Source organism: Canis lupus, chromosome 29 (assembly GCF_003254725.2).
Source record: "Canis lupus dingo isolate Sandy chromosome 29, ASM325472v2, whole genome shotgun sequence".
NCBI classification, from domain to species: Eukaryota; Metazoa; Chordata; class Mammalia; order Carnivora; family Canidae; genus Canis; species Canis lupus.
The window spans coordinates 28,741,417-28,813,505 of NC_064271.1; the positions used below are offsets into that span (position 1 = coordinate 28,741,417).

Sequence of the window (72,089 nt, forward strand, 5' to 3'; positions counted from 1 at the left end):
AACCATAACAGAAAAGCTAATGGATAGCTAAGAGAATATAAAATAACAATAATTCAGTGGCTATTGGGTACTTACCTGAAGAATACAAAAACACTAAATCAAAAAGATATATGTGCCCCTATGTTTATTGCAACATTATTTACAATAGCCAAGATATGGAAGCAAGTGTACACCATAGATCAATGGATAAAGATGTGATATATATATATATATATATATTACTCAGCCATGATAAAGGATGAGATCTTGCCATTTGTGACAACATGGATGGACCAAGAGTATTATGCTAAGCGGAACAAGTCAGAGAAAGACAAATACCATATGATTTTTTCATATGTGGAATATCTAAAAAAAAACCCAAACAAATGAATAAGCAAACAAAAAGTAGAATCAGACATGTAGACACACAGAGCAAGAGAGCTTGGGGATGGGCAAATTAGATGCAGAGGATTGAGAGATACAGGCTTCCAAGTTATGGAATGAGTAAGTCACAGAATAAAAGGTGTAATATAGAAAATACAGTCCGTGATATTGTGATACCGTTGTGTGGTGACAGATGGTAGCTACACTTGTGATGAGCACAGCATAGCATATAGAGATGTTGAATCACTACATTATGTCTAATGTAACCTTGTGTGCTAACTATATATACTCAAAAAAATTAAAAACAAAACAAAATAATGCAGTGGCAACCAGAGAGGTCAAGACTGCTGCCAGTGTGGTAGCTGCAACAGTTTAGGAAAACAACTGGAATTTTAAAAGCATGTATTTGCTTGTTTCTATTTAGGGCTGGGAATATGTGAGTCTTCAACCTAATTTTTAGTATGATCAATATAGTTTTTAATATAATCATGGTTGAGATCATCATGTATATTGTTTTGCTAGGGCTGCTGCGACAAAGTACTACTAATTAAGTGACTTAAACCACAGAAAAGTATTCTCTCACAGTTCTGGAGACTATAAGTCCAAGATCAGGTTGGCAGGGTTGGTTCCTTTCTAGGGCTCAGAGAGAGAATCTGTCCCTTGCTGCTTCTCTCCCAGCTTCGCTGCCAGCTTGACTGGCAATCTTTGGCATCGCATGACTTGTAGATGTCTCATGGGATCTCTGCCTTCATGTTCAGAATGAAGGAAGTTGGTTTGATGGTGTTCTCTATGTGTGCATGTGTGTTTCTGCATCCAAATTTCCTCTTTATGTAAGTACATAAGTCTAATGACTTTATTTTAATTTGTCTTTGAAAGATCCTATTTCCATATAAGGTCATTTTCTGAGGTACTAAGGGTTAGGGTTTAAATGTATCTTTTAGGGGGACATATCAACCCTTTGCTATCAAGAATAATACTTCATACTTTGTAATATCTTTTTCTGGGGACCAAAAAGCATGTTCAACACTGTTTCGTATTTTGGAATAGCTTGGTTTCTGAGAAGGTCAATTGTTCTCCTAGGCTCAAAGGACAATATCAAGGCTGTTGATACTATGTCCTGAGGCTTGACCTTTGTTAATTCTGTTAAGTTCTTAGTGTCATGTTTATTGCAAAATACAAAGTTCTTTCATGGAAAAGTATTGGTTTTGTCACATGATATTTAACACCTTTATTTGTGTGTGTTTCACAAAAAAAAAAAAAAAACTCAACTAATTAAAATTTTTTGTTATATTTATTTTTGTTTGGTTTATTTTGTTTAATTTGAATTCAATTAATTAACATATAACGCATTATTAGTTTCAGAGGTAGAGGTCAGTGGTTCATCAGTCTTCTATAATATCCAGTGCTTATTACGTCATGTGCCTACTTAACATCTATCACCCAATTACCTCATCTCCTCCCCTCCAGGGACCCTGTTTGTTTCCTATGATTAAGAGTCTCTTATGGTTTGTCTCCCTCTCTGATTTTGTCTTGTTTTATTTTTCCCTCTCTTCCCCTATGATCCTCTCTTTTGTTTCTTAAATTCCACATATGAGTGAGATAATATGATAATTGTTTTTCTCTGATTCACTTATTTCGCTTATCATAATACCATCTACTTCCATCCACATTGTTGCAAATGACAAGATTTAATTTTTTGATGTCAGTTGAGTAGTATTCCGTTGAATATATATATATATATACACCATATCTTCTTTATCCATTCATCTGCCAATGGACATCTGGGCTCTTTCCATAGTTTTAATTTCTTTATCTTATTTAGAGATTTCATTTCTTCTATTTTATTTCATTTTTTAACTTATTTTTTATTGATGTTCAATTTGCAAACATATAGAATAACAGCCAGTGCTCATCCCATCAAGCGCCCCCCTCAGTACCCGTCACCCTGTCACCCCCACCCCCTGCCCACCTCCCTTTCTACCACTACTTGTTCGTTTCCCACAGTTAGGAGTCTCTCATGTTCTGTCCTGAGAAAGGGAGACAGAACATTTCTTCTATTTTAATCTCCGTTTTCCAAAGCTTCTTGAGGATTTTTCTATTGTTAATAATTTTTTGGCCCTTAAATATGATATTCCTGGTAGGAAAGATTCATAAGTTTGGAATTTCACAATGATAATTAACATGTATTAAACCATTATTGTGTGCAGGAACAGCGTAAGATCTTTATATAGATTATCTCACTTAATTCTCAAATTAGTCTCACTTTACAAATGAAGAAGCTGAGGCTTTGGAAGATTCTATGAAAGTCAAGGTCTGTAGCTACTAATAGTGCAAGAGAATGTGGACTCAGGCTGATTCTAAAGTCCAGCTGTCATCGTTCTACAGGACTGCTAATTAAACAGTTTCAGTAAATTAAGATTGCCCCCAAATTTGCCTTTCAGTTCCTTACTCACAAAGGAGCAAGTTTTATTTATAACCAGAAATTATCTGAAATGCTTGCTGGGTAGTAACAGCAAGATTGCAATCAACTGTTGTGCATATCTTCTGGAAAAGAGCTCGAGGAAAGGAAAGGCGGGTGGGGAAAGAAGGATGGAGGGAGTCTATCATGTCACTGGGAATTTTTTCACCAGATACAGGACAGCTCTCGAGAGCATTCCTTTCCCCTTTTCTCTGTATAATCAGGAGGGATAGGAGGAATTTTCCTCTTGGAGAGAAGTCCGAATGCCAGGCCCAGTGACATGATAGTTAGAACAAATAAGATATGGGGTAGATAAAATACTGTGTCAGAGGAATATTCATTAGATACAATCACTTTAATGTAAAATGGACTATTTTTTTTCTTTGGCCCAGATTAGCACATCTCTAGATTGTTTCATATAAGACATTCAGTGCTGAGAGATAAATTTGTCTCTTCCCTATAATTGCATCACTTTCAACTTCTATTGATTTAAAGGGGGAAGATATGACTGCCTCAAATAATCTGTTATCTTCTATAGTTGGTAATGGATGAAAAAAATGAAACTGAATTCTTTTCTTTCCAAAGTCTGGAGAGAGGATTGAGAGGGAAGGCAGGATATGGTTAAGTATCCTTAGGCAAGCTTCAGCTCTGGAGTATGCTCCAGGCCTTACTCAGGAAATATGACACATCAGGAATGCACGAGAATGCAAGAAGAAATTAATCTTGCCATCAGGAACACTGTGCATTTAGAAATTCTCTATTTCAAAAAGCATCAGCTTACAAGAGGCCTGGCCACTTTCTTAATTATCTTTGCAACACAGCACATACTTTCCCTCTTCTTCTAAAGGGAATGTGATTTGCTCTTTCTCTCTCTTTCTCCCTGACTGTGCAAATACTATGGTCTTCAGCAGATGGGCTTGAGAGCTATACAAAAAAAAAAAAAAAAGTCCTTTATGATCTTTCAAACTTATTCTTTTTCTCCTGGAATGTGCTGAGGTGTCCACGGCTGCCTGCCATGTCAGATAGTAAAAGTGGTGTGATGATGACCACGTTGGATGGTGAATGGAGGATTCCCGACACCAGGTACTGGCCAGCCAACAGGACATGGGCTTGTCCCATGGCAGCAGAAAGTTGCTCTGTAGGCCAATAGCAAGGCTGTGAAATGGCCTGATCCAAATAGGAGCCAGTCCTGACTGCACCCCAGAGTTGCCTAGCCAGCCAGCCCAGTGAGGCAGAAAGCCACCCTCATTGCTGACACCGCAGAGCGGCTCTCACAAAGCGCTGCCTGTTGGCTCTGGACACAGACCTCCCACACCTACAGATAAAAACAGAGAGAGATTAACATGCATTAGAAACTAAGCAAATAACTTAAGGGGTAATTTTTTTAAATGCCTGTATATCTAGATCCTGACCTCCTTTTATTCAATTTTAAGATATGCCAATACGGCACCTTGTGATACGTTTAGTCCTGTGCAATGTGTGCTAACAGCTCCCGGCCTCTGTGGCACTCAGGGTCTGCATCTTATTTAGCTGTCAATTGGTTAGCAGGAAATAGGCCAAATAATTTTATGTGGAGTTGGGGGTTGTGGCTCTACTGACCAGGGAGAGCATTATGGACAGGTGTTCACAAACTGAATCCATGGTTTCTTCCTTTACACCTGACACCCTTGGCAATATTATTTTTTTTTAAGATTTTATTTATTTATTCATGAGAGATGCAGAGAGAGGCAGAGACATAGGGAAGGGGTGAAGCAGGCTCCCCACAGGACTCCGGGATCAAGACCTGAGCCAAAGGCAGATGCTCAACCACTGAGCCAACCAGGCACCCCCCTTGGTGACACGATGCAAGACTAAAGCAGGAAGTACCCTCGTAACAATAGGCAAATAGATAGACTGTGGCCTCATAGTGTTTCTTATGAATTGAAATGAAATGAAATGAAATGAAAAATGAAGTAAGGTCATTTTTACATCTTTAATTTGGAAATGCCTCTATAATCTATTAGGCTCCCTGAAAAGTATGACACATTGATGTCCTGATATCTAAAAGCAAGCACTTTGCAATTAGATACAAAGTGCTGAATACTTGCGGAGTATCATCAACGTTCAGTAAGTGCTGTTGAATTTTCCAACAGATCCTTTATTATCTTCACATTCCGGCTTTACATTTATTCCAAAAGTAACAAAGAAAGAAGAAAAAAACACCCGAGACTGAATGTTTGGGTTGCTCTCATTTCATACTTCTGAACTCAAACTATTGGAATGGCCTTTGCTGTGAGTGTTGTTAATAGGTGAGCAAAATTAATGTTGAGGCTCCCACATTCTCCCTTGGGAATACGGCATTTAGACCGTTATTCTCACGTTAACCAGCTAGTTCAAATCTCTTTGGAAGCCAGTTCAGTAGAAATAATCTCAAAAGAGTAATATTCAGAAAATGATGCTCCCTCTACCTTGGGAAAGGACAGTGCTTTGAGTAGCCCAAAGAGCTGCTCTTGTATTGTCCCTTTCCCCCCAGGGTTAATGTTTAGATTGAGGAACCACATTACTCCCCAGAGGATGGTGCAGAAAGCAACACGAGGACGTGTTGGGACAGGGAAGCTTACACTGAAGTATGAGTGGGCAAATGTTGGTCACATGCTGTTTTCTCTGTCCCGGCTCCTAACTCTCTGATCCCTGGTGGGAAGACAGTCTCTCTAGCTCCATTTTTGTTGTTGTTGTTTTAACCACTGGAAAAGGCTTCTCCCTTATGAGTTTGCACGTGGCATCTCAAAAACAACCAGTTGTAGGTTCTGAGTATTCTCAAAGAGTAAGCATTCTGGTCGCTTCTTCTGTGAGCAGATATTCCCAATAATTTCACCATTCTCTAGACTCACTTGATGGAGATCCTAAATACTGGGAAATCTCCTGTAGAGAGTATGTAAACTCTTCGAGAGGAGTGGCACAGTCACAGCCTTTGGTACACATTACTCAACACAGTTGGCCTTGGGCTTGGCAGGGACTGGGATATTGCTGTCGGATTGGGAAATGCTGCATATATGCAGTAAGTGCCAAGGAGCTTTCCCAAGGAGTCCCTGTTTCTAGGTTAGAGATTATAACTAAGTACCTAAAGCGAAGGCTGAAAAGACACAAGGGAAATACGCTTCCAGGAAATTTTTAGAGAACAATTCTCGACAAACTCCTATCAGAGTAGCTATTAAATTCATAATGGTTTCATCAAAAATCTCATCTCTGGCACCATGTATTTCAGAAATGTAACTGCCTGAGCAGAATCAGCTGCCTGAGAACTCGGCAGCGATTTTTTTTTTTTTGTACTTTGCTCCCAACTATAAGAATTTGCCATTGTTAGTAATTATAAACGATAAGACATCATAAAATTGGAGCAATTATAAGAAATGACCCAAAAGCCAGTTTTCATGTTGTCAGAATAAACAAAGAAATGTTAAAGATCAGTCTTATCTGTGTGTTAGTAAGAAAGTCAGTGATGGAAACAGAAGTTCAAACGACTCAGTTAAAACAGTAAACCACAAGCACTCAATCTTGTACAACATGTATAACTCAACTCCAGTGTTTCACTTCTTACTCTGAGATCAGGTTTCTTAAAGGAAGTGTGGCCAGTTCAGATATACCAAGGGTAAGAAAGAAAGTTATCCCAGGGAGGCGGGTGGTTTTTATAGGTCAGAGGGTTGCTACCATTATTATTAAGCTTCTGCTACTTATCAAACCTTGTTCCTTGAGCTTTGCATATCTGATTTTACATACTCATCTCAGTAATCCTGTAAAATTGGTATAATTATCTCCATATTTCAGATGCCTACCATGGAGGGAGTTAGGTAAATTTTGCAAAGTCTCACGGACGGTAAATGCCTTTGGAGAGTCCCAGACCATTCTGATTCCAGATCCGAGAAAGCACGCTTCTGTTGCCCCTCCTCTAGGTGAATGTCAAAGGTACTCAAAAAAAGGGGAAGTGAGAACCCAGTAGGGCTGCCCGGCAGGGGCAGTAAGATTTACCTCCATTCATTCACACTTGCTCCCTTGGGAGGGGTTCTGTGATTCTGAGTTTTGTGTTTCAGCTTCAGCCTTTCACCCTTCACTCTCCTGCTCACCACACAGATCTCTGTCCTGGGAAGGACACTGCACTACGTTCAGAAAAGTATATCTATATCATTAGTAACTATCTGCACATTTTTCTAAAAGTTGTTAAGCCATTGCTTTTAAACATGGTAAAGTCATTTTATTTAATTTTATTGATTTTATTATGTTTTGGTAAGTCAGTAAATTTGGTTCCTTGTCACTCTCCAGCTAGGAGAGTGACAGCGGCTTCCTTCCTAATGTTAGGCTGATTTTCTGGAAATTCCTCCAGAATTCCTGTCCCTGAGGATGACATGGCAGAGACAAGGGACACAAGGAGGCATTCCATCAGGTGGCTGGGAGGAGAGGGTCTAATTTCCCACAGTCCAGCAGGCTCTGAATAGTCTCAGTATTTAGGAGGATCTTTAGGATGCTTCCCAGTAATGCAGCTGGAACTCCTTCCTCTGCAAGCCATTCAGAAGGAGGCAGAATTTAAAAGCATTTAAATCACTGACTTTCCTTTTCTTACAGGGGTCGGAGATGAATATGCTGAGAAGTAACAGTTTTAAAAAGAATGGTTTAGCAACTTTTTTTTTTTTTTTTTTTTGAGGAGAGAGAGTGAGCATGAGCAGGGGGAGGGGCAGAGGGACAGGAAGAGGCAGGTAATCTCAAGTAGATTCCTGTGCCTTAACCTCACCATCCTGAGATCATATTCTGTGCTGAAATGAAGAGTTGGACCCTCAACTAACAGAGCTACCCAGGTGCCCCAGGAATGGCTTAACCACTTTTAGAAAAATGTCCAAGTATAGTTATGATGATTAAGTATATTTTTCTGAACACAGTTAATATTCAGCATTTCAAGTGGAAAAATTTCAGTTTATATTGATTTTTGTTTCAAAATTTTATTTTTTTATTTTTTTGCTTTTTTGTTTTTTTTTAAATAATAAATTTATTTTTTATTGGTGTTCAATTTGCCAACATACAGAATAACACCCAGTGCCCATCCCGTCAAGTGTCCCCCTCAGTGCCTGTCACCCATTCACCCCCACCCCCTGCCCACCTCCCCCTCCACCACCCCTAGTTCATTTCCCAGAGTTAGGAGTCTTCATGTTCTGTCTTCCTTTCTGATATTTCCTACCCATTTCTTCTCCCTTCCCTTCTATTCCCTTTCATTATTATTTATATTCCCCAAATGAATGAGACCATATAATGTTTGTCCTTCTCCGATTGACTTATTTCACTCAGCATAATACCCTCCAGTTCCATCCACATCTGGAGATCCCTGGGTGGCTCAGTGGTTCAGCGCCTGCCTTTGGCCCAGAGCATGATCCTGGAGTCCCAGGATCAAGTCCCATGTCGGGCTCCCTGCTTGGAGCCTGCTTCTGCCTGTGTCTCTGCCTCTCTCTCTGTGTCTATCATGAATAAATAAATAAAATCTTTAAAAAATTTTTTAAACATCTTGTTGAATTCCCATATTGTACACCTGAAACTAATGTAACACTGTATGTTAACGATATTGGACTTAAAATTTTTTTAAATTTAAAATACCATTTTCAGTTTGCTAATATTTTAGCATCTAAATGTTAACATTCTTCAGATTTCTAACTAGTTTTCTTATCCTCCCTTTATAATTTTACACTATGATTAAATATCAAATTAAATATCAAATTACTCACAAATCATCCAATCCATTAAAGTGTTCCCTTCTAAATATCCTTGCTTCCTTCCTGTTGATTTTTGAAGTTTCATATTTTTGAATCGAAATTTTCTACAAACTCCTACCCAACTTTCTGTTGCTGAAATTCTTATTACAAACCAAAATGTCAGCATTTTATCTCTATCCTATCTCTGATAGGATTCTTGGCTAATTTTGATTTATTTCATATCATCTTTAAACTAAATTTAAAATTTTAATTTAATGAAAATTCAACTTAACTCTAATTGTGAATCAATTTTAATTAAAATTAGAATTTTCTGTTTTAAAATTTAAATTAAACTAAAAATTACTTGCAAAAAATGTAAATGAAGGTTGACGTGTCATTTGAGGAATTGGAAAAATAATGCTAAATGTTCTTAAATATTTGAAAAATAGTCAATACTAAATGCCAAGATTGTTGATGGAAAAAGTAGTTGATATTGGTACTTTGTGAATTTGGGATTTGCTAGCATTTTAGCAATCAGTTAGGATTATTTTATCAGGTGGCCAGCCAAGTTTGGTTTAACCAATATACCAAAGAATATATTTGGTTATATGTAATCAAAATCAAATATTTTTATTTAAATTGGTAAAAACTGCAGTTTTTAAATTTTGGTCATTCTACAAATTGATTATTTAAAGAACAAATTTTTAATAGGTATGCCTGCCTTCATCTTTAAGACCCTGTAGTTAAAAATACAAACAAGAACATCCATAATAATGGCAACATTTATTGTAAATAGACAGTAGCCAGCACTGTGCCAAATACTCTGCAGTAGTTATCTTCCTTTGCCCCAAACAACTTTTTGAATTAGGCATTATTATTATATTTTATGCAGAAGGGATCCAGAGGTTCAAAAAGGTTAGTCGCATAAATTGCTCAAAGGAGGCAGGATTAGGACTACTTTTCTCAGAGGCCAGGTTACAAAACTGTGAAATGCAAGATGGAAACCATCCACCTCTGCCCTAGATCTGCAAAGTGGAGATGAGGAAAGAAGTTGCTTGCACTTCACTGCCTAAAGAGAAAGAGCCCAGCATCTTCACAGATGCAGCATTTGGGGCAAATCATAAGTGGGCTGTGAAGATTTCCAGCCAGTTGTTTAGGGAGTAGGAGTGACATTAGAAGGGACACAGGTGGGTCTGGTCCAGGCATCCAGCTGGCAGCAGGGCTAGACATTGGCATCTCCTGGCGATGGCTGCAGCCCCACAGCAAACACAGTCAGCTGACTGCTGGCCCCTGGCTCCACAGCACAGAGCTCCATTCCCCGCCATAAGGCCATTACGTCTATTGGATACAAAGGAACAGGCTGTTGCTCCTAAGTGCAGCCTACAACTAGTTGCTCTCTGAATAATGCCAATCAGCCCTGCATGGCTGGCAGGAAAGTAAGAAAGTCTTATAACCTCAAAGCATAAAACTGAAGGGCATGTGCAAGTCTAGTTCCAGGGATCCAGCTATAGGGGTCATCAGACAAGAGGGATGTGCATGGAACGGTTTTGACTGTCATCTAGCCAGCTTTTGTTTGGGGATATTGGGCTGAGATATATGTGGGTTAACCTGTTGTGTGAGCCTTAGCTCATTATTAATACCAGCTAGCAAATACCAATCCTCCTCCTCTTTCCGTCACCTCCTGTAACTTTCACAGTGATTATCCTGAATTTTTCTACTGTAGTGACAGATCTGGCATAACCAGAGACTGTTACTTGCCATACATTCACACCACTTCCTCTTTCCCACTGCAGCTTTGGGAAGAACAGGGCTTGAGAAGGAAGAGAAAGGGAACGGGAAAGATTTCCCTTTCTTTCTGCTTGGGATGACATGATACCATATCTATCAGATTATTTTTCTTTTCCTTTTTTTTTTTTTTTTCAATTTTTATTTATTTATGATAGTCACAGATAGAGAGAGAGAGAGAGGCAGAGACACAGGCAGAGGGAGAAGCAGGCTCCATGCACCGGGAGCCCGACGTGGGATTCGATCCCGGGTCTCCAGGATCGCGCCCTGGGCCAAAGGCAGGCGCCAAACCGCTGCGCCACCCAGGGATCCCCTATTTTTCTTTTCCAATCCCTCATCTCATATATCCTTCTCAGATTGAATGTCTCTAGTTAGTGAGATGGCAAGTTTATATATATATATACTATACATTAGTTTATTTTTTAAAATTTACAATTTAGTGGTTTTTAATACATTCACAAAGTTATACAGCCATCACTGCTATCTAAAAACAGAACATTACCACAACTTGAAAAAGAAATTCTGTTATTGTAAATTTGCATTTTCCTCCCTTCCTGAGCCCCACTAATCTATTTTCTGTTGCTATAGATTTGCCTATTCTGGACATTTCATAAAAATAGAATCACAACGTATGACCTTTTGTATCTGGCTTCTTTTATTTAGCATGATGTTTTCTATGTTGTAGCCTGTCGGTACTTCATTCTTTTGGATAGCTAAATAATATCCCACTGTATGAACCCACAATGTACAATATTTATCCATTCATCAATTGATGGAAATTTCAGTTGTGTCCACTTCTGGCTACTATGAATACTGCTGCTATAATCATTCATTGGGGTTGAATGGACATGATTTCATTTCTCTTGGGTAACACCTAGGAGTGGAATTGTTGGGTCATATGGTGCTCCGTATTTAAATTTCTGAGGAATTACAAAATTGTTTTCCCCAGTGGCTGCACCATTTTGCATTCCCACTAGTGAAGGTACATAGTGCAGCCAATAATACATTAATGACAGGTAAAGACAAGTAAGCTATTGAAACTAGAAATGCACAATGTCACTAGTGTTTTATTTAAAAATGAGAAAAATACTATAGTTAGGGATGCCTGGGTGGCTCAGCAGTTGAGTGTCTGCCTTCCGCTCAGGGCATGATCCCGGAGTTCCGGGATCGAGTCCTACATCGGGCTCCCTGCAGGGAGCCTGCTTCTCCCTCTGACTATGTCTCTGCCTTCTTTCTGTGTCTCTCATGAATAAATAAATAATATTCTTTAAAAAAATACTATAGTTAGTGACTACAAGGCCAAAAATGAGATGGTGTTGCTTAAAAGAAGATGTAAGAAAACATTTCAATAAATTGCACGTAATTAAAAAAAAAATAAATTGCACGTAATTGTGCAAAGTGTGACTTATACAGGCAACAGTAAGCTAGGACATGCAAGAAAAAAAACTAGAAGAAAGGATATCCTGAAATAGTCAAGGAAGCTTCAACTATCAACCTGAGAGATGACAATAGGGGGTTGCAAGGAAGAGAGACTTTACATGCTTGCGAACTATTTTTGTTTTGTCAAAATTCCTTGGGTGAATAAAGGAAATCTACATAAATGATGGTGATCTCTGATCCACTTAGGAAATGGAAAACAATGTCCAAAGGTAAGAGTTGGACAGATCCAAATTGATTCAGAAGTGTTGGAAAATTCCATCACCATCTGAATATTTACCCTCTCTAAGATGACAGCAGAACATCTACTGCTAACATTTAGTCAGTGGAACACTGAATTGGAATGATTTAATCAAATACATTACTCAAATTTTTATCCCATATCCAGAGAGAGCAGCCTTTCACAGGTTTTTTATTCATAGATAGATTCACCTGGAAAAGAAATAGTCTCCGAGGTAACTATGAAGACATTTACTTTGATTAGAATTACTTATTTTGGTAGCTCTGGGGCACTAGTCTTAGCTCTCAGGATATTCTGCATAAAGTCCCCAGAAGTTCATAGGAATTCATATATTAAGTCAGACATATGATCATCCAGAAAGGAATATGCCCCCGGTTAAGACCACAGGGATGGTTTGTGGGATGACAATGGAGCTTCTGGCTCTCAACCATGAAGATTAGGAACAACTTAGAAATCTTTCTAGTTACCTTCAGAGCTCTGTTTTGGATCTGTCACACCAGCTTTATATAAGCCTTTTATAAAATTGATTTTCCACCCATATTTGTTGAGATTAGATTTCACTACATGTTAGGATCCTGGAATACCAATGGCTTAATTTCTTTCATGTAAAGTTCAGAGGTGTGCAATACAGGTTGATCCATGGTGTGCCCACTGATCAGGGACTCAGCCTTATCCCAGCTCACCAGGTTACCTTTGCTGTGTGTGCCCTTATCAGTAGGTTTGGACATCACATCTGGGTTCCAGGAAGCAGCAAGGAGGAAGGGATGAAGCATAGCAACAGGTGTGCCCAAGCTCATTATAAGGAGTATTAGAGAAGCTGTCAAAGGAAACTTCCACTTATATATCATTGATCAAAACATAATCATAAGCATATGGCCACCCCAAACAAGGGAGGCTGGGAAATGCAGTTTTAATATCCTAAACCATTTGCCCAGCAAAAAGACGGAGGTGTCCATTTTTGGTAATTTATCCCAGCAATCATGAAATAAAGGGAGGACAAATACTGGGGCACATTACAGTATTTGTCATTGCCACATTTTGGAAGTAAAGTATTAGTCTGTGTTGTGTAATATAATTCTTCCTCCTAATTTCCCTACATTTAAGCTTCAGTGTCATCTAACTGACTTCATATTGGTTAAGAAGTAACTTAAAGATCCCTGAGGGCTCTGGCTGTGGAAATGGAAATGAGATAGGAGGGCACTAAATAGCATTAACTCCGTGTAATGAGGTTCGCTCTCAGTATCACACTATTATTTTTGAACGGTTGTGCTTGAGTGTTCTTCCTCTGATTATCAACTTTAGTTATTTATTTTTAAACAAATTACCAAATCTAACTACTCGCAAATCATCCTTCCACACTGATTCCCAAACTTTGTTGTCTAGTTTATATGACAGTCATCTCTACATCACTATTAATACTTTGGCTACTGTCCTCTGGACCTTCTGAAGCATAGATGTTTCTTTTTTGGTAGATGTTAGAACCCAGTGAAAAAGCCTTGGCTCAGTGGAGGAGAGAGAGAACGAGAGACACACTTTGGATAATTAAAATTCATCAATGGTTGGGCCAACTTACAGATCATTAAAAGGACATATCCTCTATGGCCAAAGAGATGGAAATAGATAGTGTTATTTAAAATGTGGGAAGATAGCTAGTAATCCTGTATAGTATGTTTTAAAGTTGTTAAGAGACTAGATCTTAAAAGTTCTCATCACAGGAAAAAAAAGTATGTATGGTGGCAGATATTAATTAACAATGTACTATGGTGATCACTTTGCAATATATACACATATCAAATTACTATGTTGTACATCCAAGACTAATATAATGTTACATATCAATTATATATATCAAAAAGAAATGAAATGAAAGTGGGAATATAATTATAGGAAATTTGATAGTGAGACGTCATAAAGGTTGAAAGGAAATCTTGCTTCAGGTGCCAGTTAAAGTAGGCCACCAAGTTAAAGAAAAAAAAAATAATCCATTTAAAATATGTAAGTGTAATAAAGATAGGTATTTTAGGAAGAGAATTATCCTTCAAAATTATCCATCCAAATCCTTGTATTCTATGGATGAGGTTCCTGAGATTCAGGGAAGTGAGCTGGAAACACTCATGAAATTAATTACAAACCTCTTGGGGGAAAAATGTCAGTTTTTGGCATTATTGAATAATAGTTGCTTATCAATATAAGATTTGGTCAGATTCTCACAAAGAGATATAAATAATTTACAATGATGTAAATTATTGATAAATGGGAAAAGTTATGAATGTAAATCTTGGAGCAGATCCCTAAACTCCTAAAAATAAGGGGATAGAATTATTCATAAAAATGACAGAGTTCAGAAGATGAAATTAACATTTAAATATAATATTGTCTTATTTGTGCATTCAAAAGAGCCAGTCAGTATTTAAGCATGGCTATCTGACTCCTTACATTTAAAAGTAAAACAAGACAAAAGCAAACTTTACTCTCATTACTTATTTCCTACACTTTCAGTTTCCCATAGTTTGATGGGCAAGATATCAATTTGGGGGGTAAAATCTAATGAGGAAACTCATCAACCTGGCCATCAGGACAGCTATAGCTAACATTATAGGCTGTATCTGGTCCCATTTATTTCTCCACTAGTTGCTTCTTTTCAATATATTCTTCAAACAAGCATTTTAAAAGTATTTCCTCTGCTTCTTGCTTTGACTGGGTGCTGAAGGAAAGAATCACTATGATCTACTTAACAAACAGACCACAGAAAATTTAACCATGAAACTAAAATAATTGCTGACTTTTTATCATTTCTGCATCTTCTACAAAATGCGGAGAAAGTCAATACTAATTTCTGTCATTGCTTTTTATCCCTGGCCGATGTGCTCAGAAGACTTAAGCCCGTGCACTAAAGAAGTAGTTCCTGGTTCTTTTGAAAGGCACTTCTGTCAATTTTGCTGCTTTGGATATTGATCTGACCTTTAAATTCCTAAATTGAAATGGAAGCCTTTATGAAGAGTTATTATTATAAGATGATATTAAGACATAATAGCCTTTAAAATGTATTACCACTTTCTTAACAAATGTTACCAGGATGGGAAAATAAATGAAGAAACAAACAAAAAAATTAGAACACAAAGCATTCTGTAGGATTTGTGGTTGGTTTGTTCATTCTTTCTCTTTCATTCCATTTTTTCCTTCCTTCTTTCCTTCCTTCTTTCTTTCCTTCCTTCCTTCCTTCCTTCCTTCCTTCCTTCTTTCCTTCTTTCCTTCCTTCCTTCTTAGGAATTAATTACTGAAAATCTGTTACTTAATGATTTCATAATATTAGTACATGCTCTGGCAATATCTCAAATGCTTGGGAGAATTAACATAGGAACAGGCTGGCAGCCTGCTGAACTCATTTAAAAGACAGCAAATGCTATAGGGGGGAAAAAAAAACCCAAAATGAGTGCTAGCTGGTTTTTAAAGTAAAATATCTTACTTAGTTGAAGACTGGCATCAATTGAACTAATTCTTCAATACAGAAGGGTCATCTTTATGCTGTTAAATCCAGAGAGAAAAGTTGAGTTATATTATTTTTGCAATAGTTCTGTGGAGAGGTGGCTTATTTCACTTTGTCTTGAGATCTTTTGTCACAGAATGATCATGAGAACTCAGACATAATTAAAATCCAGTCTGTTACACATAGATGAAAAAAATCACACAATCTCTAGAATCAACTAGATTTGTGGTACAGTGTCTCATCATAAGCATCCTGGACCCAGAACCTTCCCATTCACTTTGGGGAAAGCCTTCTCAGCTGGCTTGCTCATTGACTATATACACAAAAATGCAAGAAATGTGACTTTCCTGGTGGATGGGTTCATTATCTCCTCTAAACTCGTTCTCCCCCACTGACTGTTCTAACAGGTGTTTTTGTCTTTATTATTTATAAATGAGGTTTTATGGCGTCATAGAGTCTCTCTCTCTTCCTCTCTCTGGAGCCTAATAGGGAATTATCAAATCATATTGTTTCAGGTCTCAGAGATGTTTCTCCTTGAGCTAATTTGCTTCTTCCTCAACTGTGCCTTTATACAAAAGAAGAAACAGCCTAGAGAGTCTCAGACTGAAATTGCTTCCCTGTAAGACTTCCAGGGCAACCTTTTTAATATGAAAAAATACGAACCTTTTGGCTGAAGTTTGCTATCACTGATAAACAGGATTTTTCCTTTTTCCTTTGTGGGGGTTGCCTCCTCAGATAAATCTTTCTTTATTGTATTGGTTTTAATGCCTAATTTTTGTTTGCATTTTTTCTCTCTAAAAAGTAATAAATAATGATAAATGCTTCAAGTGCTATAAAGTATATATAGTTAGTTTTCTTCTATCCTCTGAGATCTGCTCCTGTAGCTCATGCCCTGAGAAGGATGTGTTTGAAGCTTCCTATCACATGGAAAAAAAATAATTCCATTTTTTAGGGCGCCTGGGTGGCTCAGTTGCTTAAGCATCAGACTCTTGATATCATCTCAAGTCTTGACCTCAGAGTCTCATGAGTTCAAGCCCTGCATTGGGTTCCATGTGGGTCCCTGGAGCAGCATGGAGCCTAAAAAAGGACAACTCTGTGATCTCTACCCCCTTTCTTTACTTTGTTTTTCCTTCCTGCTCCCGGCACATACCCTCTGCTCCAGCTATACCTGCTATGTAATTTCTTTCTTTTTAAAACTTTATTGAAATATCATTGACATATAAAAATTAAAGATATTTAAGGTGTGCAGCTTGATTTTTTTTCAAGGAAGTTCTATACTCGACATGGGGCTTGAACTCACAACCTTGAGATCAAGAGTCCCATGCCAGCCAGGTGCTCCTCCTACTTCTGTAGGCATTGTAAAAAGATTGCCACAATCAAGCTAAATAATTACCATCACCTCTACATAGTAACTATTCTGTGTGTGTGATGAGGGGGTGGTGATTTAATTTAAGATCTACCATCTTAGCAAATTTCAAGTGTATAATACAGTACTATTAACTATGGTCACTATGCTGTACATTAGATCTCCAGTACTCTTTCATCTTACATAACTGGAACTTGGTACTCTTTGACCAATATCTCCTCCTTTCTTTCGCCCCTGGCAACAGCCATTCTACCATCTGCTTCCATGAATTTGACTATTTTAGATTCCACATATAAGTGAGATCATGCAGTTCTTGTCTTTCTGTGCTGGCTTACTTTACTTAACACAATGCTATCCAGTTTCTAGATGAGTTCTGGGTTGTTGCTTCTGGGTACTCTGCCCTTTGGGTCATTGCTCTGGTGATCCCCTCTGGTGGGATCCTGCAAAACTTACTCAGCCTTCCAGGCCCTGCTCGGGTTATCATTACTACTTCCTGGTATTCACCTCACATTTTTGTCTCCACTAATAAATTATAAGTTTTAAGAGAGAGGAAGTTGCAAAACCTTGAGTCTAGACTCAGCTTAGCCATTAATAAGTATGTGTCCCAGAGAAAAACACTAAGCCTCTAAGCACCCCCATTTTCTCAACTGCTACATTTTTTGGGTGTCATCCTTGGGCAGGGGCCATGCTAATCGTCTCTGTATCATCCCAGTGATAGTATATGTGCTGCCAAATGGAGCACTCATCTGCTATATATTTTTTTAAACAAGTAGCCAAGTGTTAAAAGACTGGAGAAGAAAGCAGAAACTCATGCTGCCTCTGTGTTCTTTTTTTTTTTTTTTCTTTCTTTTTAAGATTTTATTTATTCATGAGAGGCAGAGAGAGAGAGAGAGAGAGAGGCAGAGACACAGGCAGAGGGAGAAGCAGGCTCCATGCACCGGGAGCCCGACGTGGGATTCGATCCCGGGTCTCCAGGATCACGCCCTGGGCCAAAGGCAGGCGCCAAACCGCTGCGCCACCCAGGGATCCCTGCCTCTGTGTTCTTAAAGTAGGGAGACATATTCTCTCTCCTCTAAATAAATGAAAATAAATATTTCAAGTAAATATTATGATTGTCTCCTAAGAAATATTAGCTCAGTGGAAAACAGAATATGTTTATTGAAGTATATGAGCTTAACACTAGGAATTATAAATCTAAATGATTAATATGAAATCTCAAGTTTCATGGAATGTTTAATTAATGAAAGACTTTCCATTCAAGCAGATAACTTGTAGGTTGGTTGAATTCGTGAACTTTTATCAGTAGTCTTTCAAGTTAAAAAAAATCCTTTAAGATTTTTTAAAGTATTGTTTATAACATAAGCTATGTCTTATGCATTCTCAAGGAGGGATTATAAGAAGCTTGTGACCTTGTTTGAACAGTTAAAATACTCAGGACATAATCACCAAGATGCCTTTTTAGGAAAGAATTTCATTTAAATCCAGTTAAAGTAGACTTTAATATTCATAAGAGGATAGAATTATTATCTGGATAAATCTATCACGCAGAATATTGTGGCAAGAATTAAAACCCAAGAGAATAATATTTTAATGGAAAAATTTCCTTTAGAAACTGGAAATAAAAATAGGAATAATTTAATCTTTCAGGTCATAAAAATGAACTTATAAAAATCTCAGATGACAAATGTTAAGGTACATTCACAGAACAAGAGGAAATAAAAAAAATAATTGAAGTTTTTTATGAAAATAACTTAAAATTTGAAAACTATGGTTCACCAAAATTCATCAAAATGATAAAAACAACCTTTGCAGATAAATTTTTTTTTAAATTTTATTTATTTATGATAGGCACACAGTGAGAGAGAGAGAGGCAGAGACACAGGCAGAGGGAGAAGCAGGCTCCATGCACCGGGAGCCTGACGTGGGATTCGATCCCCGATATCCAGGACCGCGCCCTGGGCCAAAGGCAGGCGCCAAACCGCTGCGCCACCCAGGGATCCCTGCAGATAAATTTCTAAAGAAGAAATGGAAAACATACAAAAGCTGTTTTTGTTCCTTCAAATGTTTTCCCAGGGGAATTCCATAAAACCTTCAGAGAATATAAATTCCAATATTATTTACATTATTTTAGATCATAGAAAAAAAGAAGTCCCTAAGTATATTTTATGAAGCAAATACAACATTTGATATTATAGACTGTTAAGTCATCATTTGATAGATTCAAGGAGAGACAGCATATGATTATCATCAATAATCCTGGGGGAAAAAAGCACTGAGCCAGCAGCATGTTTTACAGAAAAAACTCAAGCATTCCACTGACATCAGGAAAAATTAAATAATGTTCACTATCATGTTACAGTGTAACATTGGGCTAAAATATTGACCATTAAGCTTTTAAGAAAGTACAAAGAAATTAGAGTTTCAGATATTAAAAGGAGATGAGAGAGAGAGAGAGAGAGAGCATTTGCAGGGGAAGGGGCAAAGGGAGAAGCAGATTCTTTGCTGAGCAGGAAGCCCAACCAACATGGGGTTTGACCAGGACCCTGAGATCATGACCTGACCTGAAGGCAGAGGTTAGCCACCCAGGGGCCCCTCCCCAGTTCATTGTGAAAAATGAACATACCTCAGGCATGTATCAAGACAAAGTATTCCAATGTAAATAGTGTTTAAATGTAAAAAATAAAACCATAAAAATACAATATAAAAACTTGAGTAAACTCCTATAAAGCAGAAAGGCCTTTCTAATTATAGACTCAAACCCATAAACCATAAAATGAAAGGCTATAATATTCAACCACATTTTAAAAATTACTTCTGCATGATGTAAAATATTACAAACAAATATAAAAGACAAGTGATAAACTGGGAAAAATTACTTGTAACTCACATTACAAAGGAAAGGCTCACCTTCCTCTTACATAAAAATATCCTTTCATATAAAAATATGAAAAAATAAGTAAAGGGTTGAGCAGACAGTTCAGCATAGGCAATATAAATTTAACTTTTAGATTTGTAAAAAGATGCTCATCTGCACTCATTATAAAAAGAATGCCAATTCAAACATCATCACACTTGTGGTTTTAAAACATGGCCCCAGAATAATCTAGCACTCCTCCCATGAGCAGGTGCACTTTCCCTTGAATTTGATGTTTGTTATTTTCTGACCACCAACTCTAGCCCATGTGAGAAATATAGCAGACTATATAGGAGAGGTGTTGCTGTGATGGTTTGGTAGTTTGTACTACCTGGCTCTTTCTCTGAGAACCCAACCACCATGCTGTGAGGAAGCACAAGCCCCCCAGTGGACAGGAACCAACAGCTAGTACCAAATTGCCAGTCATGTGAATATGCTAACTTGAAAAGAGACCCTTCAGCTTTAGTTGAGCTGTCCCAGCTAACACTGCATGAAGAAGAGATGAATTGTCTTTATTAAGTTTTGCTGAGATTGAAGATTTATGAGCATAGTAAACGATTGTTTCATTTTAAGCCATTAAAGTCTAATTTAGGGTGGTCTTCTGAAATTGTTAAGGAAGAAGTAAAACTTTCATTATTTGAAGATGACATGATACCTATATAGAAAACCCTAAAGACTCCACCAAAAAACTACTAGAACTGATACATGAATTCAGTAAAGTTACAGGATACAAAATCAATATACAGAAATATGTTGTGTTCTATATGCTAATAACGAATTAGCAGAAAGATAAATTAAGAGAATAATCCCATATACAATTTCATTGAAAATAATAAAATACCTAGGAATAAACCTAATCAAGGAGGTGAAAGACTTGTGCTCTGAAACTACAAAACTATAAAGCTATAATGATGAAAGAAATTGAAGATGATACAAACAAATGGGAATATATTCCATGCTCATGGATTGGAAGAATAAACATTGTTAAACTGTCCATACTACCCAAGGCAATCGACAGATTCAATGCAATCCCTATCAAAATACCAACAGCATTTTTCACAGAACTAGAATAAATAATCCTAAAATTTGTATGGAAACACAAAAGACCCCAAATAACCACACCAATCTTGAAAAAGAAGAACAAAACTGGAAATATCACAACCCTAGATTTTGAGATATACTATAAAGCTATAGTAATCAAAACAGTATCCTACTGACCCATACTAGACACAGAATAGGGAGCCTAGAAATAAACCCATGAATATATGGTCAGTTAATCTTTGACAAGAGGCAAGAATATGCAATATGAAGAAAAAAAAACAGTTTCTTTAACAAATGGTGTTGGGAAAACTAAACAGCTACATGCAAAAGATTGAAACTGGACCACTTTCTTAAACCATATACAAAAATAAACTCAAAATGGATGAAAGACTGAAATGTTAGAACTGAAACCATAAAAATCCTAGAAGAGAATAGAGACAGTAACATCTCTGACATTGGCTGTAACGACATTTTTTCTGAGTGTGTTTCCTAAGGCAAGGGAAATAAAAATTAAAATAAACTATTGGGACTACATCAAAATAAAAAGCTTCTGCACAGCCAAGGAAACAACAAAACAAAAAGGCAACCTACAAATGGGAGAAGAAATTTGCAAATGGCATATCTGATAAGGGATTATCACCCAAAATATATAAAGAACTTATATAACACCACACCCAAAAAAACAAATAATCCAATTTAAAGATGGGCAGAAGACATGAACAGATGTTTCTTCAAAGAAGACATACTGATGGCCAGCAGACACATGAAAAGATGCTCAACGTCATTCATCATCAGGGAAATGCAAATCAAAACTACAATGAGATATCACCTCACACCTATCAGAATAGCTAACCTCAAAAACACAACAACAGTGTTGGTAAGAATGTGGAGATAAAAGAACTCTGGTGCACTGCTGGTGGGCATGCAAACCAGTGTAGCCCCTGTGGACACTAGTATGGAGCTTGCTCAAAAAAAAAAAATTAAAAAATAGAATTATCCAATGATCCAGTAAATTCCACTACTGGGTATTTACCAAAGAATGCAAAAGCATTAATTTGAAAAGATATATGCATCTCTATGTTTATTGCAGTATTATTTACAATAGCTAAATTATGGAAGAAACCCAAGTGTACTGTCCATCGATAGGTAAATGGATAAGGAAGATGGGCATGTATATGTGTGTCTGCATTTACATATATGTATGTATATGTTTATATATATACACGCAAAATATTACTTAGTCATAAAAAAGGAATGAAATCTTGCCATTTCCAATGACATGGATGGATCTAGAGGATATGATGCTAAGTGAAATAAATCAGTCAGAGAAAGACAAATTCATAATTTCACTCATATGTGGAATTTAAGAAGCAAAGAAAGAAAAAAAAGAGGGACACCTGGGTGGCTTAGTGAGTGGTTGAGTGTCTGCCTTTGGTTCAGGGCATGATCCTGGGGCCCAGGATCGAGTCTCACATCAGGCTCCTGCATGAAACCTGCTTCTCCTCTCCCTCTGCCTGTGTCTCTGCTTCTCTCTCTCTCTCTCTCTCTCTCTCTCTCTCTCTGTCTCTCATGAATAAATAAAATCTTTAGAAAAAAAAAAAAAGAGAGAGACAAACCAAAAAACAGACCCTTAAATACAGAGAATAAAATGATGGTTGCCACAGGGGAGATGGGTAGGAGGATGGGCAAAGTAGGTGATGGGGACTAAGAACACACCTACCGTGAGGCCCTGGTGCCTCAGTTGGTTAAGCATCTACCTTCACTTGGGGTCATGATCTCAGGGTCCTGGGGCCTCAGGCTTCCTGCTCAGTGGGGAATCTGCTTCTCCCTCTCACTCTACCCCTCCCCTTGCTTGTACTCTTTCTCTCTTTCTCTCTCTCTCTCTCATGCATGTATGCATGCACTCTCTCTCTCAAATAAATAAATAAAATCTTTTTAAAAATTCACTTACTGTCATGAGAACTGAGCAATACATAGAACTGCTGAATCACTATATTGTACACTTGAAACTAATATAACACAGTATGTTAACTATACTGGAATTAAAATAAAAATATGTTTTAAAAAAGAGAGAACAGGTTACAGTTGTCAGAATAAAATTATATCTCATATTGAAAAAAATACTTAATTTTTCTTGCATTTTATTTTATCATCCAGACGTTAGACATGAAAATACCTATTGTTCACTTCTTCTTTGGGAGAGCATTATGGGGATAAAATAAAATAACAAATGTGAAGGTGCCATGGGAACAAGTAAATACAAAGTATTATCACAGCAATTGTAAATATAAGAGTAAAAGAAAGCATGGCTCTGCTGGAAGATATCAGCCTGAGAACATGCACTTACAGTAAAAATGATGGAGTAAGAATACCTGCCAACATGGGATGTAGAGAGATTTTTAAGAAAATAGGAAGGAGGCGAGGAGTGGGAAATGATGAAGGGGAGAAGGCAGCACTAGGTAACAGACTCAAAATAGACCCAGAAAGGTTGCTGATCAGCCCCACATAGCTCTGGACTATCTCAGGGTTTGGACATTCCCCGTACGTCATTTCCACTCCAGGATTGAAGTACTCTTCTCCAAAGACAGTGTTCTCCAAATGAAGTCCACCTCATTCAGGCGCTTAAGTATCTGTGGTGTAATGACCAGCATTTGCCCAGTCATCTCACAACTAAATCTGATCATTGACAAGCCACATCCACATACCGAGACCTTTCAGTCAGCTTTCAGTCAGCTTTCTGTCGCCTCATGTAAAAAAAGAAGAAAAAAGATGACTGTTGAAGAAATAGAAATAATACAGGGAATATAAAAGAAATAAAAAAGAAAAAAGCCCTCACTAGTATCCTTAGCATATTTTGGCAAAAATTCATCCTTTAAAAAGAAAGAAGGAAAGAAAAAGAAGAAAATGCTAATAATTATTCAAGAAACAAGAAAGACCCTTTGAAATTTTTTTTCCACATGCAGTTTGATCCACAAAAACCAATGGATCAGTAGAAATTCAAACTGAAAAATTTGAAAAAATATTCTAGAAAGTATTATAAAAGGATTAAGAGTTGTGAAATAGAAGTGGAAAATTCAGTTACAGAATATCAATACGTGAAAGCCAACAAACAACTAATGAAAACTCCACAAAGAGAGAATACTAATATTCAAAGAAGAAATTACCAGAGAACGAGAGTAGAGCTCTCCTTTCTTTCCCTGCTGTCCTTCTCTCCATTACTTGTTCTGTTATCCCATTATAACTCCTAATCATAAACTTGAAACTCACCAGTGATGTTTTTGTTAAAGGGTTTTATGTACTTCTGAAGAAAAACACTAGAGCAATTTGCATTGAATCAAATTCTTGGAATCTCTTGTCCTAGTTTGTACTGGAATATTTAGGGAAGTCCAGGGGTATCTCCAGAACAGCAAAGCTTTTCAGAGTGGGTTTTGTCTCCTGAAAGGAGACATTTAGTGATGACTTTATGCGATGGAGATTCTGGAATGATGAAAGTGGAGTAGAGACACCCAAGAACTTTATGTCCCCGTCCAGCCTCATGAGTCCCCTGTTTGGACCTATGGGTGTCAGCCATCAACCTAATACCATTCAAGGCAGAGGGAAAGACATAAACATATTTTGCAAAACAGTATGGCAGTGGCAGTGTGACCAATCATCTAGGTGTGCCTGGGACTATCACACTTAACACTGAAAATCCTACATCCTGGGAAGCCTCTCAGTCCCAAAATCACTGGGATAGTTGGTGACATTATGTTTAGGATGTCTAGTGTAAGCCAACTGCCTGGAATAAAATCCCAGTTCCACCATTTACAAGCTGTGTGACATTTACAATTGTCAAAATTGCTTAATCCCACCTTTTCTTAATTGTCTTATATGGAAATAGGGATAACATTAGTACCTAACTGCTGGGTTTGTGGTAATAAATAACTCGGAACATGTAAAGAACTCAAAATGGTGCCTCGCCTGTGGCAGGCACTCAATAAATATCACCTAATAGCATTCAATAAATATTTTTAATAACAAAACCAGTAGCAATGTTACTATTTTCAAGTGGAAAATAGTCATGTACTTTTTATGTGTGCCAAAGTAGACAGAGTTGTGTAAATAATATGTTTTTGGAGATTGATAAGGACAAATAGGACCAGTGGGTGTTTTGAGATGTCAGCTGAATCAAAATCAATTATTTTCATGGTTAATCCTACAACCTCTTCAGGAACAGCTGTCAGGAAAAGCAGCAGCCTTTATTCATTTGAGCTATAGACAAAGCTTTCATCAGTAGGTGATATTAAAACCATAAAAATGAAAATGACTTTCATATCTGATTTTAAGCTGTGAGGGCATGTTCATGCTGATGAAATTGGAATGGACATCAGGTATTTACTGTTGTCAGGAAAAATAAAATATGGAATGCAGTGACATAGGGCCAGGTATCACTGAGTTTGAATTGTTCCAGTATTTATCTTTTTGTTAGTAGGTATATTCATAGTCTTCCTAAAGTTGAGGGTTGTAAAAAATGTACTGTAGGCATATAATTTTTTTTTGTTGGTTTTGTTTCTTTGCTATTCAACATCTGAACATCCTTCCTCTCTTTTGGTAATCCCCAGTGTGGGCATTGGTCCCAATCTCGATATGAAGAGGCTAACCACTGTCTCCTCCCTCTCTGTTGTAGCAATGACAGCAATTATTAACCATTAGCCTACGTGCATCAAGATGACACAGAAGGCTTCTTTCACACAGAAGTAGATTGCTGGGCCCCACCTTCTGGGGGTTTGAGAATTTACATTTCTAGCAAGTTCCCAGTTGATATCTGTGTGGCCAATTAGGGATCACACTTGAAGAACCAGTGAGCTAGAATGTGAACACATGAGTTAAGTCATGCAAAGAGAGGCATCTGATTGGGACTTGAGACAATAATATCAACACAAAGTCAACTGTGAAATTTTCTGTGACTAGAGCAGGCATATCAGGAATCCAGCTCTGGCAACACCAAGGGCTCAACAGGCAGATATCAGAGTGGATAAGAAAATAGTTCTTGTGAGTGACCTTGGGTGTCTCGCCTTCCTTGATTCTTGCCTGTTTTCTAATTCTTTCTGTCAATTCTGTGAGCTATCCTGTCCTCTCAGTGAATTCTCCTTCTAGGTAAGTTCAGCAGAAACAAGTTCATCTAGAAATACTGCCTGAAAAAGCAAGACTGTCAATGAGCAACAGGGATTTGAACTACTGTCAACCAGGGAAAGTGATAATTGACTATAACTGAATAAGTGCAGTGATAGAAGAATGCTCTGAGCACTACATGAGCACAGAGGAGATGATTTGACCCAACTAAACGCTGTGTAATTGTGGGATGGAAAGTGGGAGAAGAGCATATTTGGAGAGAGTGTTCAAGACAGGAAATAGGATAAAACTGGAGACATAAGTAGGAATGAAGTATTAGAAAACTCTGTGTGTCCTACAAAGTGAATTTAGACATTATTTGGCAATATTTAACATCAACATTTCCCAAATTTCTCTAGAATCTCTAGATCTCTGAATCACTGAAGATTCTAGGGTTGGGACATATTTAATCAAAATGTTTTATGGATTCTTATGATCAAGCATGCTCAAGAAATGTTGCCACAGATAATGAGAATCATTCAAGAATTTTCAGTATGGAAGTAACATGGCTTTCTAGACTATTCTCTAATAGTATGAAGAAATAGCCTTGAGGAGTAGAAGATGGGAAACAGGAAGACCAATTAGAATGTTGTCCCAGTTACTGGGACAAGAAACGAGATGGGTCTCAACAAATGCTGTCCTAAAAAGGAAAAGGATTTAAAACATATTAGAGGGAACAGGCCTTGTTGGGATAATATTCAGCAGATGATGGGATTCAGGGAGAAAGAAAGAAAGAGAGAGAGAGAAAGAGAGAGGTGTATCAGGACTACTCCCAGGACTTGGATTTAGGTCATGGATTGACACATATATGTTGTTTTTTAAATGTTGGAGGTAAAACTAAGAAGCAAGGCAGAGCAGGGGAGAAAGGCAGGGGCCAGAAAAGACATTAGTTTTTTTTTTGTTTTTTGTTTTTTTTTTTTCTGGTAATAATAATGGTTTGTAGAAGGGGAGAGTGCTGGGATCCTAGACACATGAATATTGTTGCATAGACTTGTGCATCAAGTCTGTGGGGGATGTGTGTGTGTGTATATGTGGTGGGGCAGACATTTCCTAGTGTGAGTTCACAACACAATCCAAAGTTTCCTTTAACACAGTCTCAGACTAGGACAAAAGGGTGCTCAGAGTCTGTCCTTTATAGTAATGGTGCAGTCAAGAAAAGAAGTGGGAGATGCAGTAGCAGTGAAAAGTTCAGATTTGGGAGAAGACACCATTGTGTGTGGAGCGTAGAAGGGTGACGATGTCGCTGAAGGCCCCAGGGAAAGACTGGCCTGAGCGCTTGACCCCACCACAAGATTTGTTGGCGCTATGTGGCTTACTATGTGACACAGTGTGAATCATCCGACTTTCAGTCCCCTGATCTGTTGAAAATTATAAAGGAGATAGTGATTATATTGTAATAAATCATAAATTAGGATAAAAGAATTTGCATACACAATAAAATAGAGCATTCTTGTTGAAAGGGCCACAGGGTTGCCATATATGACGTACAAAATAATGCTCATCAGTATTTCTACAGGAATTTAAGATCGCCCTTCTAAGCATTGCTCTTCATTTCATATTGTTTTATTCAAAGCACTGATTTGGTGCTGATGCATGTAAATTATTTTCCCTTAAAAGCTTTTAATTCAAGAGACTCAAACTTCTTTCTAAAGTCCAAACCAGAAAAGTTAATAACTGGGTGCTAGTTAACTTAGTGTTATTTTATCTCGGATATAAATAAATATTATCCAGGGACTAGCAAAAACACTACAGGCCTACTTTTGCAGGGCTATGTCTCCTTTGACCTTCAAAATCTTTCAGAGCAGATTTTATCCTTCAACATTTGGTACTCATACAGCTACAATGTGTTAAACAGTAAAATATGAGCACTGTACATAGATTGTACTTTTTAATGCTCACAACACATCCTTTTCAGGTTATTATTATGATTATTCCAATTTTACAAATGAGGAAATGGTGATGCCAATTTTACAAATTGTGTGGGCCAATGCCACGCAGTTAACTACATTTTATAACCAGCTTTCAAATCCTCGTCTGATATCTACCAAGAGAAAGAAAAAAATAATAATCTGAGAAGATTTGCATGCATATCTTCCTGGTCACCAGCTCACTACATAGCTTATTATGTGGCCATAAGGAATGCTCCTCATTCCAGATATTAGCTATAACGTTACGAAGAATTCCTTTCATAAAGCTAGAAAGGACTCGAAAGAAGAATGTTTTCTAAATCAGCTATTATATATTTGCTACAAAAAGGGGTATTGATACACGTCCATTTCCTATTGCCATCAAATCTTAAGTCCCCTGCTTGGAATTGTAAGTAATTCCTGTGTTTTGACATTTCTGACTGTGAGAAAGCAATGAAGTGAGCACCTGGCTCCCAGATCCAGATGCTTCTTTTCTCCTGCGTACTTCCACCATCTTCCTTCACTCAACGCACACCCGGCCTCCTGTGCTTCCGACAGACACACTTGCCATCACCTCAATACACTTTTTTTTTTTTTTTTACCTCAATATACTTAAAGCAGGTTTACTCCTTTCAATTCATTCTTCATAGTTCTGCCAATGTCTCCCCCTCCCCCTTCCCCCAAATGTTAATTTGGTCATCTTTTACTTCTCCTTGGAAATCTTCAGCAGCAATTTATTGCTGAAAGTTTAAACTCTTTAACATGACTTGATAGTAATAGATTAACCTATCAACTGAGAAATATTTACAATTGTTCCATATCTTGGTTTCTTTTAAAACATTCCTACGAGGGGATCCCTGGGTGGCGCAGTGGTTTGGTGCCTGCCTTTGGCCCAGGGCGCGATCCTGGAGACCCGGGATCAAATCCCACGTCGGGCTCCCGTGCATGGAGCCTGCTTCTCCCTCTGCCTGTGTCTCTGCCTCTCTCTCTCTCTCTCTCTCTGACTATCATAAATAAATAAATAAATAAATAAATAAATAAATAAATAAAACTAAAAAAAAAAATTCCTACAAGGAAGATAGATGTCAAATGTTCTCCCTAATTGTAAATTGGAGAACAGAGGTGAACTGCTTTCCAAATAGATCCAGAAATTCGATGATAGGAACAAAGGCAGATTATATTTCTTAGTCCCTTGTTTTGCCTCAAAAACAGATTTTTTAGTCATTTTTTTATCATTTTGACAAATATTCTCACATATGCCACATATACCCATATGCAAACTCATAGCATGTCTAATTGGTGGTTTTTTATAGAGTCCCATTTCTATACTACTCATGAAAACCTCTCAGAGTGAGAGGTAATGTCCAGGATAAAAGTGCAAACTTTATAGATACATAGGTGGATTTCTCTCTATCCTCTGACACCTATAATTGTGAGACTCTGAGGCAAATTGTTTAACCTCTTCAAGGTTTAATTTTCTTATCTTTAAAATAAATATAATAAACATAGATCTTAAAGATTTAATGAGAATGCAATGAGATGTTTGTAAAGTTCTTAGCACATTTGACACATAAAAAGTGTTCAATAAATGGTCATCTTAAAATTGTGTTGTTTTAGTTTATTTAGAAATTTCTTGTCAAGAGGTACGAGTTCTACTTTAGTAATAGATTTATTATTACACAACCTCCTAGTAGATCATGACATAGCTGTGTGTGATGGTACCACTTTCTACACAGTTAAAAGTTTCATCTTTAAAAGAATTAAGTGATTAGGGGTATTATATGAGTTAGTTCATGTAGTCTGGCCTCCTCCAGACCCAGGACAGCCCAGACAAGAGGTGCAGGGCACAGTAAGGATGTAGTATGGCCCTTCTGCTATAGAGAAGCTAAAATTGCTAAAAATAGAAATGTGGAATCAACTTTGAGGGTGAATCAGTGCACTGAGTGATTCCTTTCCAGTAAAGCTTTTGTAAAGAACCTACTTTTTTTTTTTTATTAGGACTTCATTCTGGGGTTAATAAATAAACAAGCTTCTAGGAAATTCTTGCATTTTCTTATGTAGTTACTGAAATGTCATGGATTCTGGAATTAGTACAAACAATACGCAAGACTGTTAATAGTCAAATATTTGGCATCGTCTAGAGGCAGATTAAATTTTTACTTCCTCCTCAAACTTACCAGGTGAATTACCCGACTTCTTTGAATCTCTTTCCATAGCTGTATGGTGGTAATAATAATAGTACCTACTTCAAAGGCAGGTAGTTTGAGAATTACATGAAACAATAGATGTAAAATGTTTAGTGCAATAGCTGGCACATTCAACAAACTCAAAGAATATAAACCCTTGTCTTTTTCTCATTTGATATCACTTTTCTGATTCCTTAGATGGTATCATTTAGAGGTATTCTTATTTTTATATCTACATTTATCCCCCACTTCATCTCCACACCACACTCACTTTTTCTGATCACTTATGTTCAGAGAAACTGTGTCTACAGCAAAGAAACTTCAACTGTGGGATGAAATGGAGTTGGAAGGATGACAGAGGACCTAGTGTTTGGATTTCTTAGAAGAGCCTTAACTGGGACGTGAGTCAGGAAATGTAACCGACATGATTAGTCATGCTGGAAGAGATCAGACCGATGGAAGGGACCACAGGAACCAGAACTGGGGAGCAGGCATTCTCAATTCAGAGTTCTCATTAATGGTCATCAGGAGCAGACAAGCTCATTGTGTTCTGAGAACTTTCTACTATGTATGAGAGAAAGATTCTCTGAGCAGTGCTGTTTGGGCTTTCCTGCCATGCCTGGGAATGTCAGCAGGTTATTTGATATGATCTAAGCCTGATTATAATTTGGCATGTATAAATTCCCATCTGCCCACATGATTTATCGTAGCCTTTGCAATGGTATGGATTCAGTAATAACATTGGGATGTTTCTAGGTGAGACAAGAGGTAAGGGTAAACTACTTCTTTGAATTAAAGAATATATGAAAATTAGTAGTACCAAGAGTTGATAATATATCTGGTACACACAGAAAAATCCTATGGAAACTTTAATCATCAATTACAGTGAATTCAATGAACCACTAAGAATGGCCTCACCCCTCCCTTTTTCTAAATTAATTAATGCTGTTCTCATTTTCAATAGGACTGAGTGGCTATCTTTTGTTCAGCTTGCCTAACAAAGCAATTGCAGGCCTAACCAGTGCCTAGAAGAATCCAGCCAGCTGCTAGAAAAACTCAGTGATGTTACAGGATATTGGACACAAATTCTGTGATTTCTGAGACCATCAGGAAAGTTGCCAAAAAAATGTAACAGCAGATTGTAACCTAAACTACTGCTTGGCGCCATGCCTTTTCAGCCTCTCCTAGCATGTTCATTTTTCCCTTTTCACTTAAATATCCTTCCAATAGCCTCAGAAAAACACACTTATACACATACATTCACCTTAATATTTATTTATACATTTACTATATTTCCTTCTTCAGTCTCCTCCTTTGTTTTTTGTTTTTTTTAAAGTAAGCTTTAGGCACCAGATCCCTATAATATTAATTTCTCCTTCTGATATATAAATGGTTATTAACCAACAACTATGCATTTATTAGTAGTTCAAGACACTAGAAACTTCATATATAAGAAGTTACTCTATCAGGTTAATAAAGATTACATAAGGCCCAGCAATTTCAACGAAGCTGAAGAAATACTTGTTTCTTTAGAATGGTTATCTATTTTAACTCTCCCTAAGCTATAAGCCCAGTGAGGTTAGGATTGTGTCTACTTTTTCACTATTGTATTGTTAACACTTAAAGTAGTGCCCAGTCTATGGTAAGCATTCAATAAGTATTTGCAAATAGATGATCTCAAGGAGCACCTACTAGGCGACATTGAGTTAGGTCCTGAGTAAGAGGAAGCCTCGATATTGAAGATCTTCAAAGCATATAATGAATGAGCTGTGGGAATCCAAATGAGAAGCAATGGCCTCTGCTCAGGAGTTGGTAGTGGAAGACACAGGGAATAATAACGTGAAGAGGATTGAAATTTTAAGCTGAGCCTGGACAAGCAAGTAGGAGTTCCCCAGATAAAGTGGAAGAATTGGCAAGAATATTCTTGGGAAAGAGAATAGGCTTGATAATTTGGGAACCATATGTGAAAAGTGTGGTTAGCCTATAGTGTATTTGTGAAGATAGGAGGCAAATAAAGCCTTGAAAGGTGACCAGAATTTGAACTTCATCTAGTAGAGGGAGCCATCTAGGATTTTTTTTTTTTTTCCCAGAGAAGAATAATTCTGGACTCCCAGTGAGTGAATTAATGAACTGAGAAGCTGGACCCAGAGCACCCTGTTTGGTAGATATTTCAAATATGTTTGAGAGAGCAGAGGAGGGCCTGAGTGAGAAGCCAATAGATAGGATTGGTTGGACAGGATAGTTTCAGCAACAGTGTGGAGCTAAAGCTAATAAAATTTAAATACTAACTGAAGGATAGAAAGGACATAACTCTGTCACTCAAAAGTTTCTTTATGGAGTGACATGCATAGTCAGGTGACATTTATCAAGACAGTAAATGGAAGAGTAGAAACAGCTTCTAGGAAAATGATGAGTCCAGTTTAGAACATGTGGCATGTTCTCAAAGTTGGCATCACATCCTGATGGTGCCAACTTTGAGAGTTTCATGATGACAAACAGCGAGCAATTGGAATGTGGGTTCAGATCTCAGAAAAAATTTGTGTGTAACAGACAAAGTCAAGGATGCTTTGCTTTAGGGACGCCTGGGTGGCTCAGTTTGCTAAGCATCTGCCTTTGGCTCAGTTCATGATCCCAGGGTCCTGGGATCAAGCCCTGAGCCCCATATTGTCAGGCTTCCTGCTAAGTGGAGAGCTTGCTTCTTCCTCTCCCTCTGCCCCCTCTTGTCCCCTGCTTGTTCTGTCTCTTGTGTGTGTGTACTCTCCCTCTCTCTAATAAATAAATAAATAAATAAATAAATAAATAAATAAATAAAATCTTTGGGGAAAAAAAGAGTGATTTGCTTTAGAGGTGACAGTTGAACTCTTTGATGAGATCGCCAAGGTAGAATGTGCCGGATAAAAACCAGGAAGACTAAAGGCTGAATATAGGGAAAGTCTCTAAGAGGGAATAGAGAAAGGTGAATGAATGAAAGAGTAAGGAAGAAACTGTCAGGAAAAAAACCGTATGCAGTAATAGAAACAAGAAATTTCACAAAAGAGGGAAAATCAACAGTGTCAAATGTTGAAAAAGCCTGAAGACCTAATAGAATGAATTTTGTATTTAAAGCTTCATTGGTAACTTTGGAAATTATAGCTAATTGGTGACTGTGGAATTCAAATTACTGGGCATTAGGAAGCAACTATGAGGTGAGGAATGAGGCATTGAGTGTTTTGACAATTCTATGAAGATTTTAGCAATGGAAGGAAAGGAAGACCTATTGAAAGCCCGATGGGGTAGCAATGTCTGAGAAAGTTTTGTTAAAATCACGGAGAAAAATATCTAGGAAAAATAATTGTCAGAAAGGAAAGAATTGCAGATTCCAGAGAGGAAATACTATTCATGGAACAATCCAAAGGAAAGAAAGAAGGAAGTGGACTCTATTGCTTGTGTCTTCAAATGATTAAATTCATTCTCTCACTGTTTTCAGATGATGGAAATTGTGAGTTCTCTGAGGTCCAGAAATAGTAAAACTTTTCTAGGGAATACTAATTAAGTTACAATTATAAAAGAACCACGCCATTTTAAGGATTTGGCGGGGGTAGGGAGTGCTGAAATTTCAGGATAGATGGGAATATGCTCACTCTGAACTGAGAAGTTGCAGCCAGGCCTCTGTCCTGCAGGTTGGCAGAGTAAGCACCTCTGCTTTGATTGACTTTCCTTAGCCCTTCATTGTGGCCCCTCCACTTCTTAGACTAAGGAAAGTAATTATTTATAATATAGTCCATTCAACTTGGATCTGCAGTAGAATCAAGCTAATTCCAACTACAGTGTAGTTGTAAAAAAAAAATTACTCATGTGTAATGGGCAGAGTGTGGGCTGAGAGATTAAAAAATCCTGAACATGCTTCTTCTGAGTCTGTGAACTGAGTTGGGCATGGTAATCCTGGAGAACAAATGAAAGCTGTTTTTGAAAAATTAACCACTGGACCAACTAATAAATGTACTCATCTAGCTTGCAGGTAGAGTTGAAGCACAGGGTATTTTCCCTTCCAACACTCTTCCTAGGAAAAGTGAGCAAAGAGAGGTTGATGATATTTACATTCAATTAATGTGTCTGGCTGCAGGGAGCTCATGAACTCAAAGACACTAATAGCTTTAGCAACAACCAGATAAAGAGTGAGTTTGGACAGAGTTATCTGATGGGCTTCACATTGGATTAGGCTTTGTTTTTTCAGAGCAACTGTTGAGTTCTCATGAAGTAGAATGCATCTCATGATGCTTCTTTCCGTGAAGCTCTTTGTAGAAACTAATGATTTTCAGTAATTAAAATACCTGATGAATATCAAAACCATCACGGCAGCAACTTGTGCAAACAAAACAGGGGAGCCTAAGAAGGTACAAGTTTTTCCACTTCTAAGCCAAAGGGAACGTTTCAGATGTATAAGAATTAAACCCTTGGCTGTTTGAACAAGCTTGGTGTTGCCTAAGCTGCTAAGTGAAGAATGTCCTAAAGGAGAAAAGGAAGGAAAGAGTGCCTTGCTAAGTAAAATATTTTGAATCTGTGTTAAAAAAAAAAAAAAAAAAAAAAAGTAGCCAGTATTTCTGAAAGTAACCAGAGGGAAAAAATCAGGAAGTAGAAAATCAATAATATAAGGTTGTTGGTGTTCTTACATTTGGTTTTTTTTGCAGTATACATTATACAGGGCTGGCCTCTAATTTGTCCCTGAGACATAGCCTGTTAGTTACAGCATAATGGCCTACACAAATTTGCACCTGAAACTAGAGCCTCATCTTTAAAGATGAACAGAGCTGTTCAGGAAGAACTAAAGATCTAAGCTAAAAGGCAAAATTGGGTATTGAGGCAATAAGAACACCCAGACATCTTTTTGTCCCTAGAATATTGCATAATTCTCAGTCCATAGAGAAGTCACTGAAAAATGATTTGTTGGCTAAATGAAGACCAGGTAATGATGGTCATACAAAGAAGTATACTACAGTGAAAGGAAAATTCAGGAAAAGAAGTGCTCAGAAATTCAGGCAGATGGTATTAGGAAAAGTCTGTTAAGAGACAATGGGAAAAAAACCCAGGTGAGGGTTCAGATCTAAATCCTAAGAAAACAGAATTAGTTCCTAGAGGTGATGATATTGAAAAAGAAGTTGCCAAAGTTGCTGAAACAAGATCCAGGCCTAGGCAACAAGAGGAAAGGCCTACATAACTAAATCATGAATTTATTCAACAATTGCTTACTCGGTTGCTCTCTCTGTGAAAGATACTCTGCTAGATCCCAAGAATAAAGCAAAAAGAGACAAAGATTCCTATTCTCAGGTAGCTAATAAGAGGAGACAATAAATAAAAATAGGCAAGAAAAGTATATCGTATGCTAGCTTATGTTAAATATTTTAAAGAAAAATAAAGCAAAAGGTGTGGATAGTAAGGATTGGAAGGGATTATGATTTTAAATAGGGTGATTGGGGAAGACATTAACTGAAGTGACATTTGGATAAAGACAAAGAAAATAAAAGTTAATGGAGTAATTCATCTCGATATCCTAGGGCGAAATAGCCCAGGGGAGGGAGACAGAGGAACATCAGGTGCAAAAACTCTGAGACTCTGAGGCTGGAGTAGATTAGGAATTTTCTAGAAGGCAGAGAGGCTTGTATGGCTTGAGGGAAGTGATCAAGTGGGAAAGTAGTAGGAGATGAGATCAGAGAGGCAAGGGGAGGTCCTGATGGAGGCACATCATGTAGGACTTTGCAGAATTGGACTGGACGTGCTGAAATCTTACAGCTCCAAGATCAGAACTATTCCTTAGGACTAAGGTCAGGTTGAGTCTACTGGGATCCATCAAATGAAAAGCACTTCTCTGAGGAGTGAAGAGGGTAAGAACCAGGTGGGTCCTATCAACTATTTTGGGGAGCAGGGAAAATGCACAGGAAGCAATATATATCATCAACAACCTTCTGGAGAAGGGGGCCTCGCCTTCTGCGCTCTGGCCATTCCCCAAAGGAACACATTTTATGTCCTCTTTCTGCAGAAAACTAAAGGATTATCCTCACCGGCTTAATATCAAAGAAAGGGCTGTTTAAATTACCACTTGGGCAGACTAAAATATCCTCAGTATCTAAAGAAACATAATGATGGAAGGAGAAATATTGGAGTTGACAGGTTTAAGCATGGACCTGACTATGTTTAGGTAGTTCCCTACAGGCAATTCCCTGTGTGAACAGTAACTGAGGTCTGAGCAAAGGTCCCCTTTCTAGAGTCTTTACCTCTCTGGGTATGTAAGTATATTTAATTCAGTATATACATATTTGTAGTTAATTGTGTTTATTGAAATTAAATTCCTAGTGTAATTTAACCTTTTGAACCCAGTGTAATTTAACCCTTTAAATAAAGGTAATAAAAGCAAAATGAAATCTAAATGTAAGAAACTTAAGTTATTTTCAAATTTCTAACTCTGCGTGGTCCACCACTCACTATTATCCATTTACTGAACCAGTTGCCAGGTAGGACCCGACCCCTACATAACTGCTAGAGAAAGGACAAAGGGAGCTTACGAAACTGGATATCCAATGGAGTTATTTATAGACTAACTTCTATTTGCATAAAGTTACTGGGCTTGTTCATTTTTAATTATTTCAAAATCTTGAGCACCCTCTCTTCCAACTGGAACACATTTCTGTTTCTTCACATACATGATAAACAGCAAGGGAGTGGTATAGATGGCACAAGTTGTTTTGTTCTTTTCTTCCCCCCCCCCCCCCCCCCGGAAAACAATACATCTTGAGTTCAGAAGGACTCAGAACTCTCTAGGAATTAAATTGTATCCTATTTCATATTCATCATAAGCCAAATTCAGGCTTCCATGAGTCTAAATCTAGTTGTTCAGCCACTGCTTAGCACAGCTAGTTTATCAAACCGGGTATTGTGCAGTCTAAATAGAAACAAAAAGCTTTTTGATTTGGGCAGTTCTCATGAGAGCTCATTGACTTTATTGTGATATTTCTCTTTATACAGAAAAGGACCAGATTAGTATCTGATAATAGATCAGCACATTTATGAATGCTGAATGCTGAGCTGTGGGCAACATGTGATTGGATACAGAATTTGTAATTACTTAGCTTTATTGAGCCTGCTGCAAGGATGGAGAGGGGTAATGAGGCACTGATCTCTTCCCCAGGGGCCTGAAATAGCAGTGACAGGCAAAGGTAGGCCATTCCCTGGGGCTGCAAGCCAGACAAGCAATTGCTGAGAGGCAATGCAGGCAGGTGTTAGCACTAAATATGTGGTTTCACAATGGAAGACAGAGCATGGGGGACACAGGTGCCCTGATATGGATTTATCTGTACTTGAGTCGACAGGTGTCCCCATCACTCTTGGGGCAAGATATCAATATGGTGGGACAGGTGGTGGTGAAGATGAAGCCACGGTTGGGAAAGAAGGAGGAGATGTGGGAATTGTTCAGGAGTCAGGTGTCAGGGAGACTATTTACCTGAATGATGAGGCTGAAAATCAGAGCCAGTTAAGAGATCAAGAGGTAAAGTGCTAGTCACTCAGAGGCAAGAAGAGGTTCACTTCCCTGGAGGTGTAATACCAGCAGCGTAAAGTAATACTTTTTGACTATTAACTGTAAAATCAAACCAAAACAAGACACACAAACATATATGAATCTGTTTAGTGAGGCATAATATATAGAGAGAAAAATCCACATGTCATTAGCATACAATGTGAGGAATATTTCCAAACAGACCCACTGATGTAACCAGTACCCAGACCAAGAAACATTATCAGGACACTCCCTTGGACCCCCTTCCGGTCATTATAACCCCCACTGGAAACTACTATTCTGGCTTCTAATATGTCTATTTGTCCTACTGGTTTGTCATCTAATGTAAATGGTGTGGTGCTGTGTATAATCTTTTGTATGTGGCTTCTTTCACTCAACATTATCTTTGTGAGAGTCATTCATATTGTTGCACATCATTCTTATTGCTGTAGAGGATTCCATCATATTAAATGTATCCCAACTTTTTAATCTATTCTACTCTTTAGGGACATTTGGGCAGTTTCTAATCTTTAATTATTAATAGAGTTTTCATGAGCATTCTAGTACATTCTTTTGGGGAATATATATGTATGTGTTTCTATTGGGTGTATACCTAGAAGTAGAATTACTAGGTCATAGGAAAGTATATATCTAGCTTTGCCAAATACTGCTGGTCTTCTAGGGTGTGGTTATACCAATTTTTGTCTTTTTTTTTTTAAATGTAGGTGGCACAAAAATTTCCACTTAGCCTCTACCTGAAGTATTTCCTTTCTTCTCTCTTGTTTTAAAGTGCCTATGTTTTGAGTAACAGCTAGGCTTTCTTTTAAAAAAAAAAAAAAAGAAAGATTTTATTTATTTATTCATGAGAAACAGAGAGAGAGAGAGATTGAGAGGCAGAGACACAGGCAGAGGGAGAAGCAGGCTCCATGTAGGGAGCTTGATGTGGGACTTGATCCTGGGTCTCCAGGATCAGGCCCTGGGCTGAAGGTGGTGCTAAACCACTGAGCCACCCGGGCTACCCCAGCTAGGCTTTCTGCCAAGTTCCAAGAAGTGAAGACCATAGAATAAAAGAAAGAGGGAAATTAGGGAATAGGCCTGAGTATTAATAAATTACCTGAAATTGCTGTATATAACTGGGCACCCCAAGTCTCTTTAGCTTTTATTCTCTATCCAAGTACCTATTTAACACTTATGACCCCTCAGGAATTTGACCCCAGTTCTTACTCTCCCCAAAGTTCCCAAACTCCTCAGGTTCCTGCAGTTAGTCATAGAAGATGGATCTCAGAGCCCTTTATGCATTAGGAATTATACCTGTAGCATCGGAAATTTGGCCTTCTTGACATATTTTTTCAAGTATTAGGTGACTGAGTTGAATTCTACAGTTGGACTAGAATTCTACATGTTGGTTAATAAGACTTTTAGGGCTGTCTGTAATCTAAGTTGCATGTACATCACATTACACTTATAAGGAAAACAATTTCAGTAACTATTTTTTGGGTGCTGGGAATCTAGATGGATAATAAATTGAGAACCCTTGTGTTTGTGTTTGTACATCAAAATTCAGTATTCCAGGTTTCAAATCATTAGAAACCACAAGTTAAATTAATGGTCTAATGGAGGCTTGTCTAATGTGGGCCAATTGTATGAAAAGCAGAGTGATCAGATGTGAAAAACACATTCTAGGAGCACTCAGAAAAGAAGGTGGCTGGTCTCTGATTATATAAATTTATCTATTAGCCTTCTGCACTTAATCTAATTTCCCACAGAGAAGAGAGTTTCAATCGTAGGGTCTTCAGCTATTTTTCTGAAGAAAGCAGCCCTTATGACATTGAGTAATGCATGCCTCTCCCAAAGCTAGAGCTCCCTTCTGAATATGGGGGTAATAATGCCAGGTTTGCTCAATTAACTCCAGAGTATTGAAGAGGCAACTACTATACTAAATGTTTGTTGTCCTAAAACCTCCCCTGCTATGGCCTCTATTTTATTACCTTAATGTTTGAAAGCAGATTTATACAACTCATTAACTACTGACCTGCAACTATTAAAAAAAAAAAAAAAAACTTACTAAACAGAACTAGTCAAGTGTGTCTACATTGGACAGACTCCTAACTACTTCTGAGTTACTGGAGAAGACTGCTAACTGGGAATCTATATATCCTTGGGAAGAAATGCTTGAAATAATATATTATGTGTAAATTTTATATACTGAGTTCACGGCTGTTTGCTCTAATTATGCCCATCTATTTATCTTGCCTTAAAAGATACTCTCTGGGGATAGGAAGACGGTGGAATAGGAAGCATCAGGAATCCATGTCCCCACCCAGGCAATAACAAAGGCAGAGTATGTGTAATGTAACTATTTTGGAACTTTGGAGCCTATTGAAAGTTTACCTAGGTAGCAGTTACCCAGCCCCAAGCTCTCAACCCCCAACTCAGTGGCAGGCAGCTATACATGTGATCCCGGAGAAGCTTGCATTTTAGGAGCCAGAGTGGGAAATAAGACCTTATCCTCCAAATACAGGAAATCTGATCACTGATTACTCCTTCTGATCTTAGTGGCATAGTCACAGAAGCAGTCAGCCATTGTTGTTGTACCTCTTTGCTTTGTGGCCAACCCCACCCCCTCAGGCCACAGTAACTTCCAGGAGATTTCAAAGGCTAGAACCTTCCTCCTTTATCCTTTCATTTTTGTCTTTTTCTCCTTTTGGGAGCCATATATGAAAGATATTCAAAAGCAACTGCATATATGGAAGAAATTAGAAAGTTATCACTTATGCCCAGAGAAAGGCATAGGCTCAGAAAAAAACCCATAAAAAGACCTTAAATTTACACCTTAGGCTGATCCATGGCACAGAAACACCTTATAGTAATCTAAACAAAGCAATTCCTCCCCTGGAAAAGGGGAGGAATCTGATTTCCAGAGGTACCAGTCTTCTAGATTCAAGTGTTCCATTTTCAACAAAAAAAATCACAAGGCACACAAGAAACAAGAAAGTGTGTCCCCTAAAAAGGTAAAAAGTCACTAGAAACTGTCCCTGAGAAAAACGTGATGGTATGTTTACTAGGTACTAGATAAAGTTGTTTACTAAAAAATTGTGTAAAAGATGCTCAACTAAGGAAGACATGAAGTAAAAGACAATGTATGAGCAAAATGGAAATATCAATAAAAAGATAAAAAATCTAAGATGAATACCAAAAATAAATTCTGGAAATTGACTGAATTGGAATAACTGAAATGAGAATGTCACTAGAAGATTCATAGGTATACTTGAGCAGGCTGAAGAAAGAACTAGTGAATTTGAAGATAGGACAACAGAAATGATCAAGTCTGAGGAACAGAAGGACAAATGATTGAAAAAAAGTGAAAGAGTCTAAGGGACCTGTGGGACACTGTTAAGTAAACCAACATATGCATCTTGGGAGTCCTGGGAAAAGGGGGAGGGGAGAGAGAGAGAGAGAGAGAGACAGAGGCCAAGAGAATATTTTGAGAATCAATGGCTGAAGAATTCCCAAGTTTGATGAAATATAAATGAATATAAATGTCAAAGAATCTCCACAAATTCCAAGTAAGATGAACTAAAAGAAACCCACACTGAAACAGGTTATAATCAAACTATCAAAAGTCAAACACAAAGAGAGAACCATAAAACTGGCAAGAAGGAAATGATTCTTCACATACAAGAGATTCTTAATAATATAATCAAATATTTCTCATTAGAAACTTTGGCAGCCAGAAGACAATGGGCTGATACATACAGAGTGTTAAAAGATAAAACAAACAAACAAAAAACTCCAAACTTTCTTTTTTTAAATATAATTTTTTTTTAGATTTTTTTTTATTTATGATAGGCACACAGTGAGAGAGAGAGAGAGGCAGAAACATAGGCAGAGGGAGAAGCAGGCTCCATGCACCGGGAGCCTGACATGGGATTCGATCCCGCGTCTCCAGGATCGCGCCCTGGGCCAAAGGCGGGAGCTAAACCGCTGCGCCACCCAGGGATCCCCATAAATTTATTTTTTATTGGTGTTCAATTTGCCAACATACAGAATAACACCCAGTGCTCATCCCATCAAGTGCCCCCCTCAGTGCCCGTCACCCAGTCACCCCCACCCCCTGCCCTCTTCCCCTTTCACCACCCCTAGTTCGTTTCCCAGAGTTAGCAGTCTTTACGTTCTGTCTCCCTTTCTGATATTTCCCACACATTTCATCTCCCTTCCCTTCTATTCCCTTTCACTATTATTTATATTCCCCAAATGAATGAGACCATACAATGTTTGTCCTTCTCCGATTGACTTACTTCACTCAGCATAATACCCTCCAGTTCCATCCACGTCGAAGCAAATGGTGGGTATTTGTCATTTCTAATGGCTGAGGAATATTCCATTGTATACATAGACCACAGCTTCTTTATCCATTCATCTTTCGATGGACACCGAGGCTCCTTCCACAGTTTGGCTATTGTGGACACTGCTGCTAGAAACATCGGGGTGCAGGTGTCCTGGCATTTCATTGCATCTTCACAGGTTTCCACCAAGAATCATATACCTATCAAAACTGTCCTTCAAGAGTGAAGGAGAAATTAAAACAATTCCAAACAAAAGCTGAGGAGGTTTGTTACCACTAGACCTTATCTGCAGAAAATGTTCAAGGAGTCCTGGAGAGTGAAATAAAAACACACTAGGTTATAACTTGAAGCTGCATAAAGAAATAAAGATTGCAGTAAAGGTTAAAAATGGACAGTTATAAAAGCTAGTATTATTGTGACTTTGGTTTGTAACTTTACATTTTGTTTTTTACATAATTTAGCAGACTAATGCACTAAAAAATGAATCGTAGTTTGTTTTTGGCCACACAGTATATATAGATGTAATTTTGTAATATCAACAACTGAAGGATTGGGGACGGAACTATAAATATAAAGAAGCAGAGTTCTGGGGTGCCTGGATGGCTCAGTCAGTTAAGTGTCCAGCTCCTGGTTTCAGCTCTGATCATGATCTCAGGGTCGTGAGATGGAGCCCTGCATCAGGTTAGGTTCAATCCTCAGCAGGAAGTTGGCTTGAGATTCTCTTTCTCTTCCTCTGCCCCTCCCCTGCTCATGCATGCATGCACTCTCTCTTTCTCTCTCTCTAAAATAAATATTTTTAAAATAATAAAGTATGCTATTGAAATTAAGCTAGGATAGATAAATTCAGATTAGACTTATAACATTAGGATATTAAATGTAATCCCCATGGTAACCACAAAGAAAATAGCTATAGAATATACACGGAAGGAAATGAGAAGGGATTTAAAATATTTCTCCATAAAATAACAATCATAAAAGAAGAGAGTGATTCAGGCAATGTGGGGAAAATGCTATGAGGCCCATAGAAAACAAATAGCAAAATGACAAGTAAGTCTCTTCTTAGTAATTATTTTAAATGTAAGTGAATTAAACTCTCCAATTAAAAGAAATTGGCAAAATGAATTAAAATAAATAAATAACCATGATTCAATTATATGTTGAATTATATGTTGAAAAATTCATTTTAAATCCAAGGAAATGAACAGGTTAAAATTGAAATAACATGAAAAGATCTGTTGTGCAAGTGATAACCAAAAGAGAGACATATGCAACGGAACATTATTTAGCATTAAAGAGGAAGGAAATTTTGACACATGTTACAACACGGATGAATCCTAAGGACATTTTGCTAAGTGAAATGAGCTATTCAGAAAAAGAAAAAGACAAGTCCAGTTATATGAAGTACCTCAAGTAGTCAAAATCAGAGACAGAAAGTATAATTATGGTTTCCAGACACTGGGAGGAGGGAGGAATGGTGAGTTATTATTTAATGAATATAAGAGTTTCACTTCTACAAGATGACAAGAGTTATGGAATTAGATGGTGGTGATGTCGCACAACAGTATGGATGTACTTAATACCACTGGCCCGTCTCCACTTAAAAATCGTTAAGATGCCAAATGTAATGTATGTATTTGACCACAATAAAAAAAAATGGAAAAAAAAAGATACTCCTATGTTTTTCTTGACTTTTAAACAATGAATATAATTAGCCTTTGTGCGGATCAATTGTCATACTGGAAGTTTTAGTGGTAGATGTAGGAACAGGGTGAGCAGATTGTGTCCTGACCCCCAAGACAACCTTTCATAGAAGCTTTTATGAACATATCTGGTTTGCAGCTTTTTGAGTGAATATTTTGCTCTTTCCCATAAATTGTGAGGGCCCGAGGGGAGAATAGTTTACATTTCTGGTTAACTATAGCTCTGTTTATGGGACATTTTCTTGCTTCTTGAAAAAAACTGGCTGGGATTAATGGGTAAGATGTGCTTTTAGAAATCAACCATGGAACTTTTACTGTGTACTTTATATGTAAAGAATGGAATTAAGGAAATAACCCGAGACAGAATTCTTGACCTTGGGGAACTCATGTTGAGCTGGCGTATGGTTTTAATCAGAGGTCTTCAGTTTCAGTGACAGAAACCCAATTCATGCAGACTTCAGGAAAACAAGGAATTGCTGGTTCAGCTCCCTGTGGACATCCCTCTGCTCTCGACTCTCCCATTGTCACTGGCTTGACTGCTGATTTCTAGCACCTGTGACTGTTTGCCTGCAGGTTCTTTTGGCTTTTTATAGGAAAGGCTAGAAGTGCCCTAGAATTAACAATTAGGAACATTCATCAACCAGTGACAGAGTTGGTGAAGAAACAAGCCAGCCTCCCTGCTTCCCAGGCAGGTTAGCTGAAGCATTCGTTCTAGATCACATCCCAGAGTGCGCTGGTGGGATGAATTCCAACTGCCCCAAATGACAGCTTGCTTGATAATGCACGCTTTATTTATTGGCTTTTTCCATCTTCTTTACCTCACTTCCCTACTCCCCTACTAGTATTTTCTGGGATCAATCCCTAAATAAACCATTTACACTATAATCCCTATCTTAGAAGACTAGTTCTGGGTGAGCTCCCACTAAAATAATTGGCTTTTCTAAGCGAGAAGTCCATTTGCAAACTTCAGACACTACTGGATCCAGGGTTTTTTTGTTGGTTTGCATTTCAATTCGTTAAGATCTTCATTAATGGATGCTTGCCGTTTGCTGACTTTTCTGAAAAAAATCAAGCTGTAAACTTGTATTACAAATTAAAAATGAGGTTCTTAAAAATCTCAACTTGACCAGATAGGAAACAATTTAAAAACCTTTAAAGGTGTATTGAGAAAAACCACGTTTGTTTTTTTTTTCAATATGTTTGTCATTACCAAAAAGAGGCGTCTTTAGGTTAAAGAATAATAAAACTGTAAAAATAGTTAATTAATTAATTAATCAAAAATAAAAATAAAAGAATAATAAAACTGTAGATAATGTAGATGGTTTTATTTATCTGGTACTTGGGCAAAAAGCAACCCCTTAAGGTCTTCAGCTCCACTCTTTTGTTCATTTCTTATTGATGGCATCTCATCTTCATTCCTTCATGTTGGATGAGTAACCCAGATGATGGTGGAGATGGTAAACTGGCCTTTACTCAACCCTGCCCTGCTCAGCCTCGGAGTGGACGAAGTGTTAGCTGGTGGATCGACTGCTTTGGTCTCTTTGCCATCTTGTGGTTTAGGGTTTTCTGGGCATCTGTGTAGGTAGTTGAAGTTGCGGTGGTACTGACGTTGAGGTGGCTGCTGATCTTGGGGTCATCTGCTTGATTTTCCTTATCATCCTTGTTGCCATCCTCTCTAGGTTGTCTTTGGTGAGGAGGACCTGTATGGGATCATGGTCTATAACCTCGATTCATACTCTGTCTCACTGGTCTACCTTGTTCTTGTGCACCTGGTTGTCAGCACCTGCCATCCCTTCTCCCTGCACAGGAGGGTTGGAAAACTGTGGTTGACGCCCATAGGGTCTCCACATTAGTAAGGTGGGAACCGTACGTAGCCTGCAGTAGAGTGGGCACTGTTGGGCCTGGCCTTAGGGAGTACTTTCCGATCCCTGTTCTTTTCCTTTTACTGCTTTGACTGGAACCCCACCAAGGCCGGGTACATTTGCTGTGTCCACACCCATTTTTCCTTCAACAACATCACACTCCACAGTCTCTCCATCTCTACGCTGCGAAGGTACTTTCTGGGGTTATTCTTCATGGCAACCTGGTGGACAGATATATCTTCCTTGGTGTCATTCCTGTTGCGGAAACCAAATCCTTTTCTTATGTTGAAACAGTTTACAAATGTTCTGAAAACATTTGTTGTGATGACCTTCTGGTCTCTGTCAGGCAGGTGCCGCCCATGTGAGGCCCCACGGGCCACCGGCCACCCCTCCCTGCTCTGCTGCCCGTGGTGCCAGGCCTGGTGTGGGCAGCAGTGAGGGCGAGGGTGGCTGCTGGTCTCTGCCTTGCTGTTCAGGGTTTGGGTGATCATGACTGGGGCCAGGGGTGCAGCTGCTCAGGGCTCTCTGGGGTCTGCTCTCCACTCCCACTATTGATCGAACTCCTAGGGATTTAAAAATGATGTCATTTTGAGTGTATTTCTCTTGTTTGTCTCTTCAGTCCTTTGCCCCAGCTTCATTTTTATCCACTGCCTTCCATTAAGGGGACCAAATGGTTTCCAAAAGCCCAGATGTAGACCATATTCTCTCAGCCACACCAACCCCAAAAGAACTATTTTTCCTTTTTTTCTGATGGACATGAATTCATTGACCTGAAATTAGTCCATACATAATCCTAATTTAATCATAAGAAAGGGATGGAATACATTGACTAGATTATACCTGGGTCAAGTACCTAACTCTAGAGCCAGAAAAAAGTCAGGCCAATGTACATCACATTCCCTGCAAATGGAGAGATGAGTTTTCCAAGAAAAAAACAGGTTGCTGTTTACAGAAAAAAAGATAATGGATGATGGAAAGATAAAAATTACAAAGAAGCAAGATATTTATATTTATTTATTTATTAAAATATTTTATTTATTCATGAGAGACAGGCAGAGACATAGGCAGAGGGAGAAGCAGGCTCCCTGCGGGAACCCTTCATCCCAGGACCACGGGATCATGACCTGAGTCAACAGCAGACACTCAACTACTGAACCACCCAAGTGGCCTCCAATTCATATTTTGAAATCCTGACCTCAATGTGATGGTATTTGCAGATGGAGCCTTTGGAGAGATAATTAAGTTTAGATAAGATTAAGAGTTTGAGGCCTTCATAATGTGATTGGTGCCTTTAGGAGACACCAGAGCCTTCTCTTTTTCTCAATCTTGTTCTCACTCTTTCTCAATGTTTAGAATACTTTGAAGGGTTTTACCCATGTGATGGGGATCATGGAATCCACAAAACACTTTGATGTATTTCTTGATGGGGATCATGGAATCCACAAAACACTTTGATGTATTTCTTCTCTCTCTCTGTCCCATGTATGAAATTGAAGAAACTGAAGGCTCTTTCCTCAGACAATTGGATGACTTCCTTTGGTGCCTCTTGATTGGACAGACCAATATCTTTGCTGGAAGTGTTATGGTCTGAATTTTTGTGCACCCCCAAACCCCATATGTTGTCATCCTAACCCCCAAGGTGATGGTATTAGGAGATGAGGCCTTTGTGAGTTAATAAGTTATGAGGGCTGACCTCTCATGATAGGCATTAGTGTCTTCATAAAAGAGGCCTGAGGAAGCCCCCTTGCTCTTTTTGCCAGGTTAGGACATGGTTAGGACATGAGAAGACATTGGTCTATGTGTAAGGGGGCTCTCACCACACACCACATCTGCCTGTGCAGTGATCTTGGACTGCCAGCCTCCAGAACTGTAAGAAATAAGTGCTTCTTGTTTATAAACCACCCATTTTATGGTATTTTGTTATAGCATCCTGAGCAGTCTAAGGTAGAAAGTATATCAAATTTCCTAGCATCAGAAACTGATCAGTCACATATCTGTTCAATGGGGAAACTAACACCACCTGATAAATTTACTGTAATAGATATATGGAATCACCTTATATATTTGTAACTCATTTTCATAAAAGAATGTTCCTGCCTTATATCTAAAGACAGATGACTATTAAAAACTATTAAAAGCACAAATAGAAAATCTGTTTCAAGGCAAAAAGTAGAGTTAAAATAATTGCCATGATATGAATTCACATTTGACATTGAGCTTCTTGGTTGTTCAGGCAAATGGGGAAGACAGTAAAGTTTTACTACAGTATTTGTTATCAAAATGATCTTCAAGGGAAATTGTATGTCTGGGTTTTTGTATGTGTGTACTTGTGTTTCCTAAGCCAAGTCAACTTTGTGCGCTGAGTATTCTGCTGGGCAACTGGGCAATGTTCTTCGTTTTTGTTTGTTAGTTGTCAGTTTTTGCAAGTTCTGTTTTATATATTTAAACTATGTTCCTACATTTCTGAGCCATTGTCTCATTCTTGTATCGTCCATACACATTCATGTTAGTGTGGTTGATTGCTTGGTGTCTTTCCATAGATAGAGAAATACGTGTTATTTGGCTATTCCATCAGGGGAAAAGGTAATTTGGACCATGTATTAGAGATAGCCACTAGTCTGTTTAGATCCAAAGGGAGACATTAGAAGAATCAGGAAAAAAATGGATACTCATGATCTAAGTACCATTTAGTACCATTTTATTCATATAGGCCTTTTTTTTTAAGTATGGACTAGCTAAAATGTCATAATGGAAGATTACAAAATCTCAAATCATAGTCTGGAGTACTGATATTTTCTATCAACATTTTTGTAATTTCTCTCTGTGTGTTTAGGAAGGACAAGATGTGTATTGGAAAAAGAAAGGATCTGGAATTGGACAGACCTGCATTCAAATTATGGCTCTGTCATTTATGAACTGCATGAACTTAGGATCTGTAACATTCTCAGATCTCTGAGCCTTAGTAGTCTGTCTTGTCTGGAAGGCTTGACAATACCTCTCACAAATTTGTGAAGATTAAATGAGATGATGAGTTTATAACACCTGATAGTACACAGCTCTATAAGTATTTTTAAATGAATGGATCCTTCTAGAATAAATTATGATGATGGCTATGATAATTTATTAAGAGACAAATGTTGGCTGAAGTACCGAAACAGGTAGAGAATGGTAATTAAATAATACAATATCAATAAGAATTTGATACAATCATACAAGACCTGCAAGAATTTGGTTTGTTATCCTAAAAATATTTTTAAGTAAGAAGAGACTATAAGAAGCTAATTTAACTCAAAATGCTTGGCATAATCTAATTATCATAAATGGTCTGACAACTCATTTTCTATTTTGCAGCAATTAAAAGGAATTAGAATGATTAATTTTGCTCAAAAAGAAACAAACGCATAATCATAAAGAAAGTTTCCTCTGTGGGAAAACAATGTAACCTTTTGCTTCCCTATCCCTCTTGGGCATAGAAAATATGTTTTTGATGGCTCTGGGCCATTTTACTTTATTCCTTATAGGGAAGAAATCCGAACTAGGAAATTTTCTCAAGGATTCTGGCCTTTCTTTTAGTAGCTAATACACACTTGTGGTTTATTTCTTCTCAAATATCTGGTACATATATTAGGCAAATCCACTGCTTTAAGAAGAGAACAAAGTCATTCAGAAAAGTCTGACAATAAGAGACCAAAGTTTGCAACTGAGGCAAACACAAAAAACAAAAAGAAAAAAGAAAGAGCAAGGATTGTCTTATTTATGCCAGTCAAGTGAATTAAATAAGGCAACGGTGGGAATTTAATAGACATAAACATTATGATCCACAATGAAGAATACGTATGCACCAATTAACATAGCATTACATAGATCATAAGTTTAAAACTACCAGAACTTCATGGAGAAATAGATGGAAACACAGTAGCAATAGGCTCTTGTAGCACAAGTGACCAATTAAGTCAACAAAAAAAATGCATAAGGATATGAAAAACCTAAGTCCATGAAACAGTTACAAAAGGTGACCATCAGTTTTGCTACAAAGAAAATCATGACAAATTCCCAAAGGTAGAAAAAACAAAGTAAATGTTCTTTGATCAAATTGTAATAAAACAAGAATTAATCTTGCAATAAACAAGAACACAAGAAACAAGAATTATAGGATAACTCTAAAGTGTTTAGGGGAAATTTCCTTAAAAATTATATTGATAAACAACAATAAATTAAAATAACAAATGATGAGATCCCTGGGTGGTTCAGCAGTTTGACGCTTGCCTTTGGCCCAGGGCGTGGTCCTGGAGTCCCAGGATCAAGTCCCACATCCGGCTCCCTGCATGGAGCCTGCTTCTCCCTCTGCCTGTGTCTCTGTCTCTCTCTCTCTCTCTCTCTCTCTCTCTGCCTATCATGAATAAATAAATAAATAAATCTTTATAAAAAATAAAAAAATACAATAACAAATGATGTAGCCAATTCATGAAATTTTAAGATTAAAAGAGTAAGATAAACATAAAATAAACAAAAAAATCTTAATAATAAATAAGAAATTAATAAAAATACTTGAAAATGGGAAAATTAACAAGCCAAAGCTTTGGTTATTTCCAAAAATGAGACAAACTAGTAGTTAACATGTTCAAAAATGAGATAAAAAATGCATAAGATAAGATATAAAAATGGTAATATAGAGGCCCCTGGGTGGCTCAGTTGGTTAAGTTGTCTGACCCTTGGTTAAGGCTCAGTTCCTGATTTCAGGGTCATGAGACTAAACCTCCCATCGGGCTTGGCTTAGTTTGGAGTCTGCTTATGACCTCCTCCCCGACCTCACTAAAATAAATAAATCTTTTAAAAAATCCCTCTGCCTCTGCCCCTTCCCCTCTCTAAAAAAAAGACAATATAACTACAAATACAAGAGAATAAAGATCATTAGAAATATATACCTAATTTTATGAAAATAATTTTTTTTTAATTTTTAAAATTGAATTAAGTGGGTAAACAAAAGAAATATAGACTACTAAAACTGGACCCTACTTAAAAAAAAAAGAAAATCTAAAAGACCAATTATACAAAACAAAGAAAATCATCAAAAAGTAATACTTTAAAAAAAAAATAAAGTAATATTTACTTCACACCCCTCTCATGCACAAAATGTTATTGGGTCCAGACATTTAGGAAACAGATATCCCAAAAGATATGAAAACTCTTTTGGAACATGGAAAAAAGATGGAAAACCTCCAAACTCTTTTCATAAAGTCAGCATAATACTTATAACCTGACAGAAAAATCTGAATAATCTAATAATTATTAAATGGAAAAAGCTATTTACAAGTTTTCCATAAAATTTCCCAGAAAGAAAAAAATCTTAGTTTCAAATAGTTCCATTGGCAAATTCTACCGACTACTCAAGAACCACGTGATAGACATCTAACAAAAACATTTGTAGAGCATGAGAAATAGGGAACATTTCCCAATTTGTGAGATTAGCATATCCTTTACACAAACCCCCCAAACAGTACAGAAAATATGCATTTTAGTTCAATGTCACTGATGAATTCACATCAAACCTTAAACCATTTAAATACAGCAACGTGTCTATCTCTATGTGTATAGGAAACACCCCTACTCTCCACCCCTGTGTGTGTCAAAAATTTGTGTTAGACTGCTTCACTTGTATGAAAGACCTACGTTACTGTCTGTTTTCCCTAAGTGAAAGAAATCCAAAATAGATTTTTTGCTTTTTCTAAAAAAGTTGAAAAGTGAAAATAGCATTCAGCCTTTGTTTTGCAGAGAGTCTTTATAGAGACAGTTTGCACTTCAGCAGCAAGAGTGACCTGCCAATGTCCTTTCCTGGGAACTAACTTGGCATCTCAGCATCAAGCTGCCATAGCTTTGAACCAGGTCTGTGAGCATCTGTGCATTATTTTGGTTTATTTTATACAACCTTTAGCAAGATGTGCCCTAAGGTAGCAAACAGCCTAAGAGAGGTTATTTTGGGGTCTGGAAGTGATCAAACATTTTTCCTTTTAAATTACTGGTAATTGCTTCTTTGTTTTATGCCATTTTGGCTTACAAAGTTTTTATAGGAATCTTTGACTTTCGGAGAGCAGGGGAAAATGGTGTATACATATACATATGATTGACCCTTGAACAACTTGGAGGTTAGGGGCTCCAAGCCCGGTGCAGTCAAAAATCTGCATAGAGCCCGCCCCCCACCTCCGGATAGTCATGGCGGCCCTCAGAACGTCTGTGGCGCTGTGGAGCCTCCTGACAGGTTCTCGGAACTCGGAGCGGGGCTGTTTCCGGCCCGAATTCGGCCCCAGCTCGGTGCCCTGCTCCAGCCGCCGCCGGGCCCTGCGGGGTGGGGCCGCCATGCCATTGGCTTGCTTCCGAGGCGGAATCTGGTAGTCCAGAGATCAAGAAACCTACATTTATGGATGAGGAAGTCCAAAATCTACTCATCAAGATGACAGGCTTGAATTTGCAGAAGGTTTTTAAGCCAGCTATACAAGAACTGAAGCCACCAACCTATAAGCTAATGACCCAGGCACAGTTGGAGGAGGCTACAAGAAAAGCAATTGAGGCAGCTAAAGTACGATTAAAAATGCCACCAGTTCTGGAAGAACCAGTGCCAATAAATGATGTGTTAGCTGAAGATAAGATATTGGAAGGAGCAGAAACAGCCAAATACGCATTTACTGATATATCATATAGCATACCACACCGGGAGCGTTTTATTGTTGTCAGAGAACCAAGTGGCACACTACGCAAAGCTTCTTGGGAAGAACGGGACAGGATGATACAAATTTATTTTCCAAAAGAAGGCCGTAGAGTTTTAACACCAGTAATTTTCAAGGAAGAAAATCTTAGGAACGTGTACAGCCAGGACCGACATGTTGATGTCCTCAATCTCTGTGTTGCCCAGTTTGAGCCAGATTCTGCTGAATATATCAAAATCCATCATCAGACCTACGAAGACATAGATAAACATGGGAAGTATGACCTTTTACATTCAACAAGACACTTTGGTGGAATGGCTTGGTATTTTGTAAATAAGAAAAAGATTGATGGTTTACCGATTGACCAGATTCAGAGAGATCTAGTCGATGATGCCACCAGCTTGGTCCAGCTATATCACATCCTCCATCCAGATGGCCAGTCTGCTCAGGAGGCCAAGGAGCAGGCTGCTGAGGGATTACATTTAATTAAGGTCTTTGCAAAAACAGAAGCACAAAAAGGAGCATATATAGAATTAACACTACAGGCTTATCAAGAAACAGTCACTAGCCATTCTGCAGCTTCCTGAAAACATTTTTAAAATAAATTTCATTTTACTAAATTGTAAAAAAAAAAAAAAATCTGCATATAACTATTGACTCTAAAAACTACTAATAGCCTACTGTTGACTGGAAGTCTTATTGATTAACACATATTTTATATGTTATATGTATTTTATACTGTATTCTTACAATAAAAATAGGCTAGAGATGAGAAAGTGTTATTGGGGGGCCTCGGTGGCACAGTCAGTTAAGTGTCCAACTCTTGATTTCGGCCCAGGTCATGACCTCATGGTCTTGGGATCAAAGCCCCAGCTCATTCTCTAGGCTCAGTGGGGAGTCTACTAGGGAGTCTCTCTTCTATTCTTCTGCCCCTTATCCTCCTCTCTCTCTCTCTCAAATAAATAAATAAATAAATAAATAAATAAATAAATAAAGTGTTATTAAGAAAATCACAGTGGAGAGAAAATGCATTTTCAGTACTGAGTTGTATTTATTGGAAAAATTCACATGTAAAGTGGGACCCGCACAGTTCAAACCCATGTTGTTAAGAACCAATTGCATTTAAAGCATCACTGACAAGTCAGTTTCATCCAAGGAATGCAAAGTTGGTCTAACATTAGAAAATTAATTGATTTAATTAACACTTTAATAGATGATCTTATCATCATATGCAAAATAATATATTTAATAAAATTCAATATCCAATTATCATTTTTAAAAAAAAAAAGAAAAAGAAAAAGCTCTTAGTAAACCAGGAATGGGGAGGAAACTTTCTTAACCAAATAAAAGGTCTCCAGAAAACCTGTAGCCAACACCCTAAATAATGGTGACAAATTGAAAACAACATTCCCTTTTATATCAAGAATAAAGCAAAGATATCTTCTATCACTATTCTTCTCTACTGGTTGTCCCAGACCATGCAGACTGATAAGAAAAAGATACTAACAAACAGCAAGATTAGAAAAGATGAAGTTACAGGCTAAATGACAGTCTAGAGACCATGCGACATCTGGTTCTGGGTCACAACTCTGACTTCATTTCTCTGTGTTCTGCTCAACCGTGCTGTCCTCTTGCTGTCCCTGAAGGAAACCAAACTCCTGCCTCAGAGCCTTTGCACTTGCTTGTTCTCTCTGCTTATAGCACTCCTCCTGGGTCCTCCATGTGACTCGCTCCTTCAGACTTGCAGAATTCTTCTCAGGTGGCTTCTCTGACCATCTTATTTACAAATCAAACCCTTCTTTCTTCCTCTTCCTTCCAGCATTCCCCTTCTCTCTTCTTTACTTTATTTCTCCAAAGCCATCTAATGGCTACATATTTTGTTTGTTTATCTCTCCCTGAGAGAATACAATCCCATTTCACCAGGGATTTATTTTTTTCTTTTTTATTAACTGTTGAATCCCTGGGTCTTGAAGGGTACCTGGAATGCAGAAGACATTTAAGTAAATATTTATTAAATAAATGAATAAAATCTAGGTGGGAGATTCAAAACATTCTATTATTAGAATGATTAAGAGTTTAGAAAAATTGTTTAAAACAAAATCAATATGGAAAGTTACTTGATTATAACACAACCTAGAAAATAAAATTTAAAAAAACTATTTTTTATAAAAGTAACAACAAATTTTAGAGCTTGTAAGGTAAAAACTGTAAACTATTGTTAAAAGCATAAAAGATGGAGATAAATGGATAAATATATCCCATCCCTCGATAGAGACTCAATATGATAGATTTCACCTTTCCCAAAACTGATCTTGATTTGAAGCAATTCCAATAAAAATTCCAACAGGGTTCTTTTAAAAGAAATATGACAAAGTGGTTTTAAATATAAATGGAAAACAAAAGGGCCATGAATAACCATTCCTAATAAAGAAGAGGAAAATTGAGGACTTTCCTTATGAGAAATAACTTTAGGGGCGCCTGGGTGGCTCAGTCAGTTGAGCTGCTAATTCTTGGTTTTGGCTCACGTCATGATCCCAGGGTCCTGAGATGGGAGTCCTGCCTGGGCTCCCAGAGGGGTCTGCTTGAGATTTTTTCTTCCTCTGCCCCTCCCCACTGTTCTCTCTCTCTCTCAAATAAATTAATCTTTTAAAATAAAAGACATCACTTTGAAGCTATTGTAATTAAGACAGTATGATATCAGGTAAGGGAGAGATGAGTAGAAAGACAGAACTGAAGAGAGCTCACACATATTTAGAAAATGGATTTATGATGGAGTGGCTAATATAGATGACTGAGTCAAGGATGTACTTAATTTTAATGTAGTTGAATTTATCAATATTTTTCTGATAATATGTGTGCTTCCAATTTTTAGTAAGAAATCCTTTAAGACTGTAATAATAAGGTATTTTCCTAAATGATCTTCTAAAAGTTTTATAGTTGTTCCTTATATCTCCAGCCTATTTGAAACATCTTGTACATGTTGTAAGATAGGGTCCATTTTTAATTTGTTCATTTGTTTGTTTTCCTGCATTGGAGAAATAATTGTTACAGTCCATCTTTGCCTCACTGGTTTGCAATGCCCATTCTGTCATAAGTTAAGGCTTCCACAAATGTGTGGGTCTGATCTCTGGGCTCGCCATTCTGGTTTACATAAATATGAAAGATGAAGGACCTACAAGGTTTTACACTAAGTGAAAAAGTCAAGAGAGACAAATACCATGTGACATCACTTATATGTGGAATCAAAGAAAAAAAAATAAGCAAAGCAAACAGAAATAGATCCATAATACAGAGAACAAACTGGTGGTTGCCAGAGGGGGTGCAGTGGGGGATGAGCAAAATAGGTGAAGGGAATTAAGAGATAAGAAGAAAAAAAAAGAAATGTGAAGATTATCTGCTCCATTAGTCATAGAAATGCAAATTAAAACTATTCCTTATCTACTAAGTTGTCAAAATTTCAAAGGCAGATAATATCAGGTATTTACATTAGATATGAAATAGTAGAGACAGCTGTTCACCCATTGCTGGTAAGGGTGTAACCTGATAAAAGTTATTTTTAGAGAAGTTTGGCATTGCCTAGTAAATTTGAACTTTCTGACCCAGAAATTTAATTCTTAGATATAATCTTCTAAAAAACTCTCGCACATATGTGCCAGGAGGCATATACAAGAATGTTCACAACAGTGTTGTGTATTAGCTAAAAACCTGGGAATAAACCAAACACCTGTCCCCAATCACCTGATAAATAAATTATGTTATATTCATACCATGGAAGATACATAGCAGTGAAAGCAAATTAACTCTGGTTACATGAATCAACACAGACGAATCTCAAAAATGCATCACGAGTGAAAGAAGCAGTCACCAAAGAATTTATAAAGTATGAAGAATAGTTTATTTAGGGATATTTCCAGAAGTGACAAAACTAGAAAGAAAGCCAAGGGGATGATTAATATCAAAATGCAGAATGATGGTTCTCTCTGGGTGGATTGAGATGAGAGAGAGATGGGATCACGGGGTTTTTACCTGTATGATGGGAATATATTGGCTTTTTAAAAATTATTTATTCTTTAAGCTATACCTATAAATATATGATTTTTCATATATACATATGTTTTACAATAACAACACTTTAAAAAAGGAAAGGATTATAATAAACAATATGATAAATGCTACCTAAGTATTATTTTTTAAAAAGTATCATGGAAGGAGATTAGAATAAGTGAATAGTTGCCAGGAAAGAAAATCAAGGTTTGCAGTGGAAATATTAAGCCAGGATTACCAGGGCAAAGGGAGTTGGATGGCTTGGTGGTCAGTGCCAGACACTGAGAGAGCCAAGTGAGCCTCCCTACTTGCAGGACAATGGACTGGGTACTTAGAGGACAAAGGATCCTAGGTAGTCCTAATAATGCTCTGGCAACTTTATCACCTAATTTGTGTGTGTGTGTGTGGCCTTCCTGAGGAAGACCATTTATCCCTCTGAGTGCACTTATTATTAGACTATCACTCTTTATTACATTTTTTTTAAAGATTTTATTTATTTACTCATAAGAGACACAGAGACAGAGAGGTAGTGACACAGACAGAGGGAAAAGCAGGCTCCCTGTGAGGACTCAATCCCGGGATCATGCCCTGAGCCAAAGGCAGACACTCAACCACTGAGCAATCCCAGGTGTCCCACTTTTTCTTTATTTCAACATACTTTCGAAAAAGTTAAAAACCCCATGTTCCCAGGCTCGTTTTCATTGGCTACAGTTTCATTTGAAGGCTTTTAGATATGCCACCTTAAACTTTTCCAATAGATACCTCCAAAGTATATCATAAAATTAATTCTCTCTTATATTTCCACAAAGTGTGGAGCATCTTGATTTTTTTTTTTTTTCTGTTAACATAAAGTTACTTCCTCAGCATCCCTAAATTTAGTTGTCTATTTGTGGTGGTCTCAGCTTGGCTTAGTCCTGGCCGTAAGTAAATTTAGCTGCTCCCCATTTCCTTGTGATTGCAGTCAACCGAGTCTGATCTAGATCAGAAGACCATGTGATTGAGGGGCATCTGGGTGGCTCAGTGGTTGAGCATCTACCTTTGGCTCAGGTCGTGATCCCAAGGGTCCTGGGATCGAGTCTACATCAGACTCCTTACAAGGAGCCTGCTTCTCCCTCCGCCTATGTCTCTGCCTCTCTCTCTGGGTCTCTCATGAATAAATAAATAAAAATCTTAAAAGAAGAAGAACATGTGATTGAAAGATTTCCTTCTCAAATATAAAAGTTTACTAAATCTCAATCATTTTTCTCTCTCCAAAGATGGGTTCCATTTGGCACTGGATTCGTTTTTTTTGCAAATAATCTGTGTGCCTCAGTGCTATCAGTGAAGACGTACACTTGGTGCTGCTGTTACAATCACACATCAGCTTCTCCAGTGTTCTCTAAAGCTGTGCCCTGAGGGAGAGGATAGGCTAGAGTAGTTCCATCTCCCTCCGTCCTAGTGTCCTGTCATCCAAATTACTTGGTGCAAGGCTGTAAATCTGACTTCACTTATCTGCCACCCACTATCTATGGGAATAGCCCGATTATATTAAACTTCATTTATGAACCATGATTTCTGATGGTCCCGGCACCATCTTGATGCTTCAGCTTCGGGCAGTTGTTTCCTTTATTTCATTCAGAAGCAGGGTACAGATGCTGTGTATACCAACTGCCAGCGCCTTGGAGCCTTTTTCTGAATTCACCTAGTCTTAGCCTCTTATTTTTCTGGGAACTCTTCTGGGATACAATGAGAAGAGTAAACAAGGAATGGAACCAAGCCAGAATTCTGATTCTGAGAAAACCCCTCCCCCGTGGCAAGAATTCAAGCACAGAGGCGAGGTGGGGAGGAAAAAGAAAGAAGCAAATTGTTCTACCAGCTGGCTGTCTCCAATGTTGAAGAAAATTAGATATTAGCCAGAATAGAGATTCCTTTAGCACACTTGGTCCTCCTAGATGCACACTTCTTTCTCGATTGAGGATTCAGGCTATCTATCTCTTCAAGGTAGATTAACTCATGTATTTACTGAATCTCCAGGATCTGTACTTAGCCACTTATAATAATAGTCTTTGTTACATGGGCATCATTGCCATACCAGGAGAATCTGTAAGGAAAGCTTCAATTGGTCAAGTGATAAAATCCACTTTGAAAAATGACAACTTCTCTTTGTGATTTCCTTCATTCAATGCTAAAAACACAAACAGGTGATTTTGGTCTCTGGGGCTCTTTACAAATAGCCTATGTCCAAAGCATTTAAGGGACAATCAATGAATGTTTAGCAGAAGTCACATAATGCTGCTGGTAGAAATACACTAAAAAAAAAAAAAAAAAAAAAAAAGTCTCTGTAATTGTGTTGCTAGGAATCCTATCAGAAATTGTTATGACTTAATGCGATGGGGAAAATGTAAACCAGACATGAAGAATAAAATCATCCATTGGTAGGTCCTATATTAAATCCAGAGGAGTCTAAATAAGATCAGGCAATGAATGTGATGAAAAATTAAATTTACCCAATTCATAAGAACCAAACTACAGACTTTCAAGTACAAATCTTAGACTATGAAAGTCAATACCTTACTTTCTTAAAGTTTTAGAACTATTAAAATAATAAACTAAAGGTTGCTTTTATTACCTTATACTCTATTAAACACAATTTTTTGCTATTTATCTTATAAGAACAAAACCAATGTCATACTTATTACCACATGCTAGTATATGGAATACCTTAAAGATTCCTGTTTTAAAGTGTTTTTAATTCCCTTTTCATTTAGCTTTCTTGAAAGTTTGTGTGTGGGGGAAACTATAAGACAGGAGGCATTTAGGAAACATTTACTGAGTGCCACTAGTCAAATGAAATTAGAGGTTCCAGAGCTAGATTAGACACTGAGGTTTGAGCCTGGGGTTGGGAGGGGGGCAGGAAAAGAGAGCAGAAAGGAATGGATGGGGCACCTGGGTGGCTCAGTGGTTGAGCATCATCTCAGCTATGCAATCCCCATTCTTTAATAATTTGTTACTTATTTAGCATTTGATTCAACCATATTTCTCTAATCACTCTGCACATAGAATACAATTTGAGAGCCAAATATAGTAACAGTAGTGGTCATAATTGGCTCCTTGTTTATCTTTTGATAGGTTTATGTGTGTGTGGATTTTCTTTAAATGAAGAATTGTCAGGAAAACACATTTATCTTGGGAAAATAAGTAGCTAAGGTATGTTGCCATTGAAGGGTAATGCATATCATCATCATGCAATAACTGCTGAATAAACACTTTTATTTACACAGTACTTAGGTATTAAAACTTTTGAAAAGCATAGGTGGAAAAAACTAAGCTGATATATTATCTGATAAAGAAATGCTTATTAAAGATGATTGCACACCTGGGTGGCTCAGTGGTTGAGCGTCTGCCTTCAGCTCAGGTCATGATCCCAGGGTCCTGGGATTGAGTCGCACATCGGGCGCCCCCACAGGGAATATGCTTCTCCCTCTGCCTGTGTCTCTGCCTCTCTCTCCCTGTGTGTCTCATGAATAAATAAATAAAATCTTAAAAAAAAAAAAAGAGAGAAAAGAAAAAGAAAGGAATGGATGTGGTTAGAAAGGAGAGGGGACAGCGCTGAGTATAGGCCTCGAGCTGCAGGTATTATGAAGCAATGATCATTTTCGAAGATTATTTAAACTTATAAAAAGTTAATTAAGAACTGTATGAGGCCCCCTGTGCAATTATACTGCCAGTTCATTCCCAAACTTCCCTTCTCCCTTGGTAAATTATGATATGCACAGTCTTTTTTTTTTCATTTTACTATTTTCGAACAATAACAAAAAACACGGGGGTGTGTTTTGATTCTGCAGCTGCCGGAGCATTGTTCTCGTCCACTTGATGTGATGATGGATACTGAGTTCAATTGCCGTGATCATGATGACATCTGGCAGGCAGCTTTAGAGAGACCTCTGTGGTATGCGTGACACAGGACATGTTTTTCTGAACCAAAGGGAAGCGTGTCAAGGTTTTGTTACCTCCTCTTCTGAAAAAATGGCCTGTAGTAGATACAGAGGGTGACTGGAACTAAAATAATGTATATTGAAGAGCTATGGGCTGTTGGATTACAAGACACAGAGTAGAGGTGGGGTAGTCATCACAGAGAAACAGAGACGCTGACTTGTGGTGTTCCTGTTTTAAAAAAATTAAAAAAAGAAAAACCAGGTGAAATGGAAATACTCTCTTGTATTGCTGTAAAATGAGACAGATGAAGGAAATCTTAAAAATACTTAATAAGGTGTAGAAGCTGGAGGCTTTTTTTCATTTGGGAAGGCAAGTATTGATCTATTTTTTCAAAATGGTAGGAAAAGAAGAACCCCAAACTTTTCCCATGCTTCCTAGATTTATTTTTGGCACTGGCATGGAAATCAGTTAATGCACACCTTTAATCCCCTTTGAATTGAGACATTCCAGATAGGGCTGGCAGGGGCAAGGGCTCACCTCACACGTGGGGCCACTAAATGGATGTTTAAATGCCAGATATCTCATCTTCCCCCAAATACCTCTCCTACCAATTGTAAATCCCCAATATTAGTATTAATAATGAATTAGATAGGGACATCATCTCTGTACGGTCACTTGACCCTCTCTTATCAGTTTATCACAAGAGAATATTTTCTTTTTTTTAATTTTTATTTATTTATGATAGTCACAGAGAGAGAGAGAGAGAGAGAGAGAGGCAGAGACACAGGCAGAGGGAGAAGCAGGCTCCATGCAGGGAGCTCGGCGTGGGACTCGATCCCGGGTCTCCGGGACGCGCCCTGGGCCAAAGGCAGGCGCCAAACCGCTGCGCCACCCAGGGATCCCCAAGAGAATACTTTCTAGGAGAAAACAAGTCATATCGAGCCCTGTTGGAGTAGGGTAGGCCCTGGGCCAAAGGGTGATCTCAGTGCATGCCTGGGAAGAGAACAGTGGTTCCAGAGGGGACAGGGATCCTTGAATGCTACCAGAATTGCTTTGCATAGTTCCAGTTCCTTCATTGCTCTTTAGTAAATTATAAATTTTGGAATTCTATATTACTCCAGTGTTTTTTTGTGGTTATAGATATTGATTTTTTCTTTAAAAAAATTTATTATAGTTGATATACCATGTTACATTAGTTTCAGATGACAGCATAGTGATTCAGTATCTCTACAACATAGTGATTCAATGCCATCTCTCAATAGATTATGCTATGTTCACAGGTGGAGCTACCATCTGTCCCCATGCAATGCTATGTCATTATCATTGACTATATTTCTTATGCTGTGCCTTTTATTCCTATGATTTATTCACTCCATAACAGGAAGATTTTAACCCCCCATCCCCCCACCCATCTCCCCTCTGGCAATCATCAGTTTGTCGTCTGTATGTATAGGTCTGATTCTGTTTTTTGTTTGTTCGTTTGTTTTTTTAGAATCCACATAGAAGTGAAATCATATTGGTATCTTTCTTTCTCACTCTGTCTTATTTCACTTACATAACACCCTCTAGGTCCATCCACATTGTTGTCAATGGCATGATCTCATCCTTTTTATGGCTGTGTAATAAATATATATATATATATATATATATATATATATATATTATTTATTTATTTATAACATCTTCCTTATCCATTCATATGTTGATGGACATTTAGGTTGCTTCCATATCCCAGCTATTGTAAATAATGCTGCAATAAGCATAGGGGTGCATATATCTTTTCAAATTGGTGTTTTCGTTTTCTTTGTGTAATTACCTAATAGTGGAATTATTGGGTCATACGGTTTTTATATTCTTAAGTTTTTTAGAAACTTGCTACTGTTTTCCACAGTAGCTGTACTAATTTGCATTCCCACCAACAGGGTGCAAGGGCTCCTTTTGCTCCACATCCTCAGCAACACTTGTTATTTTTTGCCTTTTTTATTTTAGCTACTCTGGCAGGCGTAAGGTGATATCTCATGCTGGCTCTTATTTGCATCTCCCTGATGGTTAGTGATGTTTAACATATTTTCATGTGTCCATTTGCCATCTGTATACCTTCTTTGAAAAAATGTCTATTCAGGTCCTCTGCCCATTTTTAATCAGATTGGTTTTTTTTTTTTTTTGATGTGGAGTTATAGAAGTTCTTTATATATTTTAGATATTAACCCCTTATCTAATATATCATTTGTACATATCTTCTCCCATTTAGTAGGTTGCCTTAGTAGTAACTAGAGGGTATTTAGCTGGTTCTGTTGATGGTTTCCTTCATTTTGCAAAATCTTTTTATTTTTATGTGGTCTCAGTAATTTATTTTTGTTTTTGTTTCCCTTGCCTTAGGAGATATATCTAGAAAAATGTTGCTAAGGCAGATATCAGAGAAATTATTGCCTGCGTTCTCTTTTGTTATGGTTTCAGGCCTCATATTTAGGTCTTTAATCCATTTTGCATTTATTTTTGTGTAAGGAAAAAGAAAGTGATCCAGTTTCATTCTTTTGGATAGAGCTATCTACTTTTCCCAGCACCATTCATTGAAGAGACTTTTTTCTCAATGTATATTTATTTCTCCTTTGTCATAGATTAATTGACTGTATAAGCATGGTTTATTTCTGGGCTTTCTATTCTGTTTTCTTGATCTATGTGTCTATTTTTGTGCCAATGCCATACTGTTTTGATTATTACAGCTTTACAGTATATCTTGAAATCTGAAATTATGACACCTCCAGCTTTGTTTTTCTTTCTTAAGATTTCTTTGACTATTCGAGGTCTTTTGTGGTTCCATACATATTTTAGGATTATCTGTTCTAATTTTGCAAAAAGAAGAATTTTTTTTGCAAAAAAAAGAATTTTTTTTAAAGATTTTTTATTTATTTATTCATGATAGTCACACAGAGAGAGACAGAGAGGCAGAGACACAGGCAGAGGGAGAAGCAGGCTCCATGCAGGGAGCCCAACGGGGGATTCAATACCGGGTCTCCAGGATCGAAAAAAATTCTTGATATTTTGATAGGAATTGCATTGAATTTGTAGACTGCTTTCAGTACTATGGACATCTTAACAATATCAATTCTCTAATCCATGAGTATGGAATTTCTTTCCATTTGTGTTCACTTCAATTTCTTTCATCATTTCACAGTTTTCAGAATACAAGTCTTTCACCTCTTTGGTTAAGATTATTCCTACATATTTTTTGAGGGTGTAAGGGGAGTTATTAATTTCTCTTTATGGTCCTATTTCATTATTGGTGTATAGAAACACTACCATATATTACTCTAGTCTATAAAGGATAAATTTCTCATCAAGTTTTGCTCCTGATATCTCAGCATTATCAGGGAAGATAGTAAAGAAATCGTACAGTGTTATTTTAGCTCCTGAAAAAAGTATGAGCTTGAGTTTCCATTCAGATAAGAAGTGGCCAAGAGCTAGTTCATTGGTTCTACACTAGAAACCCTCAGGTCATGGAAAAACTCCAGAAATGACAGTTTCTTCCTGCACATTATCAGGTATGGGCTCCACCCTGCTTTCTGTTCAAATGGTTAAGTTACTGAAACAAAACAAAACAAAACAAAAACAGAAAAGGAACATCTGATAAGCATTTGCTTGCCTCCTCAGTAGGCCTTAATTGTGTGTCTAAAATGGAGTCAGGGCATGAAATTCCCCCAGGTAGAAGTATTATAGTGGAGCTAGATAGTGAGGTAGTGAACAGGTGCATGAAATGGTATTGAGAATTTTATGAGTATGGCATACACGTGCACACACACACACACACACACACACACATATGTATATGCTCTTTCTGTAGGAAAGAGTTCCTATTTTTCATCAGCTTTTCAAATAGAATCACAATCCAAAGAAGGTTAAGAACTGTAAAAGAAGATTTAAAATTTTGAGCAAGTGACTGCTCTAATGAGAAAGGACTGAAAAGGGAAAATTTATAAGGAACACAGTTTAATAATACTATCTGGTGCAACGCTGAATAAAATGAAACTAGAATACACAATCATTATTAGTTTGTGGCATATTACTTATATCCATGGTCCCTTGATTCCTATGTCATATATGCAACTACATGTTGATGTAATTTGCACAATGTAGGGCATTTAGGGGAATGGATGCTGATCAGATGCCTTACTTAAGGGCACTTCTCTAGCAGGAGTTAGGACTGTTCTTAAAGATGCTGGAGTCTGAATAGTGTGATTTAAGGGAAGAACTTTGATAAATAAAAATTACTACTCCTTTCATGTTAGTTTAAATGATTGCCTTTCTAATACCTTGCACTAAAATATGAGCCAACCAAAGAATTTCTAGCCACTTAACTCCTCCCAGACCTGTTTATTTGTGTTGGCTTTGATGGTTAAAAGAGAGACGGTACAGTTTTAGGTTGCAATAAGGATATTGGTCAAGTCCCCAAAAAAGTTATGTATGATATCATCCTCCCATGTTTCCCCATGGCATAGCATTTAATATTCTAACATAACATTTCATGATTATTATACCCTTTAACTGAAGTTAAATGGGAAAACAATATGAAGACATATATGAAATTACTTATCATAAGTTTTTTTTTTATTTTTTTATTTTTATTTTTTTTTATAAGTTTTTTTTTTTATCATAAGTTTTATAAAACCACTCAATAGAAAACACCAGTGGCTTACTTTTTTCATTTACATTACTTTTCATTTAAAAGGGAAAAATAAAAATTTCAGGAGTTAACAATTCTTTAGTAATGTAAGTTTTATTGTAAGTAATAATTTCCAATTAAATTATTTCCATACATGTAAAATAAAATAGATGCTGTGAGTGGCATGGATATTAGAAATTTAATTCAAAACCTGTAGGTTTGGAAAGAAAACCATTTTATCCAGAAAGTCATCTTGACATATTAGGTTTTGTTGACTACTTTGGCATATAAGCCAGAAGAATTAAAAATAATAATATTTTGAACATTTCACTATAATGCTTTCTCTTATTCAATAATTAAAAGCATCATTAATGTGCAATGGATATTTTTAACACTCATATTTTGTTTTTAAAGATTTTATTTATTTATTCATGAAAGACACAGAAAGAGAGGCAGAGACATAGGCAGAGGGAAAAGCATGTTCCCTGTATAGTCCAATGCGGGACTCAATCCCAGGACCCTGGGATCATGGCAGGACCCTGAGCTGAAGGCAGATGCTCAACTGCTGAGCCACCCAGGTATGCAATCATCTTTAATAAGCATTTCTTTATCAGAAAATATAGCTTAGTTTTTTCCAACTACTCTTTTCAAAAGCTTTAATACCTAAACACTGTGTAAATAAAAGTGTTTACTCAGCAGTTATTGCATGATGATGATGGTGATATGCATTACCCTTCAATGGCAACATACCTTAGCTATTTATTTTCCCAAGATAAATGTGTTTTCCTGACAATTCTTCATTTAAAGAAAATCCACACACATAAGCCTATCAAAAGACAAGCAAGGAGCCAATTATGACCACTATTGTTACTGTGTTTGGCTCTCAAATTGTATTCTATGTGCAGAGTGATTAGAGAAATATGGTTGAATCAAATGCTAAATAAGTAACAAGTTATTAAAGAATGGGGATTGCATAGCTGAGATGATTAAGATAAAGGTATTAAAGAGTTGGGAAAAATGCCTGTTGTATAGTAATAAGCAGCAGAAGGCTCCTGAAGGTCTCCTAAGCTTTTCAAGATCTGGGTCAGACCTAAGATAAAATTCCTACATACTTGTAGTTTCAAATATAGGCATAATTACATAAATGCTTTAGATTTTACAGGGTGCTTTCAAGCACATTATTCCATTTGACCTTCACAACAGGCTTTAGGCATTTTGAGGACCGGATCTATATTTTGTTCACTGTTGTTTTCACTGCACCTCATATAAAGTAAGCACTCTGCAATTTCTGAATAGATAAATGAAAGAAAGTTATAGTGATTAGTCAAAACCAGCAGTGTATAGAGAAACTTGGTCCCGTTCTTGGTTTTTTGATTCAAAATCCCTTCTTCCTTTTATAATTTTACCTTTCTTTTTTTTCCTACTAAGAAATAATCAAATCTTTGTTATATATGTTTTCCATTTTTTCAGATCTCAAAACAAAATCTTATGAGTTCTTTAGAATTCATAACCTCTCTTATTACTTAATAGTGAAGTTAGCTAGTTTAAATCAGATATGGCAAGCTTTTTCCATAAAGGACCAATTAGTAAATATTTTCAAACTTTTGTGCCATATGGTCTTTGTGGCAACTCTTCAACTCTAGCCATTGTGGGATAAAAGTAATCATAGGCAAATAAGTAAACGCTTGGGCATGGCTGTATTCCAATTAAATTTTATTTATGAATACCAATATTTTAATTTCATATAATTTTCTGACTCACAAACCATTATTCTTATTTTGATTTTTAAAAACTATTTAAAAGGGTAGAAGCTATTCTTGGCTTGGGGGACCAACAATACAGGCAGCTGGCTAGGCTTGGTTCACAGTTCTGAGTTTGCCAATTCCTGGTTTAAATAATGATGGGAAGAAGAGCTTAGCTTCCCTGTATAGATGTTAATTAAAATCAATCTAACCATTCTTACATTTGGGAACTTGTGTATCAAGGAAAAGGCTATTTATTTTAATTTTCTCAGTGGTTTCTATTTAATGCTACCTAACAGGTTATAAAGCTCTTGATGGTACAGCATTATATCATTTGGGGCACTGAGTGACAGTGGCAGGGTAATCATGAGAAAAAGAATTTTCTAAGTATGCTTCTTTCTATTTCTACAGTTTGGTGATTTGAACCTGGTTCAGGATTATGTCAATGTTGAATGTATCCAGGACTACAGGAAAGGAACTGCTAAAGGTACAAAAGGAAAGTTTTCCTTCCTGAAAACACAAAACATACTATTTTTAAAAAGCAAAATATTTTTTGCTTGAAAACTATTGTATCTGTCCTGGCATATTTACAATCAACAATAAGAACAAATCTCAAAGACTAATAATATACACTCTAGGGAAAGCATAGAAATCATGCTCTATTTCTACAGAGACAAGAGGGGCAAATCCAGTGAAAAACAGTGCAAAATGCTGCTGAGGGGAAGGAGAAGGAGTGGAAGAGAGATATTTTCAAAGTTACAGGGACAGGAAGATGACACTTTCCTTTTTTTCTTTTTTCTTTTTTTTTTTTCTTCTTTTTCCTTTTTTTTTTTCCCCTAATGCAGAAAGAAAGATGCATTTGTACTGTTAGAAGTACTTGTTTTATAGTCGTGCTGTCAGAGCACGACTATAAAATAATCTGTGCTACTACATAAGACATTGCATGGAAAATGGAAATAGAGGATAAGAATCTTTTCATTCATTCATTCATTCATTCATTCATTCACAGTTCTCTGTGGTTAGAGAGAAGCTGAGAAGAGAGTGAGAAAGTTAAGGTCATAATCATTCCATTATGAGCCCCCAATTTTTTCAGTTTCAGAAATGATTTCAGTACCATTCACTGTAACTCTCAAGGAGCATGAGTTTCACTCATCTTGGTGAGGAAAATAAGAATCTGAAAAGCCTGGGGGCTGAGTTTTTTATTATTTTCCTGGTTCCAGGGAGGACACTTCTGTTTGGATTAAATAACTCGCTGCTAACCGGACAATTACTGGTCATTCTGTTGAAACGAGGACTTGCTCTACACGTGGAAAGAGAGCATCATGTTCCAGGGGAGACCTTGTTAGCCATTCTCGTGGGAAACATACATTTTGTGTGAGAAACCAGCAGACCTCCCCTCCAAATGACCTTTGATCTCATGGAAAGACTGCCGTTATTCCAATCCACAAATCAGGACAGGCTGAGCTCTATCAAACATTCCTGCTTGCCTGACCTCAAACTTTTGTGGTGGTTTTCCTCAATAGGAGGTAGGAGATGGAAACATGGTGAGACACAAGTACTTTGGGAACACTCAGCAGAGTCTGAAAAGCTGCTTGCCCCATACAAGGTTTATATTTAATTTTTGAGTGTTTACTTGATTCTTGTATGTAAAGCCTCCACCCTTCAGTGTTGATTTTGGAAGTCATATAAATAGTTCAGAATAGTTCAGATTTCTTCTTCCCATTTGCAGATGTTCATTTTTGAAGAATTAATGAAGACATATTTCCGGTGTGTGTTGCAGGGATTTCTGCTTCATCTCCATTCCCTTTAAACTGGAATATTAGACTATGACCCCCTGGTTTTGTCTTCTTGAGCAAGTTCTGCATCTCCTCAGGAGAGTTTTCATGAGCCATTCGTTTACTCTGTTTTTGCACAAGTTCTGACAGGGATTAAAGGAGAAAGATTTATTTTGAGAATGTCCCGTTTGGTGTCCAACAGACCACACACTGGTTCGCAATGACAAAACACACTGGTTTGTGTCAGCTCTACTTTTCATTGCTTTGAAATATTGAGATATTCACTAAATATCTTTCAGCTTTTTCACCTGTTAAATGAATTACATTTCTGGCAGAAAAGGCTTGGTTTTGCTGAGGTAACAAATATGCCCCAAATTTCAATTGTATAGAAAAGCAAAGGTTTTCACACGTCTCTCATGGATTAGAAAGAGCTCTTGGGTCTGAGTAGTCAGCCATTTAGCGATTTAGACTTAGTACTTCATTAAATGCTACCCAAAGCAACCAACACATGCTACTAATATTTAGTTTTCAAGCCTCTTCCCAAGACTTTGAGTTTATTAAGTACACCGTACACTTCCAACTTACTTCAGGTAAGGGTTTACGAAATGTTTTGCCTCTGAAAAACACAGAATACCATCCTTCAGGCCTCCACTAATAGTTTCCTTATGAAACACTTCTTGATTCCCAAATCAAAGCTGTATACTTTAGTATGAGGCACTACTCGAGTTGTATATGCTAATTTCCACATTCATCCGATTGGTACAAATTATGCTGTGACAGTGAACAAGCACCAAAAAAGTTAATGGCTTTAAAACAACAAAGGGTTATTTCTCATTCAGGGCACTGCTTACTCATCGCAGCCCTCAAGGATCCAAGCTCAACAAAATGTAACTACTGTGCCAAACACTTGGTTACTGCTAGACCAATGAGCAATGAGATGTCTGGAGGGTCTCACACCCACAATTAAGTACACAGCCTGAGAGTATCACATGTTCCTTCTATTCAGAACTCAGTCACGAGAGAAAGTCACATACTCTCAGCAAAATACTTATGTGACCAGACACGGCAACTCTCAAATAGCTGATGAAAAGCGCTGGTGGCAATCAGAGCTGGTCCCTTCTAGTTATAAAATTTCATGATATTATTCTGACCATGGTTCAAAGAAATCTTTGGGTGACAACCCTACACCACAGAATGATAATCTTTATGCATGCAGTAAACAATTTAACATTTAAAGACATATTCCTGGATCTGTAAAGGCTGTGTACGTTTCGGCACCTGAATAAATGAAGATAGATAATCATGACTCTCCTAGAAAGTATCCTTACTCTGCATTCAGCTCATACCTCCCTAGTTACTTCTTTTGTCCCATGGTTCTGCCAGGACAAATGTGGTCAATTCCAGTGAAGCCTGAAGTCAGGGCTAGAGAAGTTACAACGGTTTCAGCAGGTTCTTGTCCAAGGTGTCGGTTAGCATTGACAGCAGTGAATTTGTCAGCAGCCAATTTTCCACTCACCCCCATTTCCCAGAAGTTCTGAGGGGATTGCTGAGCCAGCACTCAAGAACAGAGGCATCTTTGTTTGGCAATAGTGTGAGGTTTACTGATTGATGTTCAACCTGAAAAACACTATACCTTCATTGTACAAAATAAGTCCATATTTTGAAGCCAAGATGGCTAATACAATGGGTAGCCAGGAATACTCTCCGGTTTTGTCATCCCTTTGTCCTTGTGTTGCAGGAAATGTACGTAAGCAGGAAATGAGATAAAATAAATGTCAGATTCTGTGGTTCAACATGCAGATAGTAATAGTTATTAGATGTCAGGTAAAAATAGAAAATTTCTTCCCCAAACGTGTCCCCATGAACTTTCCAGCAGAGTAATGCAGTTAATCATCTTCAATAGGACAAAATACAGCCTCCGAATTTGGGGAAAGGACAGACTGGGCTGTGGTAGAGTGTTTGATGTCCATGTGGCCATAGCTGTGACCTGTTTTGGAATCTTCAAGTTCCTGAAATCTCATAAGTTCCTGATTACATCTCACAGAAATTTAGTCTCCCAGAGTTTTTTTTTTTTTTTTTTTTTTTAAGATTTATTTATTTATTTATTCAGAGAGAGTGAGCGAGAGAGAGGCAGAGACACAGGCAGAGGGAGAAGCAGGCTCCATGCAGGAAACCCAACATGGGACTCGATCCTGGGTCTCCAGGATCACACCCCGGGCTGCAGGCGGCGCTAAACCGCTGCGCCACCGGGGCTGCCCTAGTCTCCCAGAGTTTTACAGTCATCTTTGACGGCCTGGCTCTGCAGCCTTTCAGTTATAGAACCTTGGGCAATTATTTAATCTCTCTATGCCTCAGTTTACATGCAAAGCACCTAGTCCATAGTAAGTACCCAAACCACCCTAGCTTGTGGGTTCAGAAATCAACAGTTTCTGAGGAATATGATAATATTCACAGCAGCATTACTTCTAAATTGTGAATAAAGGAAAGGTTCTCAAAGTTTAGTAACTTAAAGATGTCCTTGGAACAGATAATACGTAAGCATTTTCCCCTGCTCCTCCAGAGCTTTCTGCAAAGGTTTTACTTTAAAAGTCTCAATATATTTCTGTGTTCTGAAACTTAGAAGGTGTGATTACAGAGTCCAGTTCAGAATTCTCTGTATCCCAGGATATTCTAAAACATGGAAGTCATGTTTTGAACACCTGTCTCAATATTTTTCTCAATCTCAATCTCAAAGGAAGAATTTTCCATTACCGAAGAGCTGCCCTCAATATTAAAACAACTCCTCATAATGAAGCCCACTCTAACTTAGAATGCGATCTTAGACCATTTTCCAGCTCTTATAAGGTGGAATGACTTGAATTGGAGATGCCTCTCATTCCATCAGTTATTGTATATTTGGAAATACCCACAGAATTCCAGGAAGAATAGAAGGCTGGGGAGGGAGTAATTTGAACTTAAAATCAAGTAAACTCTTTTATTAAAAATTTTGTAAAAGATATGTGAGAGAATCCCGTGTAGGCATATTACTTGGAATGTAGATTTGGCAGCTGTAATGAAGAAGATGGGCAGTTAACATTAATTCATGTTAACATCTAAGCCACAAGGCAGCTTTCTCCACAAAGTCGGCAGGGGTGCCAGGTCCCTTCATCTCCTGGTTCCTTTATCTGTAAGATCTTGCTCTCATCACTATGGTATAAAATAACACACTGCCAAGTCCTCATTCCAGACAACAGAAAAGAGTTAAAAGGACAGGGAAGGCACCCACCCCCCCTTCTTTTAAGGATGTGTCCCCTTGGGACGCCTGGGTGGCTCATTGGTTGAGCGTCTCCCTTCAGCCCCGGGGATGATCCTGGAGTCCCTATATGGAACCTGCTTCTCTCTCTGCCTCTGTCTCTGCTTCTCTATCACTGTGTCTCTCATGAATAAATACAATCTTAAAAAAAAAAAAAAAAAAGATGTGTCCCCTTCAGAGAAGGTGGGCTACTCTCACTTCCATCCCATTGGTCCACACTTGGTCACGTGGCCATGGGAGCCAGCAAGTGTCCTCTTTATCCTTGAAGGTCAAGTGCCCAAACTAGGAACTGAAAGAAAGAATAGATACTGGAAGAAGAGGAATAGCCTCCGTGTGAGTAGAAGACAGGATGCTGGGGGAAGCTCTATGCAAATCTGATCCCTGCAGTATTTTAGGAATCACTCCTTGTATATATCTGTGCATTATGAATTAGAGGGTTATTTCTGATTCCCTCTGAGGAATTGCCTAGGCTGCCTGTGTCCA

General features: G+C 37.6%; 1 long non-coding RNA gene, 1 other non-coding gene and 2 pseudogenes across 2 annotated transcripts; 2 read left to right on the forward strand and 2 right to left on the reverse strand.

Moving 5' to 3' along the window:
* Positions 1–17,480: 17,480 nt before the first annotated feature.
* On the reverse strand, positions 17,481–17,587 carry LOC112650860 (U6 spliceosomal RNA). Its single transcript, XR_003130505.1, has one exon. It is a non-coding gene; the product is annotated as a U6 spliceosomal RNA (small nuclear RNA).
* A 27,448-nt stretch (positions 17,588–45,035) lies between these two features.
* Positions 45,036–47,982, reverse strand: LOC112650745 (Y-box-binding protein 1-like; annotated as a pseudogene).
* Positions 47,983–51,670: 3,688 nt separating this feature from the next.
* On the forward strand, positions 51,671–52,780 carry LOC112650802 (28S ribosomal protein S22, mitochondrial-like; annotated as a pseudogene).
* Positions 52,781–57,851: 5,071 nt separating this feature from the next.
* On the forward strand, positions 57,852–69,754 carry LOC112650803 (uncharacterized). Its single transcript, XR_003130462.3, has 3 exons — positions 57,852–58,202; positions 66,951–67,026; positions 67,760–69,754. It is a non-coding gene; the product is annotated as an uncharacterized LOC112650803 (long non-coding RNA).
* The last annotated feature ends 2,335 nt before the right edge of the window (positions 69,755–72,089 follow it).